This window comes from Dryas octopetala, chromosome 7 (assembly GCF_963921425.1).
Source record: "Dryas octopetala chromosome 7, drDryOcto1.1, whole genome shotgun sequence".
NCBI lineage: Eukaryota > Viridiplantae > Streptophyta > Magnoliopsida > Rosales > Rosaceae > Dryas > Dryas octopetala.
The window spans coordinates 13,168,398-13,221,055 of NC_141372.1; the positions used below are offsets into that span (position 1 = coordinate 13,168,398).

Below are 52,658 nucleotides of genomic sequence, written 5' to 3' on the forward strand. Positions count from 1 at the left end.
TACTTTTGTTAACTCTGAGTTGACTGTAAATTCTAAGGAGTTGATTTATAATTTCTAGAAGTATAAAATTTATTTGAAAATCGGGTAAAAGCAGTATGTGAATTTTCTCATAAAGTAATGAAGTTATTTTAGAATCAAAATATTTAATGGTATATAAGTCAACGCTCGTTTATCGAATAGTGGATATGGGACCTAGATTCTCTACAGACTTCTTTATTATATTGTCAAACTGTAAATATATATTTTTGATGATATATATAAGGAAAAATTATAGCAAAAAAATTATTATTATACTCATTTTTCAGTTACGGATCTTGTTTTCACTTTGATTCAATTAAACATTATAATTAACGAAGTGTTTTAATCAAGAATATTCCGTTAACCCTGTTTCAATTTTTGATAAAAATTGATCACATGAAGATCACGTGACCAATTTATAAGGGTAAAAAAAATCCTTTCTCCTAAAAAATAAAATTAATTGAATTTTTAAAAAAGGGGGTCTCCCCCTTCCCCTACCTAGCCCTGCTCCTCTCCTCTTTATGCCTCACTTTCTCTCTCATCTCTCTCTGCCTCTCCTTTCTTTCTCTCTGCCCAACCCCTCCTCGTCTCCTTGCCCCACCCCTTCCCCCAACCTCAATCCCAACCCTCACCTCTCTCCCTGGCTCACTTTCTTTTTCATTTCTCTTTGCCTCACTTTCTCTCTGCCAGCCCCTCCCCGCCCCACCCTCCCATTCCCCTTCCCCTTCCCCCTCCCCCTCTCCCATCCCCGTCGCAACCTTCATCCTAGTTTAGTTTTTTTGTTTAATTATTTTTCATTTTTAAATTAATTAGTTTATATTAATTAATCAGTTTTATTTTTATAATTATTTTAGTTTTATTTGTTTAATTAGTTTATTTTTTTTAATTATTTTTTAGAGGAATATACATTTTTACCCTTAAAATTGGTTATGTGTTTGGCGCATGATCAATTTTTTTACAGAATTTATAATAGAATTGACAAAATATGCTTGATTGAAACACTTTGTTAATTATTAGTCTTTAATTGAATCAAAGTGAAAATAAAATCCTTAACAAAAAATGGGTACACTAATAGTCATTTTGTTATAATTTTTCCTATAACATCAATGACTGATGGGTGTGCGTGGAAATATATTTCCAATTAAAGGGCCAAAACGTAAATTTGATAACTGCTATATTAATTTCAATGTAGCGCCTGTTGGTAAAGGACAGTGGTCACAGTGGGGGAATTACTGTTGATGCATTATACCCCCTTTGTTTGGTTCTCCGTATAAAAAGGGATTCTCGATGGAGACCCATCGCAATGCATGCCTTTTTTTTTGTTTTTATTTTATTTTAGTTTATATATTTTCTCTTTTTTATTTTTGTCTCCCTCTCTTAAATTCAATGCCAAGTTTCCAACTAACAAAATTGATCCCATTTAATTTACATGAAATTCCAAAATGGTGGGTGTCACAGACTCAGTGACTCACAGGCCAGTCAGAAATATTCAGCCCACTTGGACCCTACTACTTCCTAATTAAGGCCATTAAAGTATTGGTCAGTTTGCTTCAGAATTCGTGCACCGCTGTCACGCTAACATTTACCATATACCATCCATCAGCCATCATTGAAATTTTCAGTGCTACTGATCCTCATTTCTTTCTGTTCCCATTCACCTTCCACTTTTACCCCTCTACTTATTTACTCTCTTTCTTGCCAAACAAAGTAAGCGGTAAAAACGAAGGATAATGAAACATAAAAGCTGGCACAGCTGCCACCCAAATTGAATCGAGAGTAACTAGCATTTGATTGTTGTTATTATTATTATAGATAATTAGGTTTGAAATTTTAAGAAAAATAATTTTTAAATAAAGATAAAGGGTGTTTTAAAATTTAGGCATAAATTCAATTTAGACACATAACTATATAAGCTATTTCAACGGGGTCCATAAACTTTAAAATATTTCAAATATACACCCGATATATTATCTAAATTGAAAAATGAATTTATGTCCATTGATTCGTTGAGAGATCAGTTAAATGACAGCTTGGCTTTTGCTGACCGGGATTACTTGGCGACGTGGCGTTATTTCAGCAAACATTTCCCGCCAAATGAGCGACACAGGCCCACAATTTAATAATAATAGAGAGAGAGAGTTTGTGGGCTCGTGTCAGGGGTTAGGTGGATTCGTATCGCTCATTTCCCGCCAAATGAACGACACAGGTCCACCTAACCCCTGACATGGGTCTACAAACTCATCATCTCTTTCTCGCTCGTTGAACACAAGTGAGAGATTTATATTCAAATTTGGGGGAAAACGTGATGTTTTTGGGAGACTAAATGGTCAGGAGAGCGTTCGACGAGCGGGAAAGAGGTGATGAGTGTGTGAGCCCGTGTCAAGTGGACATGTGTTGCTCGTTTGGCGGGAAATGTATGCTGAGTTGGTGCCACGTCGCCAATAAATCCCCGTTAGCAAAAGCCAAGCTGACATTTAATTGATCTCTCAATAAATTGATGGACGAAATTTCATTTTTCAATTTACATAATAAATCAGGTGTATATTTGAAATATTTGAAAGTTCGTGGACCCCGTTGAAATAGCATATATAGTTATGTGTCTAAATTGAATTTATGCCTAAAATTTATAAGAAATTTTTTTTAATTCATAATAAAGTTCTTTTAATTTATAATAAAATATTTTTAATTCATAATAAAATTATTTTAATTTATAATAAAATCTTTCCCCGATTTGAAATATATTTCCTCTCTTCGGGCGTATAGTGGGCTTTGTAGAAACTGCGTGTTAGGTTTTAAATATAAGATTTTGGGCGCCCGCCCAAAATCCTGGAGTTAAAACCATAAGGCCGTCAAAGATGAAAAATAAAATGACTTGATTAAAAACCCTAAATTACTACCGGTCTTAGTCTAAGAAAGACTCATAAAATGAATTATACTCTAAGTCTCTATTATTATTATTATTATTATTTTTTATTTTATTTTTTTGATTTAGAATGTTGTTATTTGAACCATATTTGTTGGGGAAAGTTCTAAAAAAATGAGGATGTTATATCTGTATATAGAATTAGTAATAGATATAAGAGTATAAGACTCACTTTTAATATAAATATGGTCAATTAAAATAATCAGTAAATAAGGACAAATAGTATTGAAACTGGTTCTGTCTTTTTTATTAAATAACTAGCGTTCATGAAATTCAAACTTATGACTTATTCCAACAAAGAAAATTTAAATGTTATCCACTAAATAAAATGGTCATTAATGTATTAAAACTGGTTGGATAAATATAAAAATTGGTGAAGCTGAACTTTGGCATCTTAACTTACATTAATGCTTTTTTATTTTTGGAAATTACATGGTAAGCCTTATAATTAGGTACATTTGTATGGTGGCCCAAAGCAAGAAACTTTCAGGGATCATTATCGGCATTCATAGGGCTCCACATGCACCACATCTAAGTTATGCGGTACAATGTACGACGGTGTATGACTTGTGTTTTACGTTTTAGAGATTCCTATTCTCCTAAATGCTTTTGAGACTTTTTCAACTGACTATATTTAGTTGACCATGTGAAGTGTCAACTGATGTAATGGTGGTCCCAAAAGCTGATGATGCATCAGCTGACACCTCACATGGTCAGCTAAATATGGTCAGGTGGGAAGGTCCCAATAGCATTACCCTTCTCCTAAATTCCTAATCAAATAGACCTAGCTATATGGCCTATGCCTTTATTATTTCATTCCTAATTTGATTTTGCAAACATTAATTTCTCAGCCCTCTTTAAATTAGAATTTTACTATTATTAGTAAAGCATCTTTTTTTTTTTTTTTCTTTTTACCCAGTGTAGTAGAGCATCTTTAGTGGTCTATTTTTTGTTGTGCCAGTGTCGAAATATAACTCTTTTCCTTTATTTAACGGTGTGCCATTATGCATATTAAAATTTGACAATGTCAAAAGTTGTGTTAAATAAACATAACAAACTAAGCTCTTGGGAGAAAAAATAAGTTAAGATTATAACAGATTTAGTGTTTGATTTTTTTCAAAGTATACATAACAAATAATCATTTCATCAAAATACATAACAAAGTATCATTTCATCAAAATTTGACATTAGTGATCATATCTCATTATTGAAAGGTAGGATCTATGTGAGGATTCCACCATATGAAATAGTTTAGATTCATTATGAACCTCAATATATTTTTTTTTAAATCTAATTCCATTTTAAATTTCATTTTTTAATGTACATCATGCTAGTAGATGTTAGCTCGCAAGCAATTTTATTGAAGAATATTTTTATCATGATATAAGAAAGGGACAACTATTTCCTATTGACTTTAGAATTTTTGGAAGACAATTTTGCTTATTTTAAATATTTGGCCAAATTTTGGCTTTTGTCTCTATAATTTGAGCTACGTTCTATTTTAGTCATTATAGTTTCATTTGTGTCAATTTTACCATTGTAGCTTACTAACTGTAGCAATTAAAGGACGCACCTTCAATTATTTGTCTATTTTGTCATCAAAAGTACCTTTTCTTCCACTAGAATAGCCTTTATCCTTCTCTTCCGATATCTGTTCACAAACTATACAGAAGACAAGACCTTCTTCTTCTTTTTTTTTTTTTTTTTCTTATTTTTGAATTGTAATCGACCCAAGTCGGGCGGTGTGGGTGGGTTTTTAGGCTTTTCGAGTTTGTGCCCACCCTAATGATCATACAATTGTGTTAATGACTGAGGGAAATAATAAATTTATTCATAGAAATTATGAAATTGACAAAGTGGAGGCACCCAAAATGATTAATGATCCATATATAATGGAAGGGGCAGGAATGATATTACAGAATCTAGGTGGGCTAATTATGATAATGTTGCAAAAACTTGCGTACAATGAAATGAACTGCCACTATGGCACTATATTATATGTTTGAAAAAGAAAAAGAAAAAGAAAATTATATATGTGAAATGGTACTTGCATGTTAATGGCGGGAAATGAGGTGTCTATAAATGAACTCCCATGTATGTCTATTATATTATATTATTTTAGTTTTTGATTTTGATTTTGTCTCATCTTATGAGAAAAAATATTTTTTTCCAATCTTGAATTTAATAAGGGTTACATTTAATATTTTAATTTGGAGTTAAATTTGATTGTTTATGCAAATGCTCCTCAATTTGATGATAGTTTTTCGAGTATAATCGATACACCGTCATATGGTGTAATCAATATATGTGTCATAATATGAGTGAATGTTATTAATATTATATTCTACAAAGATAAACATGTCATCCAACAATACGCTTATACGTTGGATTAGTTACACTACATGACGATATATCGGTTATATAGAAAAAATTCTTCAATTTGACATATCTTCGTTGCTTCATTACCAAGGATGAACCAAGCACAAAACTGGGTGGGCTATAGCACTCAAAGGCAAAGCCCAGCCCACACTCAAGGGAAAGCCCAGACCTCAGCCCAAACCCCAAGTCACGTAACCCTCTCCCTCGCACTCCCTTGTTGGTTGTCTGCTTGGCTCTTCACTCTTCTCATCTTCCTCTTGGGATCATCTTCTTCTCTTGAGCCTCACAGCCTCAATCACTCGCACACTGACTCCAGGTATTCCTCTTTCTCTTCTTTTAGTTTTAATTTTTTTCCTTTCAGGATTTAATTAGGGTTCAATTAAGATTTTAGTTTAATTAAGTTATGGGTTTAATTTTTAGGTTTTACATTTGGCGTGGTTTAGTTTTTTCAGCTCCTCAAGCTTTTCATTTGTGGTATTTTGTTGCTTTTGGCATTGATTAGCTTTGGTTCCTCTGTTTTCTCAAATGCCCATTTGATTTTGGATGGATTTTTTTATGGTTTTCTTATGAACTCCATGCTCATGGAACTGTTAGTTTGTGTGATAATTAGTCTTACTTTACAATTTACAAACAAGATTAGAAGAATTGGTGGTTCTTATTATATATTATACTGAGATTCTGTCTTCAACCTCAGTATATATTATTACAGTTATTTACAAACAAGTAGACGAATGATCTTATTAAACAAAGGTTCCTAGCTACCTTCTCTTAGATACCTTTTAGGGTTCTGCTGAAATTAATTTTCCTTTGCTTTTAGACAGAGGAATCATTTTATTTAGAAAGATCAATTAATACTGCAATGTATATGCTTGAGACATGGTCTTGAATCATTTCTGCGTGATCCTTAATTTTCCATAATTCCGTTCAGACAATACTTAGGTCACTCCCGATGTGAACCTGCAAATACACTCCAACCAATTACATACATACACATTTACTTTTGAACCCACTCTTCACCTTCAGGCCACAAAAAAAAAAAAGAACACACTCTTCACCAAGTTCTCACATTGCTAACTGGACATTCATCCCACTCTATCTTTTTCTCTCTTTCTCTTTAATGGCACTTTTATTTTGTGAAAAATTTGAGCTTGATTAAGGGGTGGGTATTATAGATCTTGAAGAGACGAAGAGAATGATCATTGTCTCAAATGGGTGAATATAGAGGTACACCCCAGGGGTGAGCTAAATATTGTCCATTCTGTTCCACAAAAGTGAAGGAGAGCGATGAGTGGGCGCAACCTGAACTCAGTGTTCTACTCGGAGACGTACCATCCGATACAAGCGGGAAGCATAGACGGCACAGACATTCTCCCTCACGACAACGCCGTCTACAGAGCCTTCCTCTGCTCCTCCGCTGGCCTCTGTAACTTTCACTTTTTCTCTCTTATTACCCCCTCTATTTCTTCTTATTCACATTTTCGTCCCTCTAACTTCACTTTTGCAGATGACCCCTTGGGCGATCCCAAGCTCCTCGGCGACCCTTTGTGCACCCTCTTCGTCGGTCGCCTCTCTCACCTCACCACCGAACACACTCTTCGCAAGGTTCTCTCTCTCTCTCTCTCTTTGGTTTCCCAGAAAAGTGAGCAATAGAAACCACAATGTAATGACAATTCATGCTCTAAACTTGAATCTTGAATTTGGGTTTTCAGGCTATGAGCAAGTATGGTCGGGTGAAGGACTTGCGCTTGGTCAGGCACATTGGTAAGCTTCTAAGCTTTGTTTTCACTTTGAGTTTGAGTTCGGTACAAAATTTCACAACATTGTACTTTTTAATTGGATTATTGTGCGCTTTTTATCTTCATTTTCTTTTAGTATGCAAATTTTTTTTTTTTTTTATATTTTCTTGAACATTGTAGTAGAACGAGGGATTGAGGGTCTACATTTATAACTTGTTTGGTAAACTTGTTGCAGTGACTGGTGCCTCGCGTGGCTATGCTTTTGTTGAATATGAAACCGAAAGGGAGATGCTGAGTGCATATAAGGTGCTGCAACTTGTTAGCCAATCTGAATATGGTTTAAAATATGTTCATATATGTATATGTACTCATATTCTTGGGAATGCTACTTTGACACTGAAGTTCTGATGTTGAACTTTGCTTTAAGCATATGAATATTGGTGGGCGGCTGTTCTCATATGCCTAACAAAATTAAATTGAATTGGAATTTCTTGCTGGTGTTGTGAGAAACAATGGGCATGTCATTTGATCTGGTGGGATGACCCAATTCGCATATTAATAATGGTAAAGATTGAAAGATAGGGGAAAATGTGAAATTTTCTATTGAAAGAGAATTCCACCAATTTTCTAGCTTGGTTATCCAATAAATGTTAGTTAGCTTGTTTTTCATATACCTTGTCATAGCAATTTATTGCTGATTGATCTTCTTTCTACTGATAACATTTATTTCTCTAATGCAATATTAATGGTGTAGCCTTGACTGGTCTTTATGGTCAAGTGTGAAATGAAACTTGGGAAAGGACTAACGGAAAACAGCTCCTGAAAGGATTTTAGTCAACAAATAGGCAAAGATTAGACTGTGAAGTCTATTATGCGACCTCTGATGTTTATAATAGTCTTCCGTTTTATGAACTCATGTCCGGCACCTGCCACGACATATCTATTATGAGTCTTGTAGTTGCTTGTATGCAATGAATGTCATCTGATGAATAATGTGGGTTTGTCTTGTTTGCAGGAAGCTCACCATTCCTTTATTGATGATTCTGAAGTAATAGTTGATTACAACAGACAGCAGATGATGCCAGGGTGGATTCCTAGAAGATTAGGTTAGTTAAATATTCTCCTTCTACTTACAAGTTTGTGCATAAAGGATAAAATACATGCTATTTTTACTGTTTTCACCAGGGGGAGGTCTTGGTGGTAAGAAGGAATCTGGACAACTTCGTTTTGGAGGACGAGAAAGACCATTTCGAGCTCCTCTGTATGTATGACTTCCTTATTTTATGCGACATACTCTATAAAGCTCCCCTGTTCTGGTCAATGTTCTGCCTCATTTCGCGTTGTTTATCCCTCCTTTTGCTAAAAATATATTTATATATATATAAAAAAAAAAGTTCGAGCCTTATCTAGCTATTGTACTAAAACAGCTTTAGGAACTTGGTCATTGATTATGATTTATTCTTTACTTGAATTTTATGGCATACTGCCTTAAAATCCTCTTTAAATGTTTCTTGGGGAAGAAATACCATGGGAAGGAAGGACAAGTAAAAATACTTTTAATGGTTCAAAAATCTTAGGGAAAGACTGTTTGGATAGTTGAGATTAAGAGGGCTTTAGGGATAGAACAAATGCAATAGATCAATTTCCTTTTTTTTTTTTTTTTTAATTTTTAAATTTTAATTTTTATAGCTTCTCTTACAGGACATCATTACCAAGATTGTGTATTAATTTTCATCTAATGAGTCATACCCACAAGTATTTACATTTCAATGCTCATTCATCTCTTTGACTCATCAGTAAGGTGGATAATTTTCAATATTCTGCACGGTATATTTTTTCTTGTTCGGTGTAGAAGTCCTATTGGCGTAGCTGTTGGTTCTAACTAGATGCATAAATCCTTTTCCGTGGAAAGGTATAAGAGGTGGCAACATTGAAGTGAATTACACCTGTATTTCTGGGCTAACTATCTTATGGTTTATCTTAGGATTCCTTTCAATTAAATCCATATTGACTAAGGCTGAAAGTTGGAAAGGTTAAACCTAAAATTTTTTGCATGGACCAACTTCTGTGGAAGGCTAAACATTTTTCATGGCTCTGATATCATATAATTAACCTGAATCATTCTTTCCTTACCATTAATAAATTGTTGAGCTTGAATCAACATAAAGTCTCATTGGGTTTGGAATTCTTGCTTTGTGATTGTCATTTTTTGTTCACTAGAACATCAAATATAAATTACTTTAGCATGCAAGGTTTATTAAAGTGCAATCATAAGTGGAAATTGTTAATCTTTTGTGGTTTGATAATTGGAAAATTGCATTGTGCTTATTATTGTGGTGTTAATGACTCTTACCTCTTTTTTTTTTTGGTAATTAGGCGCCCAATTCCATATGATGATTTGGAGAGACTTGGGATCCCACCTCCACCAGAAGGAAGATACATGTCACGCTACCAGGTATTGTCTTTTTAGCCTCATTAGCCATGTATGGCTCCAAAAAAATGAGGTGCATACTGACCTGCATATGCTCCAATGTGAGCTCAACTAAACATTTGATATAATGTTACAAATGAATTAACTTTTGAAATAATATTTTTTGTTTGTTTCAGTACTAGGTATATCCCATATATATTCCCCTTACCGATTTTCGCAGCATATAGGAGCAATTGTTCAAAGCTACTTAGATCATTTAGCTTTGGTGAATTACCAGATCTCTACTCATGAAACTTGCGTCACACATTATCATGTCTTTGTTTTTTCATTTATGTTTGTAGGTCCCATCCCCGCCTAGAAGAAAAAGGAGCTCAGTAGATAGGGAAGAAGGTAGTTACAAAAGGTCCAAGGAGAGGGAAGCGAACATGTGCAAAAGCAGTTCCATGGATAAGGAAGAAAGGTTTCACAAAAGATTTATGGACCAGGATGATCATTCATCCAAAAGGAGCTCTGCTGAGACAAAAGAATACCATTACAATAGGAGCTCTGCTGATACAGAAGAGTACTCTCATAATAGGAGCTCTGCGGACAGGGCAGAGCGCTCTCACAAAAGGAGCTCTAGGGATAGGGATGAGCGTTCTCACGAGCGGCATAAGTCCCATCGCCATGAGAGGACTACTAGCCATGATCACGCTTAAAAATTGCAAGAGAGACGATATGGAAAGACCCAGTGAGGAGAGGAGTCAGTAAGGATAAATTTGAATACGCAAATGGCAAGGCGCTTGCTTATCCCTGCTGGAACACTAAAGAACTAGTGATCAAGCACAAATGCCCCAGGAGCTAGTAGTGATCTGCGTTCATTTTGAAAGGTGGATAATAGTTAAATATCTGAATCAATATTCCTTATCAGGTAAGGAATTACAAGTAGCATAGTTGTCCAAAATAGTTGAGGTTCATGCATAGTTAACCAGCCTATTGCTGATCCAGTTTTCTTGTTTAGTAAAGCTAGCACCAGGGTTATATAATTGAGGTAGAGCAGAATTGTGGTTTTGGTTGTGATGTAGATGCTCACTGTTGAATAAACTATTCCAAGAGTTGTATACCCCCTTTTTAGGCGGCAGTTTTCACTCTCTTTTCTTTATTTGCACTCCTTTAATTGTTAATATATTTTGTATATTTTGACTATTTATATTTCCAAATATATCCTTTTGTGGCTTTTGTCTTTCCACCGAACACCTCCCTTTGTGTTCAGTGGGTAACAAACAAGACATCCTTCTTGGTGTTCGATATTCATTTTTTACGAAGAAATAACTTTGATTGACAATAGATGGAGAGTTAAGTTATGAGTGATAATCCATAGCTTAGATTTTGGTGGGTATAAAGAGAATAGTTATGAGTTGTTTTGGTGTTTACTAGGGGTAGTTTGGAAGATGTTTAATTAGACTCATTTTATATATGATTTATTCGAACCGTTTATTTTTTAGGTCTCCATTAAGGGATCATTCTTGCAAAAAATTAAGTAAATCAGAAATCATTTATCATATAAGATTAAATGATCAATATTTTAAGTGTTTATTTTTTTGACGATTTAATCTTTATAGGTAAATGATTTTCGATTTACCTAATGTTTTGCAAGAATAATCCTTTAATGAAGACCTAAAAAATTGATCGTTTAGATCATTGAAATTCTATATGAAGTGTGCCCTATTGAAAACTTGTGTCAAAAATAAAATTGGATTCGCCCCTTTGAATAAAAAGTTGAGTCAAATAACCCCCCATAGTTTTAAGTTTTAACCCAATGTGCACGGTAGAATGTTGCAAAACACAAATCACACAAGCATTTCCAAAACACGTTGGTGCGCATTGTTCCTCCACTCAAGCACGTTTGGTCCCTTGATGTAGCTGCTTGTAAGCTTATCCCAAAATGGAAAGAATTATTCTTATAGCATAAATGGGCATAATAATTGAAAGAATTATTTGTAATTGGATGATTTACCTACTATATAGTATATATATACTTACAGTGAGATTAATTTATGTGCTCCAAAATATGAAATGGAGTCTTGTAAGTTCCAACATTTGTATCGCCAATCACCATTACAAATAAACACACAAACACTTAAATATGAAAACTAATTGCTACGAATTATTGAAAGTTGTTATAATTTAGTTGATATTAATTGATTAAGCATATAGAACTAAAATGGATAAGTGCACATTACTCCATTGTGATAGTGTATTGATGGACTAATGTCCTTGCTTCAAGAAACTGAAATAACAAAAAATATTGTTGTTCGATGAATAAATAAAAAACTTACAATTTCTTTTTCATCTATCACTGTCATCGTTTTGGTTGTCCACTTCATCGTCCTCATCATCATTGTCACCATTGCCATACTTAACAAGATAATAAGCATCTTCTCCTTCTCTTATATTTTTTTGTACGTACTCATCTTTCTAGTGCAGGGGAAGTCTTCAGTTTGTGGCATGCAGCTGGTTACGGAAAAAGTTTCTAAGGATGGGAATTAATTTGACAATGCAATTTTTAGAGCAAAAACCTTGCAGACTTGGTAGAGAACGAAGGGTCAAATGCTGCAATCGGCTGAGAGCAATCCCATTTCCAGCATCATCTTCTTCGTTGCTTGCCACTATTTGTATCATATATTCTTTTACAACACAAAACTTTTATTCTTGTGAGTTTCACTAAACCCCATTTCGTGACAACCAATTACTTCCAAAGTTGTTAGATTTTAGAAGGATATTATTGCAGATGACTTTAGAATTTTTAATCTGGGACAATCCTCCACGTACCTGTAGAATTTTCAAGTTTGGAAAAACTGTTTGGGACTTTCTCATTCCCTAGAAGAATCAGCTGAATCATATAAAAAAGCTCCAAATGTACGTCTTACATGTGGGAGCGAGCTAGGGTCCCAACTGCATGCATGTATTTTCCCACTACTATTTCCTTTATGAACAAATATTTCTTTGCCAAAGAGCAACTCAATGCAAGCCTTTCAAGATATATTATGTAATTTCTGAAAGAAACCAACTGCTTGCTTGGAGAGGGTGCATTAAATTGAAAAAGTTTTAGTTTGCAAAAGAATTCTGCAATGGGTGGATCATTCATCATACCAAATCTTCTTGCAGCTCCCCCAAGATCAAGTATTCCAAGTTGGGGAATGAACCCTGAAATATATCATATCAACGCACTACTGGAAAAATGGACAATAGGCACTGAAGAGTAGCTCACAGTTAGCTAAAGATGAGATTAGAAGCTTTTAATCCATGGTTTGGAGTAATCAGTGACTTCAAATTAGTTGACACGGAGAAAGGGTGAGTTATTGAATAATAGGCACCGGTAAACTGTGAGAGTTATCAAAAATCAGCGGCTTCGGCTGCGTGGAGCCGCTGCTAAAGCCAACTGAGGAATGAATCACTTCACAGATAACCAAACCGTGCCATGTACTAATTCACAGATAACCAAACTGTGCCATGTACTAATTCACAGCTGACCAACCCGTGTCATGTACTAGTATAAGCGGCCGTTGGTTGTTTTCTAAACTCTCACGGTTTTGAATATGTTTTTTTATATTTTAACTATCAGTCACAGTTTGCATACTGTGCCATGACCAAAAGTAATATTTTCACACATAACCAAACCGTGTCATGTACTAGTATAAGTTCCCATTCGTTGTTTTCTAAACTCTCACAGTTTTGGATATGTTTTTATATTTTAACACTCAGTCACGGTTTGCATACTGTGCCATGAAAAAAAATATTGGTGTTTGAGAAAACTAGGATTGAGGACCGGTCCTCACTCTTGAGGACCGGTCCTCCAGTAACTCGCTTTGAAATTTATGGGCTTAAGAACCGGTTCTCTCTTTTGAGGACCGGACCTCCAGTAACACACGTACCTGACATGTTTTATTTTCCTACTTAAATTTTTTCTCTCTCCTGACTCTCACATTTCTCTCTTCTCGATCTAGCTCTGTCCGCGGTCTTTCTCTTCCTTCTCCTAGCACCGATCATCTTCTCCGGCGAGAACTTTCTCGTCCGGTGGCCGATGGCGACAGGACCACTCCCAAAAGCTTCCTCTCTCCCTCCTCTCTCTCATCATCACAGCATATATGAGTCAAGTTGAAGACTCTCACTCTCAGCTCTCACTTAGTCACTCGCGAATCGCGATCTCCCATTTCCAGAAACACCCAGCTAGTACCCAGTCTCGATCTCTCTCGATCTCACTCTCGAAGTCTCGATCTCGCCTCTATCCCAGTCTCGAGACCGCCTACAACCACACCCACGAGGCTCGATCTCACTCTCGATCTCATCTCTCACAAAATCAAAAGGTATGTCTCATCTCTGAAATTTCAAATTAGGGATTTAGGATTAGGGTTTTGATTTGGGGATTCAATGACTCACGGGTTAGGGAAATGTTGCTGTCGAAGTTATATATATGATCTTGTTGATCAGGCATCAAACTTAATTTTTGGAGCAGTGACAGATCGATCCATCATTTAGCGGTCAAGTAAGTTTTTGTGCTTCTCTAAAGTGAATATGGTAAAGTTTTTAGCATCTGCAATCCCAACCTGCGTACATGATATCATCATAGTTATTTTGGATTTTGGTTTGCTTTGTTCAGATGGAAAAGAGGCACATAGTAAATGGAGATTGGGCATCCCTTGTTAATTTTTTTTCATTTATCTTTTTTTTCTTGGTTCTCACTGGGTGAGGGACGTTGTCCTAGCTCTTTACCCGATGAGTTTACTGTTAGATCACGATCTGGCTTCCTCATCATCGTTGATTTCTTTGTGCGATCGTGGGATTGAAATCTGTCCGTTGATTTGCTTCGTTCTTTATGATTGAGATAAGTCTGTTTTTTTTATTTGCTTTTTCATATTGCTCTGTTTCTATTTGGTGGTTTGTGTTTGTGCTGGGTGATTGGAATCTTTTCTGCACATTTGCATTCGATTTTCTGGGTTTGTTTTTCTGTTGGGCGAGTGTTTTATTATCTACGTATTTGCTGGTTTGTGTTTCTGCTTGGTGAGAGTGTTCGTGAGTGTTATTTCAGGGTTTTTTCTGGTTTTTGTTTCTGCTGGGTCAGAGTTTTGATTTATGTTTTTAATAGGTTTACATCAGTGCTTTGGTTTATGTTTTTGCTGGTTCATGTCTGTTTTTTACTGATGTGTTCTACTCTCTTCTTTGTTCTAAATTTTATGTAATCTTGGTTTTTCAAAAGAACACAAATTTAGAAGAGGTTTTAATTATGTTAAGTTTTCTCTATTTCTTTTTCTCCCTGAAGAATGTTTTGTGCTGTTGATAAATTTTTGTGCCAATTTCATCCATGTTTATGTACTAGCCATAACTTATAACTACATGTGCTCTGTAGCAGCTTGCAAGTTAATTCCAGCCAGTTATTTCTTAGGATCCTTTCATATTGGTAACGAAAAAATAATTGTCTATATTTACTAATTGTCAACATCATTCCCCTGTGTTTCTGCTGGGTGAGGGTATTGATTTCTGTTTTTAATTGTGTTTCTGCTCACTGATTCACTCTCATTTTGTTCTCTTATTTTTTTTTTTTACAGCGGAATGTGAAGGTTTCGCTTAATGACATATTTTCTTCTTACTTAACAAAGTCCTTCTCATCTGCTTGGCTACCGAGAAAAACACAAGATCAGTGGAGAAAACTACATTATGTAGCATCTGATTCTTCAGTGCTCAGCTGGTATCATTCTTTTCACCAATACATCACCAAAAGATTGGAATGATTTTTCATTATGTGTCATGTCAACCAGCAAAATATTAACATTTCTAAATTGATTTTCACAACACATGTGGCAGTGCTGGTGATCCTATATTGATTGTTTTGGATTCTTTCTTGAATTTTGGCTTTGTTTGTACGAATTGGTAACTTGGATTGTTCTTAATTGTGAAAATCTAAATTGGCAGCCACCGCCAAGGCTAGCTCCGCCGTGTATGGAAGTGCCGGTGATACTAACTTGATTGTTTTGTGTTCTTTTATGCAAATTCGGTCTGTTTCTATGGATGTTCTGACTTGAATGGTTGAATTGTTGTTGATATTATTGAACTTCTAATAAGATAAATTCCTGTAGTTCAGTTTCAAACAGTACACTAAACATGCATTCAATTAGTTTCTTTGCAATTTTATTCAAGTATGTTAGCATCGTAAAACACCAAACATGTCTCTATTTAAAATATTTTACCATTTGTTATTACCTGGCACAAATTCTAGTATTTATATGTTTTTCATGTCACAGTATGCCATATTTTAATATTATTTAGTGTTTCACGGTTATACAACCATGAGAGCATGAAAATGAGTGGCTTCTTGATCGTCCAGCGGCTTCTTTCCTTTAAGCCACTTGTATATATCAGCTTGGCTCAAGTATATCAGCTTGGCTCAAGTATGCTAATGAGAATGGTGTGGGACCCGGTCTGAATGGACTCACGGTTAGGAAAACCGTGACATTGTCACAATAGATACCCCTCCCAATCGCACCACCGCACAAACCGTGAATAGAACAGCAATAGGCACTGCAAACTGTGCCCTTTGAGACTAATTGGCATTGTTTGGTGGGTGTGCCTAATGAAGGATTTTGCAGTAGTGACGTGTGGATGTTAAATAGCTTTTAGAGTAAGTGATATTGTTCCCTCTAAAGTTTGGAGATGAATATATTTCCAAATGACTTAAAAAGAAGTGACTAGTTTGATGTGCGTCATCAACTATTGTATTTTGAGTAAGGAATTTAATGAGATATATATGATCCATAACCACATGCATATATATGAAAAAATTCATCTTTATCCACTTGAATGCAAAAGAACGATTTCTTTCAATTTTTCTTATGGGAGCAACATTGATTAATTGCATACAGAATTTAGTCGTACATGAAAAAAAAAAGGACATATGTTGGAAAATTACTTTTTTTTTTTTTGAAATGAAAAAACTTTATTGAACAGAAACTAAACAGAGTTACAATGAAATTGAAGTTGCTCTTGAAGCCATATAAGAGCTTCGGCCACCCAACTAATAAGATCTATAGAAAGTAAACCAAAATAGGCAAAAACATGTATTGTCCCACAATTATAGACACATAACTACAACAATCCTCAAACAATTGAAACCAAAACTCGCTTAGCCTCCTCCAAAAGGTGCCCGTCAAAGGCTAAATCCTCATTTGATCATCTTCTGAAATTGATTGAACTCCAAGAGAATAGAAGAAAACCCAGTACCCAAGACAAATTGAGTCCCGTACAAAAACACCAATCTCTACTTGTTGGGAGAAAGCAATACGACCACAAGGGAGGGCCATAACCACCACAACCTCTATGTGTGATCACGAACAAACGAACCCACACTATTCACCCCCAAAACGGGATCGAAAGCATTATTGACCTTAAAAAACAGCTGAAAACACACCAACAAGAAAATGGCTAGAGTTCATTGCTATTGACGAAAAAATCAGAGAAAAACCCTAAACAAACCTTCTCTAAGAAGAAGAAAGGACTCGACAAAACAAAACTAAAAAGTAACCCTTGATTAAGAGAGGGACTCGAAACCTAAGAAGATTAAATCACTAGCCACAAATATAGTTTTCATGGATAATTTTAAAAATTTTAAAAAGCTGAACACCAAATTATCATTTTAATTAGTAAATAATTTAATCAATAAATATCTAAAAAATATATTTTAAAGATATAATAGATAAAGAGGAATTTCTTATATGTGTAAAAGTACTCATATATACCTTCTCAATTAGAAAAGAAGATTGTTTAGTTGGAGTACACAAATGATTAAGCTCATGTTCTTCCTGAAACATTGAAAATTTTGTAGCAAAAATCTCCACTTTATCACATCCATATATTTCCAAGTGTTTGAGTAGTGGCCCCTTGGAAGCATGCATCTTCGATCGGATAGAAACTCCTAAGTTGGGACATGCATGCAAATGTCACCAATGTTACTTTGGGGGCTGTCGAAGACATCTGGCCGCTGATTAAGGCTGAAAAATGTTTTTCAACCTTATGGCTACTTAATCAAGATTTTGATAGTTGAAAATTTCCAACTGATCAGTGTCTAGAGCATTCAATGATTTCAATCCCATTAAACTAGGTACAAAGAGATATTTATTAGATTGTGCCAATGGAAACAGAGCATATGCATCTCGCATATCTGCAAGAGTTAGCCCTATATTTAAGGTCTTGATAACATACAAAAGAAAACAACTTTACCATATTTAAAAGATTGTAGTTTATGGTGTATGGAATAGGGCTAAATCATCCAACTTACCACTTACGTATAGAAGAGATTATTTGTGAGTGACTGCATTGCATCTTTTGTAAAATTGTTTTCATCCAACAACACATAGTAATGAACTTGACGGCTTGTACCCTATCATAACATGTTGGCTACAAGTTAGTTTATGAGACATTATGCATGTTAAATATCTAAGCTTTGAATACTGTAGTGCAAAATACTTGTGAAAAGTTGACTTATCATTTAATGAAGTACAGAGACCTAGATTAAATAGGCTTACAGAAATTTATTGAACATAAAAAGCAGAGAGAGAAATATCTCACGTCTAACAGCCCTAGACTTATGAGATTCTCCTAAGGAATAGATCAGATGCTAAATAAGTCCCTGACAAATAGGGATTATTAACAAAGCAAAACAGAAACAAAGACTAAATATCTAACACCCTCCCTTAAACTGAATGGTACTCAAGCAATCAGTTTATAGAGGAAATTGAACAAACTCCGAGCAGACCTCGCAGCTTCACAAAAGCTTCCAGCTTCAATGGTTTGGTTAATATATCTGCAATTTGGTCTTGACTCTGACAATACACCAGCTCAACCACTTCTTCTTTTGTGAGGTCACGAAGAAAATGAAACCTGACATCTATATGTTTGCTTCTTCCATGTAGCACTGGATTCTTAGAGAGTTTAATAGTTTAACTATTATCACAATAAATCAATGTTGGCCCAACCTGATTGCAATATAACTCTTCAAGAATTCTTCTTAACCAAACAGCTTGACAAGCACAAGAAGTAGTTGCTATGAACTCAGCTTCAGTTGTGGATAAAGTGACCACATGCTGCTTCTTCGAGGACCATGAAACAGCTCCTGAACTCAGCATAAAGACATAGCCAGATGTACTCTTTCTATCTTCTAAATCCCCAGCATAATCACTATCACTAAAACCAATTAATTGATTGCCTTTTCCCTTCTTGTAAAACACACCATAATCAGTAGTACCTTTTAAGTATCGTAGCACTCTTTTTGCAGCTTGGAGATGTAGTTCAGTTGGAGCTTCCATGAATCTGATGATGAGACTAACCACAAACATCATGTTTTGTCGAGTGGCTGATAAATACATTAAGCTGCCAACAATTTGTTTGTAATGAGTGCTGTCAACTCTCACTCCTTCTGCATCTTTTGTGAGCTTTCAACCTTGAACAATTGGATTCTGAACAGGATTGCAATCAGTCATCCGAAACCTTTCTAATATTTCTTGAGCATTGTTGATGCCCAAAAATGGTAGAGCAGTCAACGTCGAGTCGAACCACGTAGGCCCGTTGACCTACCACTGAGCGGATGACACGTCGAAGTGGGGCAGGAACGGGTAGCTGGGTCCGACTGGTGAGTAATGAGAGAGAATGATATCCAAAGCACCCTGCACAGGTACACAAAAGTGAGCGGGAAGGGCACCGGTGTGGTGCCGGCCAAAGCTCCTCCGACGCTCAAGTCAGTGTTCAGAGAGATCTGAGAGCAGAGTGAGTGAATAGTATAATAATGATTTCAGTTGTCCTTTTGTGACAAGAAGGTACCTCTTTTATAGTACCTTTGGAAGAGTGTCAACCAATCCGGTGACGACACGTGTCCTTTGTGGTGACTTGCACTGTAGGAGCGCCACGTGGCACCGGTCTCGAGGATCCGAGTGAGTTGACACGGGCCGGGGGCCCGGGAGGCTTGAGCTTGGGAGGCCGGAGCCTAAGAGGCCGGGGCCCAGGGGGCCGGGGCCCATGAGGCCGGAGCCTAGTGGATCATGGGCTAGGAGCCCAGGAAGGGCTTAGTCTTTTGGGTCTAGGCCCAAACAGCATGGTGTTGGGCCTTGTGTGACTTGTCGTTATGCCGAGATGATTAGTCATACGAACAGAAGTCCCCCAAGTTTCCGAGCAAAAGATACTTCTTGGTTGGGAACTTTGTACACAAAAGAGTCCGAGCAGAACGACAAGTAACCACACACTTGTTCCTGTTTAAGCTACTGTTTAGAAGTCCCCCAAGTTCCTTAGCAAGAAAAGCTGTACTGCAGGAAAGCTTGGGGGTTACATATGAAAGATTTCCCTTTTTTTTTTTTTTTTTTTTTTTTTTTTTTTTTTTTAAATTTCTGATCACCCTGTATTCCGAGCAGTGGACACTTCGCAAAAAACCCAGTGAACCCCGTTCACTGTACTGGTGGGATGTTGCCATCTGTAAATAAGAATCTGGGATTAAATAGTATAGCTCAGGTATAAAAGACCCACCCCATATCTCACGCTTGGTACTGTAGATTTATTTGGGAGAGAGAGAGAGAGAGAGAGTTGATATTAAAGACAACTCAAAGTGCGGCTGGTTTTTTTTGAAATAAAGCAAGAAGGCTGCTCGGGTAGGATTTGTGAGGGAGAAAGGCTGCTCGGGTGGGAGGCAGTCTCGGGTCGGAGAGAGAGGGTCGGGTCGGCGAAGGAGGAGCTCGGGTCGGAGGATTCCTGCGCGGGTCGGAAGAAAGAGGCGAGCTCGGGTCGGGTTCTGCCCGGGCGGAAGAGAAGAGGTAGCTCGGGCAGCTCGGGCGAGTGTGGGACTCGGGTGGGCTGGAGCGTTGCTCGGGTCGGAAGTGGCTGAGGCGCTCGTTGCTCGGGTCGGAGGGAAGAGCTCGGGCCGGAAGGAGGTGGGCGGGCCGGATCTCACTCGGGGCGGAGGCTCGCATCAGAGGTGCTGGGATTCTCGCCGTTGCAGGGGGCGGCTGAGTGGCTGATCGCGGCTGCTCGGAGTGTGCAAGGCGCGGGTTGGAGGAAGTCCGGGCAGGCGCTTTGTTGGGTGGAAGCCGCGGGCTGGGCTCGGGTCTGCAGTGGAGCGGGCGGGCGGAAGAAGAGCAGGGGGCTCGGGCTCTGTTGCGGCTCGGGGTGAGTGGGCGGAAGGCGGAGTGCCTTGGCGAGTGCTGGGCTCGGGCCGGAGTGTGGGGGTGGTGCTGCTGCGCAGCTCGGGTCGGGGCTGTGAGGGGGCTGGTCGGGTCGGCTGCTTGCAGCAGTGGGCTCGGGTGCAGTGGGCTAGTCGGGGTGTCCGAGCTGTGGTGTGCGCGGAGCTGGGCTTGGTTGCGTAGGGGCTGGATCGGAGCTGCTCTCTTTCGCACTTTGAGGTAGGCAATCCAAGTAAAATTTTTTCTACCCACTTGATATATTAATTTTGCCTTTGAAAATTGAGAACTTTGAGAAGTTGCGGTCGTTCAGCCGGAAGCGGACCTTGGAATTCTGTTTGGGAATTTTGTGGATAATGTGAGTAGGGGCAGGTGGAGGTGCAAGTGGGTATGATCCTTGCCGAGCACTGGGTGGGCAACATGCCTTCATTTTTTTTTGACTATGTAATTTATTGGGTGTTGTGTTTTTGTCTAGGTACAGAGGAGACAAGATAAGTGGGTCGGAACCCGTCTGAGCCGTTGGAGCCGCGCAATACAGGTAAAGACTTGTGTTTTTATTGCTTGTCTTCTTGAATTGAAATTGTGAATACTGGCTTTGATAAATGATTGGTGGCTGAGCATGTGAAAGGGTGAATGTTGTCAAATTGGGTGTATCCGAGCACATACGGGGGGTGGGAAACCGGTATTGATCTGATATGTCCATGGTGTTGTCTTGGATGGGCAGGTGTGCTGAGGTCGGACATTTTCATTGCTTCCTCAGATGAGAACAGTTCTACAGATGAGGGAGAGTCTGATCGGACGTCCGCAAGTGATGGGACGCCGATGAGGCCCAATATGCCCCGACCCCGGATGGGGTGTGGAAATATGGGGGTGGGCAAAGTGCTCAAGACCGTCCAGGAGAGCTTGTCCATGGTGATGGGGAGTGAGGGGAAAGGCTCTAGTAGTGAGGACAACGATGATGGAGAAACGCCCACCAGTTGTGGTGATGTGGGTAGGCACATTGTGCCTGAGACATACTGGTCCGTGGATGGATTGTGTGAGAACAGGATGACGGAGGAGGACCTTGAAAAATTGAGGATGGAGTTCGACATTCCCGATTATATCCACCTGAGCCTCCCGGGAGAGGATGATGTCTTGAGTCACCCGCCGGAGGGGCATATTTTGTGTTTTGCCAAGAGTTTCCACCATGGGTTTAGGCTGCCACTCCACCCCTATTTCCAGTATATGTTGAGGAAGTTAGGGATTGCACCAGCTCAGCTGACGCCCAATAGTTGGAGAACACTGATTGGGCTGTACGTATTGTTCCGAGATGAGGGGTATGATGCCCCGACCATGGCTCAATTCTCAAACTTGTTTGAGATTAAGTCGAGCCCCAAATTGCGAGGGTGGATGTACTGCTCACAGTTGGCAAATGGGCAGTTCACTGATGGTGCGACTCGCCAAATACAGTTGAGCCACCCGGACGCTCATAAGGAATGGAAGAAAAAATGGTTTTTCGCGAGTGGAGCCTGGGAATTCGGCCGGAGTGATAGGATGACCACGTATAGAGTGCCGACGAATTTCCACATAATAGGTTGCCTGGCTGAGCCGATGCATTGGTCTATGTACACTTGGATTGTTAGCTGATGTTATGCTTATACTAATAGTAGTCTTTTGTTGTTTGATTGTGCAGGGGGTGAGTGGGAGAGACTTCCATTGTCGGAGGGTAGCGCGGAAGAGGTGCGAAGAGTGCTTAGCCGACCTGCTCGAAAGTTGAGCGCTGCCTACCTCTTGTCTTCTGAAAAGTTGGCCAAGTACGGCTTCGGAGTCCCAGGTGAGCCTCTGTACTTCCCCTCTTGGAGTATTAGCTGATGAGATAATAATTTGTGCTCATTGAATTTTATTTTGGTCTTTCAGTGAAGATGGCCAACACGAAGAAAACAAGTAGACCGGTTGGTCATGCCCCGCCTGCCCAGAGGAGGATGATGATGGGGGCACTGTTGGCTGGGGGTGGCTCGTCCCAGGGGAATGCAAGTAGAGGTGCAACGGTGCCCGGGGGTATGAGGCATAGTGGGTCTACCAACACCCAGGTTCCGAAGGCGGCTTCTCCCGGGAGGAAAAGGAAGACGGTATTAGATGCGGCCGAGCCCGGGAGAGAGGGCAAGAGGGCAGCCACAGCCACTGCGTCTGATCCAGTCCCAGAGGAGGATCGTCTGGCACAGCAGGCGGTGACAGACTTTGGAGGATCCCTGAAGAAGGGGAGGGATGACCGGGTGATTGGCGATGAGGTTGAGCCACTATCCGTCTTGCAGCGGGCCTTTACTGAGCAGTCCCAGGTAAGGGAAAAGTGGTATAGTATGACGAGATGTCCAAAGTTTAAACTTTATAGCTTGTAATAACATTTTCGTGGCATCCGACCTGGCAGGCACTGTTCTTCACTTATCGGGCACATGTCGGGGTCCTGGCCACGGTGGAGAAGATGAAGGACGAGATGTCGAGCTTCGTGGTGTGGAAGGACAGAGCGCTCTCAGCTGAGGAGAGGGTCGGTACCCTGGTTGCCCAGAACCAGGCGTTGCAGGCCGAGCTGCTGCAGGCCAAGAAGGAGGCAGACCAGGCTAGGCAGGAGTTGGAGCAGAGCGGGCAGGAGCTGAGCCAAGCCAAGCAAGAGGCGGACCAGGCTAGGCAAGAGTTGGACAATGAGTACAACAGCGGCTATGCCATGGGCTTTGGCGATTGCAAATTGGAGCTCGAGGAGATGTGCCCTGACTTTGACTGGGACCGCGTGCGTGGTCTGCTAGGGGCTGGCAACGAAGTGCCTGGCAACGTCCCGGAGGAAGGTGCCCAGGAGGTAGAGCATGAGGACATAGCATCCCCAGTTGGAGAGCGTGATATGGGAGAGGATCCCAAATAGGCATCTGTTGCACTTATGGCCCGGGGGCAGGGGTGGGCGGACCATTACCCTATTTTGATTTGAGTTGTATGGTCGGGTCGGATGTGGCCCGTGCCAACTTGCAAACTCTTTTGATTATTAAGTTTTGTACTTATTGTTATTTGGATGATTTGTAGGGTGTCCGACCCGTTATGGGGTAGGATGCCCTTCTTTTGAATACATGGTATTGCAGAATTTTATCGAATGCATGGTACTTAGTTTCCCTTGGATGCATGAAATTGATTTTTCTCTGAATGCATGGTACTTAGTTTCCCTTGAATGCATGAGATTGATTTTCCCTTGAATGCATGAGATTGATTTTCCCTTGAATGCATGGTGGTCAAGTTCCCTTGAATGCATGTGCCATAGCCGCGCCCTGAATGCATGGTGCTTAGCTTCCCTTGAATGCATGGGCGGATATGGGCAGGGTCGGATGTCTGATGGCCCGGGGGTCCATACAGCCAATTAAGACTTTGAATGAAATGAAGAAAAAAGGTGTCCGTGGTAGGACTTCCGTGAATGCATGGTACTTAGTTTCCCTTGAATGCATTTGCCATAGCCGCGCCCTGAATGCATGGTACTTGGCTTCCCTTGAATGCATGGGGCGGAGATGGGTAGGGTCGGATGTCTGATGGCCCGAGGGTCCATACAGCCAATTAACACTTTGAATAAAAATGAGGAAAAATCTGTCCGTGGTAGGACTTGTATTTATTGAAAGCGATAAACATAGATAAGATTGAAAAAAGTCCCCGGGGGGTACAACATTCGTCTACTTGTAAAAGTAGCGGAGGTGCTCGGCGTGCCAAGGGTGGCCGAGTTCCTTGCCGGTTGTGGCGCGGAGCCTATATGTGCCTGGGCGGATGACTTCAATAATTTCATACGGTCCTTCCCAATTAGGTTTCAGAGCACCTGTTTTGGCCAAGGTAGTGCTGCGCAGGACCCAGTCCCCCACTCGGAAGTGGCGAGGCTTAACTTTAGAATTGTAGTATCGAGTGGCCCGTTGCTGGTAGGCATACTTGTGTAGCTCAGCCTGGGCCCGATGCTCTTCAGCGAGGTCGAGACTGAGGGCTAGCTGGTCAGCATTGTGCTCAGGCTGAAATGTATCGAGGCGGTAAGAGGCAAGCCCGACCTCAACTGGGATGACAGCTTCAGAAGCAAAGGCCAAAGAAAAAGGGGTTTCCCCGGTCGAGGATCGACAGGTCGTCCGGTAGGACCATAAGACTTCGGGTAGGAGGTCAGGCCACTTTCCCTTCTTAGCATCAAGCTTGGTCTTCAAGGTATGTTTAATGGTCTTGTTGACTGCCTCGACCTGCCCGTTGGCCTGAGGATGACCAGGAGAGGCAAAGAAGACCTTGATGTTGAATGCGGAGCAAAATGACTTGAACTCTTTGTTGTCAAACTGCTTGCCATTGTCAGTGATAATGGCGTAAGGGAGACCAAAGCGGCAAATTATGTTCTTCCATACAAAGCTCTTGATGGTCTGGGTGGTTGCCTTTGCCAAGGGCTCGGCCTCCGCCCACTTAGTGAAATAGTCCACTGCGACTACTGCCATTTTGACCTTGCCCTTCCCCTCGGTCATTGGTCCGATTAAGTCAATGCCCCATTGGGCAAAGGGCCAAGGACTGTTCATGGTAGTGAGGGGCTCGGGTGGTTGGTGCGGAAAAGTTGCAAATTTTTGGCACTTTATGCACTTCTGGGTGAGCTTCCTTGCATCAGCGCGGAGGGTCGGCCAATAATAGCCTTGGCGGATGGCCTTGTGGGCTAAAGAGTGGGCCCCTGCATGATTGCCACAGACCCCTTCATGGATCTCCCGGAGGATATAGTCGCCTTGTTCGGGTGTGAGGCAGCGCAAGTATGGCAGGGAGAAACCCCGCTTGTATAACTTGTCGTTGATAATGATGTACCGGGAAGCTCTATGGCGAAGGCGCCGAGCCTCAGCCTTGTCCGCGGGTGGGTGCCCATGCTTAAGAAATGCAAGGAGAGGATCCATCCAACTAGCTTGTTGCGCAGATTGGCAGACTTCCATAACATCAATGCTGCGCTGAGGTAAGAACTCAACTGGGACAGACCTCCCAGCTTCATGGTCGACTGCCGAGGCAAGGCGAGCTAGGGCATCCGCCCTCTCATTGTCCGCCCTAGGGATTTGGATGAGCTGGTATGCTGAGAATTGATTGAGTAGGCTTTGAACTTTGGTGAAGTAGGCGGCCATGCGCTCACCCTTGGTCTGGTATTCCTGTGTGACCTGGTTCACCACAAGTTGAGAATCGCTGTAGATTCGGAGTTGCTCCACGTCCATATGTAGTGCCAAAGATAAGCCGGCAATGAGGGCCTCATATTCAGCCTCATTGTTGGATGCCTGGAAGCCGAAGCGAAGAGCATACTCAATGGTGGTCTGGTCAGGGGCGATCAAAACAAGTCCGGCTCCACTGCCCTGTTGATTAGAAGACCCATCAACATATAAAGACCAGATTGGGCGATCCGGCCTGATTGCCGGAGTAGAAGAAGTTGGTGGATCGGTGGTCGACACAATGGCGGAGGAGGGCTCGGCCTCGGGTAAGAATGTAGACTCTGAAATGAAGTCTGCAATGGCTTGTCCCTTGATCGCGGGCCGGGGGCGGTAGGAAATGTCAAACTCGCTCAGCTCAATGGACCATTTTATAAGTCGGCCAGAGACCTCAGGCCGCTGCAATACTTGCCTAAGTGGTTGATTGGTGAGAACCACGATAGGATGAGCCTGGAAGTATGGGCGGAGGCGCCGGGCTGATGTGACCAAGGCAAGGGCTAATTTTTCTATCTCTGGATATCTGGTCTCGGCATCTTGCAGGGCCTTGCTAGTATAGTACACCGGGTGTTCAACCCTGTCCTCAAGTCGAATGAGGACTGAGCTGGTGGCTGTTAGGGAAACGGACAAGTAGAGGAGTAGCTCTTCCCCTGGCTCGGGTTTAGAAAGTAGAGGTGATTTGCCCATGTACTCTTTTAGATCTTGGAAGGCCTTCTCACACTCCGGAGTCCAGTCAATGTATTTTGTCCGAGCCTTAAGGGTTTTGAAGAATGGGGCGCAACGGTCGGTGGCCTTGGATATGAATCGTGTCAAGGCGGCGACCCTGCCCGTTAGGCTCTGCACTTCCTTCTGAGTTCTGGGAGATTGCATATCGATCAAGGCTTTGATTTTTTCAGGGTTGGCCTCTATCCCCCTTTGGCTCACCATGAAGCCAAGGAATTTTCCCGAAAATACGCCGAACGTGCACTTGGCAGGGTTCAGGCGCATTTGGTACTTCTTGAGCACGGAAAACATCTCAGAAAGTTTGTGGACGTGGTCCTCTGCCCGGACACTCTTAACAAACATGTCGTCCACATAGACCTCCATGGACTTACCAATATATTCTGAGAAAATGGAGTTGACCAGGCGCTGGTAGGTGGCCCCGGCATTTTTGAGTCTGAAAGGCATGACTTTGTAACAATATAGGCCCCTGTCAGTGATGAAGGCCGTGTTGTCCTGGTCGGAGCTGTGCATAAGGATTTGGTTATAGCCGGACTAGGAGTCCATGAAACTAAGGAGTGCATGGCCTGCTGTGGCATCAACCAGTTGGTCAATTCGAGGAAGAGGAAAACTATCCTTGGGGCAGGCCTTGTTGAGGTCGGTGAAGTCGACGCACATCCGCCACTTGCCATTTGATTTCTTGACCATCACAACATTGGCCAGCCAATCCGGGTAGGAAACCTCGCGGATAAAACCAATTTTCTGTAACTTGTCGACTTCTTCCTTCATAGCAGCATAGATTTCGGGCTTGTACTGCCTGCGCTTTTGGCGGACGGGGCGGTGCCGTGGATTAAGACTTAGGCGATGGGAGATCACCTCCGGAGAGATCCCAGGCATGTCATCATAAGACCAGGCAAAGACTTCAGCATTGGCACGAAGGAAGTTGATGAGGCCGTCTCGGAGGGCAATACTGAGCTGGGTTCCGACCCGTACCTTGCGGTCCGGGTAGGCAGGTGAGATGAGCACTTCTTCCACATGACTGTCATCTGGTTGGGCGGTGGCCCTGAAAGATGAATCACGAGGATCTTCGGGAGGGTCCGGGGTAGGGCAGGTAGGGGAGACAGAAACAGCCATAGAGGGCATGGCCTCTTTCTTCTTCTTGACGGAAGTCGTATAGCAGGACCTGGCTGACACTTGGTTGCCTTTGACTACCCCCGTGCCACATGGGGTCGGGAACTTGATCAGAAGCAAGTGAGTGGAAATCATAACCTTCAGTTGGTTAAGGGCTGGTCGTCCCAGGATGACGTTGTACGCTGTGGGGCAGTCGACCACCAAAAACTGAGTGGTTGTGGTAGCGGACGAAGGATACCTCCCAAGGGTGAGTGGAAGGTAGATCCCGCCAAAAGGGGTGACCACATCGCCCGAAAAACTAAGTAAAGGAGCGACCGACCGGTCAAGTCTCTCTTGGCCAATCCCAAGAGCTGTGAAGGCGGAGGCGAAGAGGATGTTGACGGAGCTACCACAATCAACAAGGATCCTAGCCACATCAAAATTAGCTATGGTGGCTTCAATGACCAAGGGGTCATCGTGTGGGAAGATCAAATCACGTTCCTCTTCCTCAGCAAAGGAAATGGGCGACCACCCGAGCTTAGGGGTCTTTTTTCCACGGTGGAGTCTACAGCCATAACGCCAGAGCATTGCTGAGCACTTCGGGCGTATTCCTTCCTAGCCCTGTTGGAGTTGCCAGCGAGGGTCAAGCCCCCACAGATGGTATTGACCCGCCCCCGTCGTTGTCCTTCGGCCTTGGCCTTCTCGGTGGCCTCCTTGTCTATAAAGCCATCCAATTTTCCTTCCTGTACCAAAGTTTCGATTGCCTCTTTAAAGGCTCTGCATGCCTCGGTGTCATGGCCATGGTCATTATGATAAAGGCAAAAAAAGTTCTTGTTGGCCCGGTACCGTGTTTGTGGTGGGCGGGGTGGTAGCTTGGGGAGTATGTCTTTGATCTGAGGATACAATGCTGTATAAGTAACAGTGAGAATTGTATAGACTTTGAACCTGGAGGCGTAGGATGTCTGATAAGTTTCCTCCCTTCGTTGCCCTCCACCTCTACCATCACCAAATTGCTTCTTGGTGAATTTACTGAACTTTTTCCCGGACCCCCCATGCTGATTACCCGAGTAGGGCTTGGGCTGGGGTGGCACTATGATGACCTGGTCGGTACTTGGGCGATCCATGGTGGGCGGCTTCTTCCCATATGTTTTGAATTCCGCAGTAGCATAGGCAATGGCCTCTTGCATAAGTTCTTTGTAGGTGCGCGGATTGCGGCGGTTGAGTTCGAACAAGAAGTCCCCCTCTAGGAGACCACCCTTGAAAGCAGCGAAGGCTACCTTCTCATCACAGTCGCGACACCGGGATCGTTCTAGCTGAAATCGAGTGATGTACTCCCGGAGGGATTCCCTGCTGCCCTGTCGGACTCGAGTCAGGTCATCCGTGGTGTAGATTCTATCGGTCTGGATGATATACTGGCCCAGGAAGAGCTCTCGGAGCTCGTGGAAACAATCAACCGAGCCCGGAGGAAGTTGGTAGAACCAGTCCCTTGCACTGCCAGAGAGGGTGGAAGGGAAGATTCGACACTTCGTAATGTCATCAGCACCTTTAGATTCCAGAGCGGATCTGAAACTCATGAGGTGGTCATATGGGTCTTCCTTCCCTGTGTATGGAGTGATCTTGGGAGGTCGGACGTCGCCAACTGGAGGAGTGGACAGGATGCGAGCTGTGAAAGGTCCAGGCAGCTCCCTTGTTTCTACAGATGGGTGCCCACCCCGACTTCCTCCTTCCACTCTTTTCAGGCGCTCACTGATGTCCATGAGAAGTTGCTGGAGCTGGTCTGGTGGAAGAGAGCCGCTGTTACCGGAGTCAGCGACTTGTTCACTTATGTAAGTGTTGCTTTCTGCGCGGCGCCCAGCCGAGAGGACCTGCTCTTCTCCCCGTCGTCGCTTGGGACGAGGAGCCTGCTCTTCCTCCAAGTCTCGGGGGCGCGGGTTGGATCGCCCCTGCTCCTCCTCCAAATCTCGGGGACGCGGGTTGGATTCGCCCCAGTTCGTCCGCTGCTCTTCTCGCCGAGAGCGGTTGTCGTCGAGCAGATGACGACAGTCCCGGTAAATGTGGAACTCCTCAGAGCGGGTAGGATGCTCGCCAGATCGAGCCCGGCTGACCGGGTGGACAAGTCTCTTTTGAAAACCTGGAGGCGGATGGCTACCTTGCCCTACATCCAATTGGCGGGGAACATTTTGGTCCCTTCGGGGGGGATCCCTCATCTTACCACTCCGGAGAGTGGTGTGTTCGTCCCTGTCATGGGGGTTTCTCCTCTCTCCACTCCGGGGAGTGGTATGTCCTTCCCTGTCACGGAGGAGTCGCTCATAAAGCTGTGTTGCACCTTTCTGGAGGTCGAGCTGTTCCTGGGTTCGTTGGAGCTGAGCCTCCAAACGCTGGATGTACTCTTCTTGATCAGATTCGGCAGTCTTCTTACCTCGCTTGTCAACCAGCGGGGTGTTGTCGACTTGGTCGAGGATAGGACCTCCGTCAGACATTGTGAGGGTCGGAAGGTTGGAAGCTAGGAAGCTAAGGAACGAGGAAGTTCGGAAGCTAGGAAGCTCGGAAGCTCGGAAGCTGGGAAGCTCGGAAGCTCGGAAACTAGGAAGCTCGGAAGCCTTTTGCACCTCAACTGAGGGTAGAGAATTCAATGGGGAAAAGTTGTAACTTTCCCACAGACGGCGCCAAACTGTTGATGCCCAAAAATGGTAGAGCAGTCAACGTCGAGTCGAACCACGTAGGCCCGTTGACCTACCACTGAGCGGATGACACGTCGAAGTGGGGCAGGAACGGGTAGCTGGGTCCGACTGGTGAGTAATGAGAGAGAATGATATCCAAAGCACCCTGCACAGGTACACAAAAGTGAGCGGGAAGGGCACCGGTGTGATGCCGGCCAAAGCTCCTCCGACGCTCAAGTCAGTGTTCAGAGAGATCTGAGAGCAGAGTGAGTGAATAGTATAATAATGATTTCAGTTGTCCTTTTGTGACAAGAAGGTACCTCTTTTATAGTACCTTTGGAAGAGTGTCAACCAATCCGGTGACGACACGTGTCCTTTGTGGTGACTTGCACTGTAGGAGCGCCACGTGGCACCGGTCTCGAGGATCCGAGTGAGTTGACACGGGCCGGGGGCCCGGGAGGCTTGAGCTTGGGAGGCCGGAGCCTAAGAGGCCGGGGCCCAGGGGGCCGGGGCCCATGAGGCCGGAGCCTAGTGGATCATGGGCTAGGAGCCCAGGAAGGGCTTAGTCTTTTGGGTCTAGGCCCAAACAGCATGGTGTTGGGCCTTGTGTGACTTGTCGTTATGCCGAGATGATTAGTCATACGAACAAGCATACTTTTTTTGACCAATAAAAATTTCAGCTGGTGATTGCACCACCTCAATACCAAGAAAGTAACGTATCTTTCCTAGATCAGTCATATCAAACTCATCCATCATAAATTTTTTAAACTCAATAAACATTGTTTCATCATTTCCAGTGAATATCAAGTCATCTACATACAGACAAACAAGCAGAAAGTTACCTCCCTCTCCAAATTTAATGTACAATGTATGCTCATAGGGACATTTTTGGAAGCCTGCCTTTGTGAAGTAAGCATCTATACGACTGTACCAAGCCCGAGGTGCTTGTTTCAGTCCATATAAAGCCCTTTTCAGTCTATAAACTTTTTGCCCACTCCCTTTCTTCACATAACCTGGAGGTTGATCAATGAAAACTTGCTCATTCAACTCACCATTAAGAAAAGCTGATTTTACATCAAGCTGATAAATGGACCAAGAATTCTGTGCTGCCAGTGAAACCACCAAACGAATGGTGTCATGTCTTGCAACAGGTGCAAAGATATTTAGTCTTTGTTTCTATTTTTCTTTGTTAATAATCCCTATTTGTCAGGGACTTAGTTAGCATTTGATATATTCCTTAGGAGAATCCCATAAGTCTAGGGCTGAAATTAAATCTTCAAGTGAAGATGTTCAACGTCCAAGAAAAAGACCTTATTGGATGACAGACTATGTAAGTGGGAATGAATTATCTGATGATGAAACTATTGCAAATCTTGCTCTATTTGCAGATAGTGATCCTGTAGTATTTACTGATGCTGTCAAGAATTTAAAATGGAGGGAAGCCATGGATGCAGAGATAGAAGCAATTGAAAAGAATGATACTTGGGAATTAACTGATCTTCCTGAAGAAGGGATAACCATTGGTGTTAAATGGATCTACAAAACAAAGCTCAATGAGAAAGGAGAGGTTGATAAATTTAAGGCTCGGTTGGTGGCCAAGGGATATACACAAGAATATGGTGTTGATTATGTTGAAGTCTTTGCACCTGTTGCAAGACATGACACTATTCATTTGGTGGTTTCACTGGCTGCACAGAATTCTTGGTCCATTTATCAGCTTGATGTAAAATCAGCCTTTCTTAATGGTGAGTTGAATGAGCAAGTTTTTATTCTTGACAGCATCAGTAAATACTACAAGATCACTGTCTGCAAATAGAGCAAGATTTGCAATAGTTTCATCATCAGATAATTCATTCCCACTTACATAGTCTGTCATCCAATAAGGTCTTTTTCTTGGACGTTGAACATCTTCACTTGAAGATTCAATTTCAGCTGGTTCGTTTAATGGAGCATCTAATAAACTGTCTCCAAGGAATTTCACTTCCTCTTCAGTCCCACTTTCATCATCAACTGAAATATATTTATTTCTTGTGCTGCTTCAATCCCAGCTGCTGTCTTCATCAAACACAACGTCACGGCTAATGATTATTTTCTGAGTGAGAGGATTAAACAATCTGTATGCTTTGGATTCTTCGCTAACGCCGAGTAATATGCATTTCACCCCTTTTTTATCAAGTTTGTTTCTCTTCCCGTTAGGTATATGTGCATAGGCTAACCATCCAAATATCCTAAAATGATCAACGGCTGGTTTGTGCCCGGTCCATGTTTCCTCTGGTGTCATGTTCTTTACTGCAAGTGTAGGGCTTCTATTCAGTACATGAACGCTCCAGTTCACAGCCTCAGGCCAAAAAGTCTTAGGAATGTTCTTTCTTGCAATCATGCTTCGCACCATATTCAGGATCGTGCGATTTTTTCTCTCCGACACACCGTTTTGCTGTGGTGTGTATGCTGCAGTAAGTTGTCTACGAATGCCATTTATCTCACACAAGTTAGTGAACTCATGTGAGTTAAATTCACCTCCACGATCAGTACGAAAAACCTTTATGGACTGGCCAGTTTCTTTCTCAACTTGAGCTTTAAATCTTTTAAATACAGCAATGGCCTCAGACTTTTCTGTCAAAAATAAACCCATGTTTTTCGACTATAGTCATCAGTAAAGGTAATGAAATACTTTTTGTTGCTGTTTGATGTGGGATTAATTGGCCCGCAGATATCTGAATGGACTAGCTGCAGTAGTTGCGTAGCTCTCCATGTGCTTTCTTTAGGAAATGAGTCACGATGCTGCTTGCCAATGATGCAATCCTCACAAACCTTTGAAGGAGACTGAATATATGGAAGTCTTTTCACCATTTGCTTTTGTTGCAAGGTTTTTAGCCCATTAAAGTTCAAGTGCCCATATCGATAGTGCCACAGCCATGCAGGATCTTGTACTGTTGATTTGTGACATATCGGATCAGCGTGTTTAGTCTGAGTGTGCAAAGGAAACATCCGATTTCCTGTCATCTTGACCTCTGCAATAAAGCCCTTCTGTGGATGATGAATTTGACATCAATCCTTTTGAATGATGATGGCAAAACCCTTCTCTTGTAACTGACCAAGGCTAATCAAGTTACTTTTGAGTGTTAGAACATAAAACACGCAAGTAATAGTGTACATACTACTATTCATCATAACTTTAATGTTACCCTTTCCCATGACACATATGCTAGTATTATTTCCAAGCTTCACATTCTCTCTAAAAGGCTCATCTAAATCAGAAAATAAGAGTTTGTTACCACTCATGTGATTGCTGTAGCCATAGTCTAAATACCATGTATCACCTGATGTAGTCTCCCTCTTGTCGATGTAAGACATCAAAAGCATCTCTTCTTCAGTTTCTGCAAAATTCATCTTTGTTTCCTTCTCTTTGTTAGGACATTCATTTTGGAAATGCCAAAGCTTGTGACAGTGATAACATTCTACATTTGCCTTGTCAAATGGTGCTATTTGACTGTATGAAAACTGGCGTCCTCTACCTCTTCCTTTTCCTCGAAATCCACCACGTCCTCTGCCTCTCCGAGGGGATGTTTCTCCATGAATAGTAACGTTCAAGGCTTGCTCCTCCACAGCATGACTAGTCATCCTCTGCTCATGTACCAGCAATGAGCTTTGCAGCTCATCAATCGAAAGATTATCAATGTCATTCGATTCTTCAATGGAACACACAACATAATCAAATTTGGAAGTCATTGAGTGAAGGATTTTCTCAATAACTGCAACATCTCCCATTTTCTCGCCATGAATACGCATTTTATTTGCAATTACTCGTGTTCTTGCAAAATAATCATTGACTGACTTCCCTCCTTTCATGTGAAGAGTCTCAAACTCTTTGCGAAGAGCTTGAAGTTGTGCATGTTTGACCCTTGCCGTGCCTTGATACTTCTTTGCCATGGAGTCCCAGATATCTTTAGCAGTGTCCTTCTAGAGGATGGTTTCCAGGATGGCACGATCAATTGCCTGGAACAGGTAATTCTTTGTCTTCAAATCCTTCAGCTTTTGTTCTTCTATAACCTTCGTCTGTGCTTCAGTCAGGACTGTAGCTTCTGCTGGTTCAACAAGACCATTCTCTACAAGACTCCAATACTCTTTAGATCGCAGAAAATTTTACATCAGCATGCTCCAATGGTCATAGTGACCATCAAAGCGAGGGATTGCTGGTTGCACAAAACTACTGTTCTCTGACGCCATTTGATCTTGCTGCTGCAAGTGAGAAGACTGCAGCTTCTTTGATAATCAAGTCCCTTGATGGGGCTCTAATACCATATGTTAAATATCTAAGCTTTGAATACCGTAGTGCAAAATACTTGTGAAAAGTTGACTTATCATTTAATGAAGTACAGAGACCTAGATTAAATAGGCTTACAGAAATTTATTGAACATAAAAAACAAAGAGAAAAATATCTCACGTCTAACAGCCCTAGATTTATGGGATTCTCCTAAGGAATAGATCAAATGCTAACTAAGTCCCTGATAAATAGGGATTATTAACAAAGCAAAACAGAAACAAAGACTAAATATCTAACACTGCATCACAATAAAAAACTCATACACTGATGCACACATGCACAAGGAAAAGATCATTGCCTGAATTCCTGCATGGCTGCACAAGTAGAAGTCAAACTCATTTGGATGACATATTTTGGAGTCCACAACCGTACCAAAGAATAATGGAGGGAGAGTTCCATATCATGTATATGAAAGCTAAAGGCATAATTAACAAATTCTGTACTTAAAAACATTAACTTCCAGGAAATATATTCTTAGCCACTCCCGTACGTCAATTGTACTGTGATTATAACGGTTGTTGGCAAACAACCTTGTACGATGACGCTTCTGAACCACAACAAATGTCACAAAAGGTTGATAGTCTGGAAGAAATTAATGAAGCACAAGCTTGAAGGGGGAAAAAAAATGAAAGGAGGAATGACAAACATTAATCAATTACAACATAAAACACAAAAAGATATAACAATAGCTAACTGAAGATTGATCCCACAATGTAGATTTTTTCATATAGTAGAATTAACTTGGTAGAATTGCCCCTCACTAACTCCATCCCTCAAAACAAAGATATACACACACCCACACACACCATTAGACGGGAAGATAAGATTACATAGGGCATAGACACAAGGCAAATGAGCTTTAAATATTCCTGTAAAATATGATGTGTGCTGGCATCTGACCATTTGCATTATAAAACGACATAAGTAGTTCCCTGCATTCGCAAAAGATAGACGAATATAATTTAATTCTACAAGTCATAAACATCCATAGTCAAAAAAATAAAAAATATGATTACTGATCACTCTTATATGCACACATACCATTAGAGTCATAACTATCGTATTTTCATTCTACTCCCATTTTGTCTTTTGATATGACACTAATTCATTTACTCCTGTGGACTTCCCTCCATTGGGTGCTTCGATAGATAAGGTTGTACAAGTGGATTTTGTTGCTCCAGTTGCATACAAAAGCCGCCCTTTATAGACTTTTAAATGTCTAGTGATATTCAATACAAACTTTCAGAAAAGTCTATAAAAGTGTAGTGATATTCAATACAAACTTTCAGAGAGTCTATAAAAGTGTAGTGATATTCAATACAAACTTCCATTTTTCAACAAGGTCTTGCTATGGCTTTAATTGAAGGCCAACTTGATATTTCCCTGTGCCTATATAAAGGGAAGGAGAGAACTTATTTTGCTAATTATCATTCAACAAGTGATTTTCAGGTACTTATTTGGCATGAACTTTTCTTTTTCTAGGTTAACATTTCATTTGGCATAATTTACAAATATAAATTATTCATTCTATATCCTATTTTGTGTTAGTAGGTTAATGAAGTATTCTATTTTTCTGTTAATGAATTTCATTATTGTTTTTTTTTTTTTGCCAGGTTTCAACGAATTTCATTCTCACACCAAAAGACAAAATGGATTTCATTCTTTTTGGTCAGACTATGGATCTCATTCATAAGGGAGTTCAAAACAGAGGACCCACAAAAAGTGATACTAATGAGAAATACAAATATGCTCATGAAAAAACAAAAAATAGAAAAAGTAAAAATATGATCAAGATTGGCACGATATATAGATAGTGGGAGAGAAAGTGAGTGAGACCTTTCAAAAAGAAACCCTAGCCGCTCTTCACTCTCTAAATCATTGTCTCACTTACACAACACTTATCTAATTTGCAAAGTATGACTCCTTTCTCTTATTTTTTGTTGTGATTTTTCATGTTCATGTATTATTGGGTTTAATTTAAATGCATTTTTGGTTTTTGTATTTTTCTGTGATTTTTCATGTTCATGTATTATTGATTTTTAATTGTATTTGGGGTTTTAATTAAATGCATTTGGGTTTTTAAATGAATTTTGGGTTTTAAATGCATTTACGGTATTAAATGCATTAGGGGTTTTAAATGCCGCGGTTATTTGGTATTGTTTGTCTACTTCATTGTATTATTTATGTAGATTTGTGCTTAATTTCATGAAGATTTGAACTTTTATAGGACATTTATGAAAATATGTTTGTGTGCATTTGTGCTTTTATGAAGATAAGAACTTTTAGAGGACATGTTTTGTAATATATAACCCGAACCAAGAAATACCTACACAATACTTTAGGGTTCCACAAATTAGAAAATGATCTCATTATACATCAAAACAATTTAGAAGCTTGTGATACTTTTAATTTCATTGCACATTATATTATAAGAATTTATCTAAATTTATAAGTTAGATTTACAGGCAAAAAATACCCAAAATGCCCTTATATATGCCTTTATGCGTATTTTTTTTCCTACACGTATAACCCATGTGTGAACCTATACATGTTGTTAATTGAAACATGGTTTTTATTATGTGCATATTATGAACTGTAGAATGATCTAATTTTAGAAATTTAGATTTATGGAAAAACTTACCTAAATATCCTTATACATATTTTATGTTCCTTCATAGCTTGAAGTATATATAATTAAGCATGTTTCCTTTTTTATTATGTGTTTATTATAAAACTTATTATGAATTTCTAAGAGAATTTACAAACAAATATCATTATTATATTAGATAAAGAAAAGCAAAAATGAAAAAATTAGACAAATATCTCAAAATCACAGGCGAGCCCATCAACTCACGCGCATGCATCAAATTTCACAACATATGAGTCATCAACTTATTGCAACTGGCCTCCTCAACTAAGCCTTATCTCATGCAAACGAAATATCTAATTTAGTTATTTCCCAACTAAATTTTAGTCTATGAATACTCTCACTTGTCCCCTTAATTCCAAACTCTGAAAATCACTTGAGAATCGTATAAAATAAACCCTTTAGATGCAGAGATCGAAAAGGATAGAAAAGGACAGCACCCAAACACTTATACACAAACTTTTTACTCTTGTGCTTTGAGATCAACCTCAAAGTTAGAACTTCAAAGCCTCTCAATATCACTTCGTAGACACTAGCAATAAGTACATAATCACTTTATCACAGTTTATTGATCTCAAGAATGGATCAATCATAAAGAAGCATGATCTTTCTCATAACTCGTCACTTTCTAGTAGTTTATATTATTCTGTTTTCATGTATTCATTTTCAGTTAAAAATAATTATACCATCTTAATCTACATGAAAAATCGTTCGAGATAGACTCAATCATGAATCACTTAAAAAGTTTAAGAAATGGAAAAGATATGGCTTGATTCCCTTGGGTCAGGAATTGATTTCCCTTTCATGTACTTACCAAACGTGGGAATGTAATTAATTTCTCATGCTCAGATCTCCAAAACTTGAATCAAATGGGCCTTTAGTCCAAACTATAGGAACCAAAACTGAAATTTAGACTAAAGATTTCTTCTTTGTCTAATATGAAAACGGGTAAGGTGGGAATGGATCGGTTTTTACTTGACAACCGACCCAAAATCGACCCATTTTTTGGAGTCAGTTCGGTTGTTACCGCCCGATCCGTAAAAGTCAGTTCAGATGTCAGATTTGAATTTAGGTGAAAGTCGGGCAACCGACAACCAACTTGAGCAACTATGGGAAAAATATGGGCCTTTAGAGTTTGGGCTGTGTGGCCCGTTGTGTGTTGTGAGAACTGAAGTGGGTGAGTGGGAAAAAATTACCCAGGCCCAACCCAACCTCTGTCTCTATCAGACTCAGACTCTTACTCTCATCTCTCCTTCGAATCTGCATGCGATTGCTGCTCTCCTCTTCTCTAGTTCTCTCTCAGTTCACTCTCGCCGGCGACCAAGCACTCTATTGCGCTCATCACTGGCGACGGCGACAGCAACCTCGACCTCCCCCACCTCTCAGCTCGTCACTCTCTATGTCTCTTACGAAGCCCTTCCTCTTAGCGAAAGAAATCTAGGGTTGGGTACTGTGAGTCTTCGTCTTCGTCTTCCTCAGGTGCGCCTCTCTCTATTTATTTTTCGTTCATCAGCGTTTGGGGATTTCTTCTTTTCCAATCATATTTATCTCCAATTAGTCTCAACTTTAACTTTCTCAATTTCGACTACCAAATCTATGATTTCTTGTATCCATTAAAAAAAAAAAAACTACTATTTCAATTTTTAATTTTGTGTGTGTAGTTTGGGTTGTTTCTGCTTGGATTGGCCATGGTGATGCTTAGATATGTTTGAATTATGTATATAAAACATCTAGTGTATAGAACTGAATTTGTTCTTTTTTTTTTTGTTTGTGTTTTTTAGTTTGTTTTATCTAGGAGAACATAAATGGCAAAACAAATCTCTAAGAAGTTGTCATGGTGTACCATGTGAGAAAAAAAGCAAAAAAAAAAAAAAAATCCAGTCGGGCCAAACAACCAACCAACAAAGTGGGTTGCCTAACTATCAATCGACCCACAATATTGGGTCAGTTTTCGGTTTTGGAATTTCACCAATGTCGGTTTGTCGGTTTGTCGGGTGGGTCGGTTGTTTGGCCGATATAGGCCCGACGCATTCTCATCCCTAATTAAATGGGTGAATTTAAAACTGCAACCAAACCGCCTGAATTTGATTGGGCCTGTTTTGCACAGCATGCCCATCTTTTGTCGAATTGTAATCGACCCAAGTTAGGTGGAGTGGGTAGGTTTTTCAGTTTTATCAAGTTTGTGCCCACCTTATTGATTATACAATGTGTTAATGACTGAGGAGGGAAATGATAAATGTACTCCAAAATTATCATCTCACACTCCTTATCATCTCACTGTCTCACACAAGAGGACTGCAAGTAGTCATTTTTTGAGTGCGAATAGCAGCTCCCATATTTAATTTATACATTGAAATTATGAAATTGACAGAGTGGAGGTACCCATAATGATTAATGTTATTTCCAAACAAAATGAAATGTTACTTGCGTGTGAATGGCGGAAAATAAGGTATCTATAAATGAACTCCCACGTACATCTATTATATTCTTTTAGTTTTTTATTTTCTCTTATCTTTTGTGAAAAAATATTTTTCTAATCTAGAATTTAATAAGGTACATTAAAGATTTTTTTTTAAATTTAAATTTGGGGTTTAATTTGATTGTTTATGCACGTGCTCCTTAATTTGACGAAAAATTATCTTCATTGCTTCATTACCAAAAATGGAAGCACAAAACTGGGTGGGCTATAGCACTCAAAGGCAAAGCCCAGCCCACACTTAAAGGAAAAGCCCAGACCTCAGCCCAAACCCCAAACCCCGAGTCCTGTAACCCTCTTCCTCTCACTCTCACTCACTTGTTGGCTCTCTGCTTGGCTCTTCACTCTTCTCATCTTCCTCTTGGCATCATCTTCTTCTCTTGAGCCTCACGGCCTCACTCACTTGCACACTGACCTCAGGTATTCCTCTTTCTCTTCTTTTACTACGTCTACTTTTTTTTTTTTTTCCTAATTCAGGATTTAATTAGGGTTCAATTAAGATTTTAGTTTAATTAAGTTTGGGGTTTAATTTAGGTTTTACATTAGGCGTGATTTAATATTTTCACTCCTTAAGTTTTTCATTTGTGATATTTTGTTGCTTTTGGCATTGATTAGCTTTGGTTCCTCTGTTTTCTCAAATGCCCATTTGATTTATCTGTTTGGTTTTGGAGATTTTTTTTTTTTTTTGGTTTTCGTATGAACTCCATGCTCATGGAACTGTCAGCTTGTGTGATAATTAATCTTACTTTACAATTTACATACAAGATTACAAGAATTGGTGGTTCTTTGACAATTTTACATTGGAGAAGTTTGGTTTTGAGATAAATGACTTTATTTGAGTAATTGTTAGTAGGGGAAATTTTTATTGCATTCCATCTGTTTGTTTGAATGTCTCAAACAAACAGTACTTGCATTACTAGTTGCTCTGTTTATTGTGGCTGTAAAACTCAAGTTTATTTGATAAGTATGAAATCCTGTTAGCATGTCTAATGTCACACATTTAGGCAAAAAAAAATCCCAGTGCCTTAGTGGCCGTTTGGTAGTCTTTCCAAAAACTTTTTTTTGTTTTCGTTAGTTATAAATATGGATGAAATAAGGAAGAAACTTTTTAAAACACTAAAAGTCCTCAAGGTTTTCTCCCAGGCTGAGCAGAAATGCTAGGAAAGGCTCAAAAAGTCCGGCTCTGAACAAATGTCATCAAATATATGGCAATATAACACCCACACAGAATATTTCAGGTTACTAATATACAATAGTCCTAGATCTGTTTCTAAATCTGACATACTAAATAAAACTGCAGACTTATACATTTCAGAACTCTTAAAGACACATAGTTGGAAAATGAAACAGGTAGAATTATAATCTGTTTCTCAATTTCTCGTTGTCTTAAAGTCCAAGGAGGTCAAAAGATCAGTACACATTTACATTGAAGAGTACATATCTATCAGTATAGATTAATTATACAGTTGTGCATATATATATATATATACTGATTTCTTTGGCATTTTGCAATTAGGTAAGTATATATGTTGGAATTTGTGTCTAATCAATCTTCATGGAAATCATACTTTCAAGCTTTAGTAAGTTTTAATTGGTCAAAAAAAAAACAAGCTTTAGTAATTTTTATAGTAAAAAGGAATAAAAAATGCTGATGAATAGTCAGATTTTGGCTGTTATTTTTTACTTGCTCATTAAATCAACTAGAACACAGTAATTAAATGAAATATATGATTAGATAATTAATAGGGTCAATCCTGCAACCGTGGTCTGAGTCAGAGACTCTGTCTTCAACCTCAATATATATTATTACAGTTATTTACAAACAAGTGGACGCATGAGCTTATTAAACAAAGGTACCTAGCTATCTTCTCTTAGATACCTTTTAGGGTTCTGCAAAAATTAATTTTTCTTTGCTTTTAGACAGAGGAATCAATTTATTTAGGAAGATCAATTAATACTTCAATGTATATGGAGACATGGTCTTGAATCATTTCTGCGTTTCTAATTTTGCTTCCATATATAATCACAAACTCTGCAATTTATGCTGGTGTGATCTATCAGTAAATTAATTAAGTGATTAATTATCATATTATATATAGAAAATAAATATTCTTTTACAACTTGGCTATTCTTTTTCAACCAAAAAGAAAATGTTTTTATAAATTAGACATGTCTAATTTGGTTGCAACTTTCAAGTGGATTGATATTTGGAAGTACATGTTGCAAAACTGTTTATTCTAGTTGATTTGGTGTTCCTGGTATATTGGGAATTTTTAGGGGTTTCTTATTCTTTCCATGTCCTTTTGTTTTTCTATTGTTTTCATTATTTAAGCCCTTTATTAGTTTTACTAAAAGTTTGGTACTTCAAGTAATTGTTTACAAAATCTTATAGTAGAAACACAAAATGTTATATTTACATATGATGATAACCTTTATGGATTGATTGCTATTAGCCATTCACAAAATGGAAACTGTTTTATCCACTATGCCATTTGTTTCTCCTATTCTTCTTGCTTTAGGAATCAGTTGAGTGAAAATTTGTGTTTGTTGTGCAAATTGTTTTAGAAGAATTTAACTTGTTTGAATGTTTTTGTTTACTTTCCTTTCCTGTTACTCTGTCATCAAACATAGTGTTTGTGATGTATGTGAATAAAGCTTTTGATTTTATGTTATTTATATCTCATCTCATAGAAAGTAATGCTTTATTATATGAACACCTGAAAACATGCCATAAGTCTTTCTGATGCAAGTATCAATAAGTTCCTTGTGTTGTTTTCTTTTCCTCTTGATAGGATTATAGGAATGAGCAGATTACTAGGGCCTTCATCCCTCAAACGGAAGCAGCCAGACTCTAATTCACCATCCGACTCTTTGACAGAGCAGGAACGAATCCTCTATGATGTGATCCGAAGCAAGAGAGATATGGGAATTTGGACACGAGACATGAAGCGAGAAACAAACCTCCCCGACAATATGGTCAACAAATCCCTCAAATCGCTTCAAACCAAGAAACTGATAAAAGAGGTTGTGAATATCCAAAACAAGGGGAGAAAGCATTACATGGCTGCGGAATTTGAGCCGTCCAAGGAGATAACTGGTGGGGCTTGGTATGTTGAAGGGAGCCTCGATACAGAGTATATAAACGTTGTAAAAGGCCAGTGTGTGAAAATCATATATAATCAGAAGGTTGCTACCTTGGAGGGAATTTCGGATACAATTAGAAAGAGTAGAATATTCAAGGAGGAGTTCACAACACAGCAAATTGAGGAGATTGTGAGGGCTTTGGTTTTGGACAATCAAGTGATGGAGGTGAAGAGCAGTGGGATGGGGGAGTTTGCTTCTATTCCAGTAGGGAAAGTTTGTTTTAAATGCACAAGCAAGGGAGGTGTTAAAGTGGAACCCAAAATAGGGGCCATGGCTTCCATTCCATGTGGAGTTTGTCCGCGGATAAGTGATTGTACACCAGATGGCATTATTTCCCCAACAACCTGTGAATACTTCACTAAATGGTTGGATTTCTGAATTGATTTGATTGCAATTTTTTGGTCACAACTTGATTTGATTGTATTTTGGGTCAGAAGTTTATTTGATTGTATATGAAGACAATTTTCTAGATGTTTTTGCAGTATATTTATGAGAACCCTGGGTTTAGGAATTAGACTGGCCGGTTAGCGGGTTGTGCCTAGACCCAGGTATTGCAGGCAGGCCGGCCCATGAACTTTCACAAATGGACTAAATGGGCTTATCTGCAAGATTGAACCGGGTTCAAATCAAGGCCCAAACTTGATATACTCACAAGCTCGGGTCCAAGTTAAAAGCACAGACCTTTTAACACACAATAATATTTCAATTTCATATTTGTTATAAATAAATAAGACCCAAAGTGAGCTCAGATGTACACAAAGGAAATAGTTCCACATCAGGTAGTATCTAAAAAGTTGAGATATTAGTTGGTGTTTCTAGTACCACAATATATATAGCATTAAAAGTTTTGAACCATGTTAAACATTAAAATGCATGGGTTTTTATCTCAATTACTATAGCTTTATTATGGGAATATTAATTATCATCAGTATTTAATATTTATTAATCGTCAGTAGGTCACCATATTATTCTCCAAGCCAAGGATCAGATTTGGCTTAATAAAAAACATAAAAACCCCATATATAATTAAATTAAAAATGAGAAAGAAAAAAAAAAAAGTGTCAATGGGGACCCAACTACTCCTGGGAAACCAACCTGCAGCTAATGGAACATCTCATCCCTCGTCAGAATCCTTTGTTTTTAGGCTTTTTTTTTTAAAGATACCCTTTGCTTTTCTCCAACTGGGACTACCTTTTCTTTGTCCCATCAATTCTTTTATTACCATTCTCTTCCTTTTGATGTTCCCCACAGCCTCTTTATTCGCTGGCATCTCCAAAAGCTCTTGCAGTTTTGCTCTTCACGTACATTGAAGCCATCAACCCCATCAAACAAACATGACCAACATCCCCCACCTTCTCTGCAACTCTTCATCAAAGTTTTGCTCTTCATAGAGAGGAAGAACATGGTGGACTTCGATTATGAGGAGCTTGTGAAGGCAACTGAAAGCTTCTCTCCTAAAAACCTCATCGGCAAAGGAAGCCATGGTATGGTGTACAAAGGCACACTACTCAACAACAACAACAAATTGGTTGCCATAAAGAAGTCACTACTTGATCCTGACAATTACTCCAAGCTTGATAACGAAATATGTGTCTTATCCTCTCTAAACCAAAGCCAAAACCAAAACCCACATGTTATAGGCCTTGTTGGGACTAGTCAACACTCAAACAACAACAACAACAAGCTTCTTGTCATGGAATTCATGTCCAATGGCTCTCTCCATCACCTGCTCCATGTTGCTTCCACACCCCCGCTGTGGCCTAAACGTGTCGAAATCGCCATCCAAGTCGCCCGGGCGGTGCACTTTCTTCATCAAGGGAAGCCCCTGGTCATCCACAGAGACATCAAGTCCGAAAACATTCTGTTCGACCCAGATTGGAATGCAAAGTTGGCAGATTTCGGACTCTCCGTAGTTTTGCGAGTTGACTCGCCGAGTCAGGTGAGTCGACCCGCCGGTACAATTGGATACTTGGACCCTTGTTACACCACACCTAGCGAATTAAGTACCAAGAATGATGTGTTCAGTTTTGGGGTTGTTTTGTTAGAGATTATAAGCTGTAGGAAAGTCATTGATGTTTGTAGGTCACCGGCTTCAATGGTGGAATGGGCAGTACCACTAATCCAAGAGCAAAGAATTGAAGAAATTTGTGATGCAAGGATTGCTTTGCCTATGTACATGGCAAGCACAATAAGGCACATTTTGTATGTGGCAGCAAGCTGTGTGTCATCAAATGTGGCATGTCGTCCATCATTTGGAGACATTGTTATGGAGATGGAAAACTGTTTTATCGAACAAGTTCGATTACCCATTTGGATGAACATGTTGAGGAGCTTGATACTCATGAGGAAGAGAAGAAAATTAACCAAAAGGTGGCAGGCAAAGTGTGCAACAAAGAAATTAGGTGATGTTCATGGTGATGTTTCAGGTGGTAAGCTATTGTTATGGCAGGTTTTGGCTGATCATGCTGCAATGGAATAGGTGAAGATGGTTTAATTTGGGTGAGTGAACTCGCTGATACTCGGGTGACTCAGCAACTCGACCGGGTCGTCAATAGACAGCAGGCCTTTCCATGTATATATTATATATCCTGAACTTTTAATTTAGACAACCTGCCGGGCATGCACTGCAAAGTCCAAATAGAAGATTCCTAAAATTAGGTGGGGGGGAGAATAGTACAAAGATTTTTCTTTGATGTTCTGTCATTCCATGCTGATGGCTATGCCCTCCTTTTCTTTATTTTCTTTTCTTTTTTCAATTAATCTATTGCTAATTATATAGGGAGTAGTTAATTGTTATTGCCCAAATAATTCCACTTCCAATGTAAGAGAATGTCTTACACTAGAAAGACTTGTGTCATTGTGAGGAGTTGTCCTACCATGTGGCCGGCAACGCTATTTGGCAAAAGGGATATCTAAAGGGAGTTCGGTAATGTTTTACAAAATAATTTTTCATTTTATAAATTTAAAAAATGTTAAAAATGTGTTTGGTTGCCGTATTGAGAAAACAGTTTTTGAAAAATACAAAATAGAATTTTTAGTTTACAGTGTAAATTTAAAAAACGACTAAATGATGTTTTCAGTAAATTTAGAAAACATAGAGAACACAAATAAAAAAAATAATAATTTACAACTGAAAAAAAAAAAATGAAAAAACATGTGATATGTACTTCCTCTCCACCTAGTCAAACCCACCTCCGGCGACATCTGTATCCCCTACCGCTGCCCATCTCACTCATCTCTCCTTTATTCCTCTATTTCTTTTTTTTCTTTTTTTCTTTTTTTTTTTTCTCTCTCTACCCATCTCTCAAAATATATACTTTATAATCCCTTTATAGTTTTCAATTCTCGCTTGAATAAATGGATCAAAACTCCCCGTAATATCTATGACAGAAAGCTCACAATCTTTAACAACCCTTACATAGAGAAAATACATTTGTTCAACTAGATCATAGGTGTTTGCAGTCTTGTCTCCATTAATAATACGGCTACCAACAACTCTTCTACCTCCAACGTAGTCGCGCCGGCTGAGGTGGGTTGTGTTTTATGAAACTTTTTTTTTTAATTATATATTTTATAAAATTGATTAATAATAATTTATAATTAATATATTTTGTGAATATAATTATTTAGTTGTAATAATTGGTTAATATCAAATGTGTTTTCATTATTATTTTTTATATAATTGTTTTTCAATTACGCTATCAGACGTCTTCTCATATTTTGAGAATACAAAATTTAATTTGTCATTTTCATTTTACAATACAGTTTTTAGAAAATTGTTCTGTAAAACGTTACCAGACGGGCCCTTAGATTCTCAACTGGCTTAATAAGTTTTTTAAACAAAATTTTTTTAGTATTTGTAGTAAAGCCCTTTGTATCCGTAATTAAGTCTTGGGTTTTGGGGTTTAAAATTTAAATTAGAAGCTCCAAAATGCACATTCAATACAGAATTCCCAAGAGACCAGGATCCTCTACCTGGTTTTTTCCTACCTGATATATATATATATATCAGGCTTCTAATTTTGGCCATCCAAACAAATAGAACAACTAAGATGATGTCACGTCTGCAATGACATTTTTATTGACATTCTTATTTTTTTATTAAAATTAGGAGATATTCTTAAAAAATAAAAAATAAAGTTTCCTAGCTCATCATTTTTTTGAAGAGAAGGAGTTCAACCCAACCTCATGGACTCTGGCGACCCATTCTCACCGATTTTGGCAACTCAACCTCATCCTACAGCGACTTGAACACACGAATTAACTAGTCAAAGATCACAATTATTGTAATTTCAACATAACATTATGAACCCATCACAATATATATATTGAATGTGAAACACACAATGAACTCATAATATCAAACAGTTAAAGCGCATCCCACTATAATACCAAACTTAAAAAATTGCATATGTCACGGAACAAATCTCAGAAGAGTGTATGTGAAAAAATGATAAACTTTAAGATGTGTAAATGTAATTAACTCATTATAAATTTGACCGTGCATCGGCCACAAATTCAACCGAATATGTCGACCAAAATTTTGACAACAATCAAATCTAAGTTTCGTCATCATGGAAAAGATAAAGAAAGGGTGGAGATGTTCATCTAACCATCAAAGACCTTACAAAACTGAAGGTTGGTTGACTTTTTCAACCAAAAAGCTTTTTGAATGAGAGGGCAGTGGTTGGCTGGGAAAAGAGGAAAGGGAGGGATCAGATCTAGTTTGAGAAAGAAAAAAAAAAGCTGGTTTGAGGATCCACAAGCGAAGGCCATATTCATAATTTCATATGATGTACTTATGTAGATTTTCATGGCTGCAACCTTCGATGGAGGGAGGGAGGGAAAGAGATAAAGAGCAAATGGTGGACTTTTTGGTCTATTGATGAAATTTTTGATCTATAAAATATAAGGCTAATTACAAATAAATTAATAAAAAATTTTAAAATTACAAATAGGTTAATGAACATTTTCCTAAATTCCAAAATAATCACCGTTGACCTATTTGTAATAAATGAAATTATGCGTTTTATAAAAGATGACATAATAAAAAATATAAATTATAACCACTGCCACTAATATCACTAACTAACGTATGAAAATTTTAATAAATTACAAAAAGGTCAATCAATACTTACTCATCAATGATGTCAGCAATATATCCTAATTTTGAAAATTACAAAAAGGTCAACAACTAATCAAAATCTGGCACATGTCCAAAGTAAAGGTCAACAACAATTTTTTTTTTCCCTTTCTCCTTTTTTACCTACAGCAACGTGTAACTTTTTTTTTTGTCTATTTCTCCTCCTTTTACTTGCAGCAACATGTAAGCTATTTTTTTTTTTTTTTCCATTTCTCCTCTTTTTTTACTTGCAACAACGTGTAACATATTAGACACTGTGTGACAGTTATTAATTCGAAATCAATAATTGTGTGACATATATTGAAAATTAGTATCTAACTATCTATAAAAACCTAAACAAATGCTATCACACAGATATTGAAACTGATAATGTCACACATATACTAAACTGATAATGTTATACATATACTAAAACAGATACTGTCACACATATACTGAAATAGATACTATAAATCTATTTCAGTATCTGTGTGACCGTGTTTGTTTCATTATATATTTGACAGTGTCTATTTCAGTATCTATGTGATAATGTTTGTTTCAATATCTGTGTGACAATGTCTATTTTAGTATCAATGTCACACATATACTGAAATAGATACTATAAATCTGTTTCAGTATCTGTGTGACAATGTCTGTTTCAGTAAATTGACAGTGTTTATTTCAGTATCTGTGTGACAGTGTCTATTTTAGTATATATGTAACAGTGTCTATTTCAGTATCTATGTGACAGTGTTTGTTTCAATATCTGTGTGATAATGTCTGTTTCAGTATCAATGTCACACATATACTAAAACAGATACAGTCATACATACACTGAAATAGATACTATAAATCTATTTAGAGTTAATTACACTTACACCCCTTGAGGTTTATCAGCTTTTCACATACACCATATGAGGTTTCAATAATTACACATATACCCCTTGAGTTTTTAAAACTGTTACATATCCCCTTATAGTGAGACGGAAATGATGAAAAATTATGCAAAAAAATATGCTAAGGGATTAAATAGCCTAATAAGATTATTCAAAGTGTAAGGTTCAACCTGAATACAAATATTTTTATTTATTTATTTATTTCTTATAGGGGGTTATATGCAACAGTTTTAAAACCTCAGGGGGTATATGTGTAATTATTGAAACCTTAGGGGGTAAGTGTGAAAAGACGATAAACCTCAGGGGGTAAGTGTAATTAACTCATCTATTTAAGTATCTATGTGACAGTGTCTGTTTCAGTATCAATGTCACACATATACTAAAACATATACAGTCACACATACACTGAAACAGATACAATAAATATATTTCAATATCTGTGTGACAGTGTCTGTTTTAGTAAATTGACAGTGTCTGTTTCAGTATCTGTGTAACAGTGTCTGTTTCAGTATATGTGTGACAATGTCTATTTCAGTATTTATGTGACAATGAGCTGAGGCCCACACCTATTGACCAAAACGTAATTATCAAAATTAAAACAATGGGCTGGGAGCAAAAGGGTAAAACAAAAAAAAATCAGTAATGAGCTGGGGCCTACAGGGTTATTGACCAAAATATAATTTTTCAAATTATATGATTGACTAAAATGAGATAGCAAATTATGTATCGACCTTTTTGTAATTTGTAAATTATTTATTGACTTATTTGTAATTTGCTATAAAATATATATAGAGGTATTTTGGTCATAGAAAATACAAAAAGGCTATTAAAGTAAGTTTTTTGGCTAGGGGTAAAAAAACCTTGAGTTTGATTAAATAAGACAAATTAATTAAAGGGAGATTTAGAGTACACTTCATTTTATGAGTCTTTTTTAGACTAAAACCAGTAGCGATTTAGAGTTTTTAATCAAGTCTTTTTATTTTTCTTGTTTAAAGGCTTTATGTTAGGTTTTAACTCCAAAATTTTGGGCAGACTCTACACTCTAAGAAAGGAAATACCCTTCAAATCGGAGGAGAACTTTATTATAAATTAAAAAAACTTTATTATGAATTAAAAAAAAATTCTTATAAATTAAAGGACTTTATTATGAATTAAAAGAATTTTCTTATAAATTTTAAAACACCTCTGATTTCCATTTAAAAACTATTTTTCTAAATGACCCAAGCCTAATTTTATTAATTAAATTAGGGTTTTTTTTTTAAAGTCCATTTTTTAAAATTTACTGTTCATCCGGCCCAACCGCTACAGTGAAATACTGTAGCGGCCCACTTTTTTAAAAAAACCCAGGGGTACAGTAACGGCGTTACTGTAGCACACTACAGTGTTTTTTTAAAAAAGCCAATTTTTGTTTCTTTCTTCATTTCAATGCCAATTGGTACAAAAAAAAAAAAAATCATAATTTAGGTATTTTTCATTCCATAAACATGTAAAATAATAACCATCATAAAATACAACAAATCAAGATGAAGCATCCATAATCTTTTTCAATCACCTATTACTACTGTCCGGTAGTAACAATCATCTATTGTTACTGTTCGGTAGTAACAATCACCTATTGCTACTATCCGGCAGTAACAATCACCTATTGCTACTATCTGTCAGTAACAATCACCTATTGCTACTGCCCGCCAGCACAATCACATATTGCTACTGCCCGGCAGTAGGAATCACTCATTGCTATTGCCCGGCAATAACAATCACCCATTGCTACTGCACAACAGTAACAATCACCTATTAGAATGATGACTTAGATCAAATCAATTTGAGATTTCAAAATTTATTTACCAAACGCCATTAATACTAGATATTCAAAGAGAAAAAAAGTTAACACATATGCATTTCACAACTATTATAATCAACAATCTTACATAAACATGAATACATAAACATGTCAGAATATATGGCAAGAGAATTTCCCTACTTATATTACTTGTTTGCATATGTACGTTGTGTGTTTATGTGTGTGTGCATTGAAAATGATTTTGTAAATTGATCACTAGAAAAGATTCTATTAATTAATTAATTTCTTTCATATGATTGATTATTGCAGGAAGTTTGGACACTTTGCAGGATTATGAAGTGAATTAATCCTTGTAGAAAGTATGCATCAAATTGGCATAAGACAACTTCCAAGTAGCAAAGTGTGGTTGACTCAAGTTCTAAAACATGCAGTTCTGAGTCAGATGCAAATTTGGGTGCTTTGGCAGCTGCTAAGGATCAATTTGAAAGGAGTCCTCTTTTCTATAATGGTAACATGCATGTATGAAGGGAACCAATTTTTGGCAGAGCAGCTGAGCTTAAAAGGTGAAGTTGATCCAATGGTGAACTCATCATCATACATAAGCTTTTCCAATCCAAATGAAGATGATGAGATATTAAGATTATCAGATGGCAACTGGGATGAGCTCAGACTAATGATCGATTGTGTTCTAAATCCATCACTGCTATATATATAGTTGTAGCTTTTTGGATGTCTCACACACATACACAAATTATGAGGGACTTGCATGTCTCAATGTTTTTTTTTTACCAAATCAATTTGAGATCTAAGAATGATGACTTAGATGAAATCAATTTGAGATTTCAAAATTTATTTACCAAACGCCATTAATACTAGATATTCAAAGAGAAAAAAAGTTAACACATATGCATTTCACAACTATTATAATCAACAATCTTACACCTATGCATTCAAAAACCATAGGAATCAGCAATCTTGTATTTCCTAAATTTAGAAACCAAAAAGGAAAAACATTAGTATGATAGAAAAGAAAAGAAAAAAAAAAGCAAAAGAAAATGAATTATCTTGAATCCATTTCTATGACAAATCCAAGAAAATGCAACTTGCAGAGGAGAAGCACTCATCAATAATAGCACAGACATTCAGACTAGCACAATAAAATCCCTCAAATTTGACATAAACCCTTAAACCCCAACTAGGTAATAACTAAACCACCACAAATTTTCAGAAAAAAAAAAATGTATAACAAATCAACAAATACCTTGAGAAGCTCGTTGGACTCAAGGTTCTCTATAAAAGAAGCTGCAACATTGGGAGTAACACCGGACTTGCCCACCAATTAGGACTTGAGCTTTTTCCCCAAGCTGTGAGCATAGGACGCAAGTTCCTTCTTTTCCTTCACTGTAAGGTTGGGTAGCTCGACCCCATCTCTCTTCAAAATCAAAGAAGACTCCAAACCCACTTGGGCATCCTCTTTCCCATTCAAGTTCTCAATTTCAAGTACACTGAGTTAACTCCATCACCACTACCACCATGACCACAAGACCAAAAAAAAAACACAAAAACAAGAACGCAAACCCCCAAAATAAGAGTTAACCCCAACACAACAGAAGACCCAAACCCATCAAGGTCTCATTCGCCATAGCCAAAGTCGCAGTGTCTTAGATCTGTAGCCAACGACATCGACTCCAACATCGAAGGTAGCGCAAATTGTTTCGGTATTGTCGATCGGACTCAAAACAATAGCTCGACAGTGGCAGCGAAGCCACTGAACCTGGCTGCTCCGAGATAGGCATCGCAACGCCGTCCGAGCACCATTGCTCAACCTCTGAGCCCACGTGGGACGACACAGATCGAGGATGAGGGGTGGCTGGGCGTGAGTGAGGAGAGAGAAATGAGAGAGGGAGTAAGAG

General features: G+C 39.2%; 3 protein-coding genes and 1 pseudogene across 4 annotated transcripts; 3 read left to right on the forward strand and 1 right to left on the reverse strand.

Moving 5' to 3' along the window:
• The first annotated feature begins 5,538 nt into the window (after nucleotides 1–5,538).
• Nucleotides 5,539–10,688, forward strand: LOC147279850 (RNA-binding (RRM/RBD/RNP motifs) family protein). The gene is made up of 9 exons (XM_086251116.1): nucleotides 5,539–5,636; nucleotides 6,493–6,743; nucleotides 6,825–6,922; nucleotides 7,030–7,081; nucleotides 7,292–7,362; nucleotides 8,072–8,162; nucleotides 8,242–8,317; nucleotides 9,433–9,511; nucleotides 9,829–10,688. The coding sequence occupies exons 2-9, from the start codon at nucleotides 6,605–6,607 to the stop codon at nucleotides 10,183–10,185; spliced, it is 963 nt and encodes a 320-aa protein (XP_086107242.1). The 5' UTR covers nucleotides 5,539–5,636; nucleotides 6,493–6,604; the 3' UTR covers nucleotides 10,186–10,688.
• Nucleotides 10,689–18,102: 7,414 nt separating this feature from the next.
• Nucleotides 18,103–18,996, reverse strand: LOC147279851 (secreted RxLR effector protein 161 pseudogene; annotated as a pseudogene).
• A 19,585-nt stretch (nucleotides 18,997–38,581) lies between these two features.
• Nucleotides 38,582–43,550, forward strand: LOC147279852 (DNA binding / DNA-directed RNA polymerase). 2 transcript variants are annotated; one of them, XM_086251760.1, is made up of 2 exons: nucleotides 38,582–38,785; nucleotides 42,575–43,550. In XM_086251760.1, the coding sequence occupies exon 2, from the start codon at nucleotides 42,585–42,587 to the stop codon at nucleotides 43,302–43,304; it is 720 nt and encodes a 239-aa protein (XP_086107886.1). In that variant the 5' UTR covers nucleotides 38,582–38,785; nucleotides 42,575–42,584; the 3' UTR covers nucleotides 43,305–43,550. The 2 variants fall into 2 exon arrangements, with proteins under 2 accessions (XP_086107886.1, XP_086107885.1); XM_086251759.1 differs by lacking the exon at nucleotides 38,582–38,785 and adding an exon at nucleotides 39,959–40,202 and having other exon boundaries at nucleotides 42,575–43,548.
• A 654-nt stretch (nucleotides 43,551–44,204) lies between these two features.
• LOC147279853 (Protein kinase superfamily protein) lies at nucleotides 44,205–45,804 on the forward strand. Its single transcript, XM_086251770.1, has one exon. It carries the CDS (start codon nucleotides 44,329–44,331, stop codon nucleotides 45,403–45,405), a length of 1,077 nt encoding a protein of 358 aa, XP_086107896.1. The 5' UTR covers nucleotides 44,205–44,328; the 3' UTR covers nucleotides 45,406–45,804.
• The last annotated feature ends 6,854 nt before the right edge of the window (nucleotides 45,805–52,658 follow it).

What these genes read in the sequence shown, in the direction of transcription:
- LOC147279850 (XM_086251116.1), top strand. Translation starts at nt 6,605, where the DNA reads ATGAGTGGGCGCAACCTGAACTCAGTGTTCTACTCGGAGACGTACCAT. An exon ending in CTGCTCCTCCGCTGGCCTCT is followed by an intron (nt 6,744 to 6,824) that starts GTAACTTTCACT and finishes TCACTTTTGCAG; the next exon opens with ATGACCCCTTGGGCGATCCC. An exon ending in GCGCTTGGTCAGGCACATTG is followed by an intron (nt 7,082 to 7,291) that starts GTAAGCTTCTAA and finishes AACTTGTTGCAG; the next exon opens with TGACTGGTGCCTCGCGTGGC.
- LOC147279852 (XM_086251760.1), top strand. Translation starts at nt 42,585, where the DNA reads ATGAGCAGATTACTAGGGCCTTCATCCCTCAAACGGAAGCAGCCAGAC.
- LOC147279853 (XM_086251770.1), top strand. Translation starts at nt 44,329, where the DNA reads ATGGTGGACTTCGATTATGAGGAGCTTGTGAAGGCAACTGAAAGCTTC.